This window comes from Triturus cristatus, chromosome 1_2, assembly GCF_964204655.1.
Source record: "Triturus cristatus chromosome 1_2, aTriCri1.1, whole genome shotgun sequence".
In the NCBI taxonomy this organism is placed as follows: Eukaryota; Metazoa; Chordata; class Amphibia; order Caudata; family Salamandridae; genus Triturus; species Triturus cristatus.
The window spans coordinates 337,974,098-338,046,186 of NC_140580.1; the positions used below are offsets into that span (position 1 = coordinate 337,974,098).

Genomic DNA, 72,089 nt, shown 5'->3' on the forward strand with positions numbered 1-72,089 from the left:
GTTAGTGGAGTCTTACCTACATTTATAACTAGGTGCCAACCTAATCCTATTCCTTTAAACAGCTATATTTCTGAATTCTGTGTCATACTATATACATTCTATATACAATTGGTAGAAATCGAGACACCAATCTCTATTTCGATCCACCCATCTGCTTCAGCAGGGCGTCTACCTCGTCCGGCTCTCGGATATTATAAATTTTATTCTGCCACATGATCTTCAATATGGCGGGGAATTTCATATGTACCTGGGCCCCACTAGAACGCAATTCATTCATTTTTTAGCCTATGGTCCACTGCCTCTCAGCAGTTCTCCTGCCCATATCAGAACAGATTTGGTAGGTAGAATCCCCATAGCTCAGCGACCATTCTTTTAATGCCTGGCCCAGGACAAGCTCTTTGATTGAATAGGTAAGAAAGTATATCAATATCTTCCTGTGAGCTTTCCTCCCTGGGTGTAACCTATACGGATCCCTGTGTACCCTTTGGAGCTCTCTTTCCCAATCTATGTCGGTTCTATCTGGAAACAGTTCTCCCAGTAGCTTACACACATACCCTTTAATATCTGCCCCTTCTGCGTTTTCAGCAATACCCAAAAGGCAGATATTGTTCCACCTGGCCTGGAGCTCGAGCCTTTCCATATATTCCTGTAATGCCTTATTCCCTTGCTTAAGCCTCTCTATTTCTCTGAGATTTGTGGCAGTGACCTCGCCCAAGGCCTTCACCTCCTCTTCCAAGACCTCCGTATGCAGAGCTATTCAATCAATCTTCTGTTCGAGGGTCTCACATTTCTCTTGGATGGATTTCTGGTTGCTTTTCGAGGTTTCAAACTTAGCCAGAATTTCTTGTCTCAAACTATTTATCAAATCTGCCAACTGGGTCCCTGGAGAGGCTCCCTCCTGTGAGCCGACCCCCGGGACAGGGCACCCAGCGCCACTCAAGGTTATTCCACTGCCTTCATTCTTTTCAAGTACTTCGCCATTTTGAACCTCCGAAATTAAAAAGGTTGAGGTTACCAGATATACTTTCATGGATCTCTGCTAGGGGAGAAAAGTGATTCTCAAGCCTAAATGGATTACCCTGCTTTATTTGAGACATCGTATTCTCCGCCCTATTCGATGTACTCCCAATATCTCCCTCAACCACAGGTGACCCTGCCACCTGTTCCATTATTTTAAAATAGGACCTAAGGGAGGGGGGTGGTTTAGGGAGGGAGCGCAATTCTCTGGATTGACACTTCCTAACTCTTTAAGTAGGTTTCTTGACACGGGTTTCCGCTAAAGGAGGCTTATCAGTTTTCTCCGCTCCTGTCGCCTTCTTTTCGGGGGCTGAGCGAAGCAGATATCTCCTCCTTTCTGGGATAGAGTTCTCTCCCCTAACGAAATCACCAAGAAAATTCACCTCATCAGTATTGACCTGGTCGAGTGTAGAAACCCCAGTACCGCTTCCTCCAGAACCAGGACGGCGCTGAACGTTAGATGTTGGAGCTTGAGGGTGAGAGTCCCTCTCCATCCACCCCTTCTTCCCTTTAAAACAGATACTAATACCGTCCCTTTGCTGAGAGGCCTCTAAAAGAGAAGGTGCTGGCCCCAAAATCCTATCTACGCCAGTCCAAGTTTAACAAAGTTGCGTTTACCCCTTTCACCTCTTTCATGTACTGTGCAAGTCCCGCCAGTAGCCGATAAAATGCCTCTCCTTCTAGCGTGTAGTATTATTGCAGCTGCCCGAGTCTTTCTCAAGGAGGCTGCCGCCCGACTCCAACTCCCTTGGGGGGGCGGAGCTGCGTCTCTCGGCAGCGGAGAAGCCGGCATCCCAGCCGATACTCAACCTTACCGTAGACAGATGGAAAGGATTAAATAAACCGCAGCGGACCGCAGCGCCTGTAACCCTTATCGGCTCCTTATCTCCGTAGCTCACGCCGCACTGTATTTTCGCTGTCCAGTGCTGGATTCGTCCCTCACCGCACAGAGGTTCTCCCGACTGGCGTCAGCCAGCCGCCATGTTCCCCGATCACCAAAAACCCAGTTAGTTGATAATATCTATTTTTCTACTTCGATTGCTCATAAAGTTGAGGGAGGTATATTATGCTATAATTCTTGTTCTAGATCTAGTGATAACATAGAAGCATGATGATGAAGGTAGATCATTTTGTCTAGGTGCCCCTTTCAACAATACTCATTTGTCAAGATAAGGACCTTATTTACAAAGCTCTGGGTTGCGAAGCAGAGTTTATCCCTGCGTTCCAAATTGTAAAAGGGCATTTTCTTTCCTGCACCTCTCTCTTACAGAGCAATTACCTGACAGATGAGGCTGAGGTAGGCAGCAGCCAGTCTGGGATTGCTTGTATGGAGGCAATCTGGAAAGGCCTTTCTGGCTGTTCTGTTCTTATGAGATCATAATAATATACTAATATACATATTTCTGGTATTTTTCTAGAATGACAGAGATGGTGAAAACCATGGGATTGAGCTGTAGCCTGAGCAAGCATCAGTGACCTAAGTTAATAAAAATATCTTTCCATCAATTTCTTGTTTGTTTCAGTAGATGTTCTATGTATGGCCAGACGTAGGCCATACTGTCACTGTGCCTTTCGACTCAAGACGCAAATCATTGCTAAAATCCAACTAGGCTGTTTGCATCTGGAGGAGGCCTGAGCTGGCAATTCATTCTGGGCTGTTCATCCTCGAGCAGGACCAGGACGTATTTGCATATGACTAGTCTCTAGGAAGATTGGAACAATATGCAAAAAAATGATGAACTAGAAAGTGGTGTATTCACATCAAGGACTAGTGAAAAAACTTTTTCAATGCCTGAAGGGTAGAGAGGATTCAGAGTTAGAGTAACTCCTCCTAATTATAAGTGGAACTGAACTAGAAAGTGGCCCTGAGCAATTACCAGCGGCTGAGGTTAATTCTATCAATTATTCTGTCACTTTGCTGTTTGGTCCAGAGTGTACTATAAGATCAGCATGTATGCACATATGTAGGTACTGTTCTCACTGTGCCAGTGGACATATATGTGGTGTGGTTTGCATCTAATTGATGATGCCTAAGAGGGCCCACTCCGACCATGTTTGCATGTGGGATTGCTTTATTTCCTTCTGGGGAGATCTGGCTTAGCAGTTCGGGCTAAGGCCTAGCGGCTTGATTTATATGTTTACATGTATTTGCTAGTGGTAAGAATACCCTGTTACAATGTGAGGGAGTATCCTCGCTGCCAACACATTGGTCCGGCCCCTAACTTTTAAATTTGGCAGACCATAGTTGGCGTCAGTGGAAATTGGCTATATGTTCATCCTTCCACTTTAGATGGGAGGACATATAGCTGTTCTTACTGCCCATACTGCCAAAAAATCCCTGGTGATAAAGAGCAGTAAAAACAGAAAAATAGCATAATTGCAATGGGAGATGACTCCCATAATGAGGGGAGGCATTGCTTTTTATTTCCAAAAAGAAAAACCTTTGTTGAGATTTTCTTTTTGAAAATAAACAAAAATAAGTTTGACAAATGGCTCCGTCATGTTGACAGCTGTGCATCAAACTGAATAAAGCATTGACAGGAACCACCATGCCAGTGCTTAAGAAATGACTGCCGGCTTGACCCTAAGTTATAGGGTAAAATCTTTTGCCCAGGATTAGCCTCATTGGTGTATCCAAGCCACATTCCATTGGGGTCGGCGTCAAATTATGCCTATGTCCTGTTCCACTGAGACCTTTCACTGTCATTGGCACTTTGTGATTCTTGGCACTATTTCTTCTTAAAACTTTCAAGATTTCTCTTATTGGATTTTGATTCTACTTTTCTAATTCATTTTGGCGATTTTTATTGTTTTCTATTTTGACTTTATTACTGTTTTAATACTGCATAAGTACTTCACACATTGGCTCAAAGTTACATCTGTCTGCAGGTTTATTTTGTGATTTTAGTGGTTCACCCTGCAAGCACTGAGATTATTACTTGAGGTGGGTACTTACTGACCAGTTAATAGCCCAGTTCTTACAACCTGTATTTCCAGGAGAGGTCCATTCAGGCATGCTTGGGTATTTTTTATTCGGTGGTTAGTCTAAATATCGAGTTTTAAATTTCGACCTACAAGTATATCGAGTTGTTAATATCGTAGTTAAAGAATATCGAAGTCAAGAATATCGATGGACAGAATATCGACCCCAAGGTCAGTATTATCGAAGTTCAAAATATCGAAGTCATTAATATAGATGTAAGTAATATCGTAATCAAAAATTTCGATGTCAATAATATCGATATTTTATTAGTGTAATGTATTTTAATATGTATTTTATTTGTATGGTAAAGATTATTGTAATGTATTTTAATACATTTAAAAATAAATGTTTAGAGATTAATAATTATTTAAAATATAATTTAGCGTTTTAGTATCAGAGCGGGTTGTGGGTTTATAGGGGAATAGGGTGGGAAGTAATTTAATTATAATTAATTAATTAATAGGTATTGTTTAATTGGTATTTATGATTAATTAATTGTTAATTAATTACTAATTGTAAATTAAATATATTAATTGATTAATTAATTGTTAATTAATTATTAATTGTAAATTAATTTTATTAATTGGTTAATTATATAAGTTATAATTAGTTTAATATTAATATTTATTTATTGGTATTGTTAAATAATTAATTGTTAATTACTAATTAATTGGTGATTTAATTTTATTAAGTGATTAATTGATGATTAAATTAATTATGTGAATTTTTATGTGTAGTGGGTTGTGGGTTTATAGGGGAATAGGGTGGGATGTAATTAAATTCAAATAATTACTGATAATTTTTATTTTTTTGTAATTAATAATAATTAATTGTTAATTAATTATTAATTGGTAATTAATTGTTATTAGTACGTTAAATATAGTAAATATAAATAATTTATTATTTCATGTTATTTGTTGTTATTGCTAATTAATGTATTGTTAATTAAGAATTAATTTGTGAATAATTTTAATTTGGTAGTTAATATGTATAAATTAGTAAATAATAAGTATATTAATTATAAAGAATGTATTATTAATTGTAAATAATAGATAAACTGATATTTAAATGTATTGTGTATTTTGTATGTGTAGTGTGTTGTGTGTTAAAGGGGGAATAGTGTGGGATGTAATTTAAAGTTATTTATATAAATATTTATTTTAAATAATTGGTATTTAATAATAATTATTTTGTAAATTAAATTATTAATATGCTATTTTTTTATAACTAATTATTTAATTGGTAATTATGTTTATAGAATCCCTATGCTATCCAGTGCTTTCCCAACTGTTTTACTATCTGGAGTGGGAATAGTAATTTTTACCCCTACGCTATCCAGCGCTTTTCCTACTGTTGCACTCTCTGGAGTTGGAATAGTAATTTTTACCCCTACGCTATCCAGCGCTTTCCCTACTGTTTCACTTACTGGAGTGGGAATAGTAATTTGTACCCCTACGCTATCCAGCGTTTTTACTACTGTTGCACTCTCTGGAGTTGGAATAGTAATTTGTACCCCTACGCTATCCAACACTTTCCCTACTGTTGCACTCTGTGGAGTTGGAATAGTAATTTGTACCCCTACGCTATCCAACACTTTCCCTACTGTTGCACTCACTGGAGTGGGAATAGTAATTTTTACCCCTACGCTATCCAGCGTTTTCACTACTGTTGCACTCTCTGGAGTGGGAATAGTAATTTTTACCCCTACGCTATCCAACGCTTTCCCTACTATTGCACTCTCTGGAGTTGGAATAGTAATTTTTACCCCTACGCTATCCAACGCTTTCCCTACTGTTGCACTCTTTGGAGTTGGAATAGTAATTTGTACCCCTACGCTATCCAGCGTTTTCACTGCTGTTGCACTCTCTGGAGTGGGAATAGTAATTTATACCCCTACGCTATCCAACGCTTTCCCTACTATTGCACTCTCTGGAGTTGGAATAGTAATTTTTACACCTACGCTATCCAACGCTTTCCCTACAGTTGCACTCTTTGGAGTTGGAATAGTAATTTTTACCCCTACGCTATCCAGCGCTTTCCCTACTGTTTCACTTACTGGAGTGGGAATAGTAATTTGTACCCCTACGCTATCCAGCGTTTTCACTGCTGTTGCACTCTCTGGTGTGGGAATAGTAATTTTTACCCCTACGCAATGCAATGTTTTCCCTACTGTTGCACTCATTGGAGTGGGAATAGTAATTTTTACTCCTAAGCTATCCAGCGTTTTCACTACTGTTGCACTCTCTGGAGTGGGAATAGTAATTTTTAACCCTACGCTATCCAGCGTTTTCACTACTGTTGGACTCACTGGAGTGGGAATAGTAATTTTTCCACTATGCTAACCAGTGGTTTCCCTACTGTTGCATTCTCTGTAGTTGGAATAGTAATTTTTTTCCCTACGCTATCCAACACTTTCCCTACTGTTGCACTCTCTGGAGTTGGAATAGTAATTTTTACCCCTACGCTATCCAACGCTTTCCCTACTATTGCACTCTCTGGAGTTGGAATAGTAATTTTTACCCTTACGCTATCCAACGCTTTCCCTACTATTGCACTCTCTGGAGTTGGAATAGTAATTTTTACCCCTACGCTATCCAACGCTTTCCCTACTGTTGCACTCTTTGGAGTTGGAATAGTAATTTTTACCCCTACGCTATCCAATGTTTTCCCTACTGTTGCACTCTCTGGAGTGGGAATAGTAATTTTTACCCTTACGCTATCCAACATTTTCCCTACTATTGCACTCTCTGGAGTTGGAATAGTAATTTTAACCCTACGCTATCCAACGCTTTCCCTACTGTTGCACTCTTTGGAGTTGGAATAGTAATTTTTACCCCTACGCTATCCAACATTTTCCTTACTGTTGTTTTTGTTGGAGTTGGACTAGTAGTTTTATTGTGTCTGATATTTAATATGTTTTGTATTATTTTAGCTATTGTAATATATCATTAATAATAAAAATTATTCACATTAAAAATATTGATTATTATTTGCTATATGTAATTATTAAATATTTATTAATGTTATTGTTTTATGTGTATAGATGTATTGGTAATTTTTAAAAACATTTAATAATTTATACGTTACAGAAATTATTATTAAAATTAATTATTAATAAGTATATATATTATATATTATATGTATATGTTTAATTAAAGTTTTATTAAATTAAATCTATTAATTATACATTTTAAATATTATACAATATATTTAATTATGTTTATTTAATTGCTAAGTATAATTTGGTTTATTTTACATATATTTTTAAAGTAAAAGAAAAACGATATTTTTAATAACGATATTTTTGACATCGATATTTAATTTTCGATATTTTTGTACTTACCATGTTGTAGATAGGATGTCGATATTCTTGACATCGATATTTTTGTTGCGATATATTTGTAGGTCAATTTTCTGTCTGTCGAAATTATGTCATACAACCTTTTTATTCATGTAAAAGTTTTACTTCATCCACTTTTTAGGGAAAATATTTTGCCAGAACTTTGAAACTGATGTCTGTAGTAGTCACAATATATTTATTTAGTTAAAGCAGCCTTCCACCAGATTCCTGTGAAATATTTGTACTTGAGGAATGCCCTCACATAATGCTTTCATACAGGTGACTGTCAAAATGCATTTAATGTAATCCACTCATTGTACTACCAAAGAAACAAGTAGCAAAATAATAAAAGAGTTTTGCATAGACTTCCAAACCTCCAGTAGAACACACCTTAAGAGAATAGAGTGGGAAAGGATTAGATTACATGAGCAATAGGAAAGTTTATAAAAGCATGTCATACTCCTTTCTTCTCAACAGTGAAACCATCTCACTCCTGCTTCTTCAATGAGACTGGGAGAAAGAGATCCAACCAGTTCATTCCATGTCAAACTGTTGAATGCTTCAAAGAAGGCTTTGCAAGCAAAGCAAGGTCCCTCTATTTCAGTTGTCAAAAAATGTGAGTATAGTTCATTTTCAAATGGTGTGCCTTATCTGTAGCATAGCCCTGAAGGGATTTTACAGATGTTTAGCGAGGCTGTAAAATGCTCAAAATGTATTAAAAGGGCAAACCAGCGTAGAGAAAAAAACAGTTCTATTCAACATACTCGCCCATCACTAATTAACACCAACTATATACATTGCAGAATGTCCATTTGTTTGATGATGTCAACTGGGGTTTTGTGACATCATTCACTTAATGGCTTCTGTAAGGCTACATCATAGCACAAATCTGAAAATTCACATGTGAACCACAGCTTGCATATGCACACTAGCCAGAGCTTAGTGGCCAGGGCTGGACTGAGAACCAAAAGTAACCCTGGCAAGTTTTGTCAGACTAGCCCCCATACAGCATGTAGCGAGTGAGTGCGCCTGACCAGCCCAACAGGGATTTGGGGATTTCTCCCCAACAAATGTTAAAAACAAAATGCTAATATGGTGTGCCTTACAACTCATTTTACATTATTGAAGCTTGTCAAGTCATTGAATGATGGGTGGAGATTCGACATAGGGCTGCATGGCTCAACGAGTAACTAGTTGGATAATAAAGAGAGATGGATGAATTAATTCAATGAATAAATGCTTTTAGCTACGTGGAGCAAATGGCCTCAATGTGCTGACCAAAGGTGGGTGGCTGCCTCCTTATTCTTTATCATCTCATGAAAGCACTTTGAGGTACATCAGTTCTCCATGTGTACTGCATAAAAGCAAATGACTATAATGTTCCTCCATCTGTAGTAACACCCTGGCCATGAATTGGGCACTTAAGACAGCTTTCCTTTTGGTTAAGTAAAAGCATTGTCGTCGTGGTGGTTATGGGGGCATGAATGTTTCTAAGTTCATGATTCGAACCTGTAACTTCTAACAATTGCCACTCGATGCAGTGTTATCATTTTTTATACTAAACTAAAATGTGTTGCAAAGATCATGTTATAAAGAAACACACTGTTCTTGATTTTGAGGAGGTTTTTTCTCCTTTATGTACTGAACTCTCTGAGCCAAGCAACAGCAGACCGCCTCACCCACTCCATTTTCAAAGCCCTGAAGGTCAGCACTGCTCATAGCGACTCTTGGTCAATTACTTTGCACATTGGCAAGAAATCTCCAGAAGTGATAAAATTCACATTAACAGATTAATTGAAAGAACAATATATGACCCAATGGGTCTGTTTCAGTGTGGACATTAACTAGTGTTATTTGACAAAGCTTCAAACAGTTTTGAGGTTTCTACAACCATGTCTTCTCAACACACCTAACACCCCATGGGGCATTTACAGAAGCCCCACTCACACGTTGAGCATAATGGCTGCTCCAGTTACAACTCTGTAGTGTCTATGACATCCTACAGGATTATTACAAATAATTCACTCCTTCTTATTCTCAAAGAAAATCACAAATCTGCACCTGCAAGTGTACAAACTTGCATGAGGGCAGATTTACAATCTTCCAGATTTCACACCTGGGACAATTCACAGAAGCATGCATGGGTTTGAAAAGCAGCCCTGCAAGAGTAACTGTTTATGTACTCTTACATTCCTTTGTGAGGAATCACCAAAACGTCCAAATTCCTTTTAGTAAAATCGAAAATGGGGCATGGTCCTTTCTCATTTCACTGATTGTAAATGAATATTTTCTGAAAATTCATATTTTATTCAGATGTTTTTCATCCCACTCACAAAGGCATGTAAGAGTCAACAACATAGTACTTACTACGGGAGTACTACTATAGCCTTTTAGCCCGCTGCTGAAGGTTAGTGTTGTTAAAGGTCTTGAACCCGAGTTATAGGTCTAAGCTGCAGGCGATGGCCAGTAACAAGGGAGGGCCTTTAATAACCGGTATGAGCCAGAAGGGTTGTAAGGCTATTAGAACATTGCTCCCACTAAGGGTAGAATGTCCTAAATTAAAAAGGGAGAAACATGAAGACAAACATTGGAATGCTGGAGCTACAGGCTTCTACCAGCTATTATAAGCACGGAGCTACTCAATTGTCTCCAATGGATCTCTCAATATTCCAATGTTCTAATTTAAAAAAACATGTGACTTCAATTTTCACATGAGAATATATTAACATGTTAAATCTGTTCAGGAAGTACAAATGAATTTGATATCTTCTTTTCCTTCTGCATTCTACAATCAGATTTTATGTGTGGCAGTTCTACAATCCTAACTGTTTCTCCTTTTTCAGTCCAGCAATGTGCATTTGTCATTCCTGCCAAGTTCCTCACTTTAAAGGCATACTAACGTCTGCCAACAAACCTGTAACTCATCATGACACTACTCCTGCATACGTCTTTCAGTGGTCTTCACTGCATAAGACAGCGTCAATAAAACCACTTTTGACTCAATTTTCACTTTTATTTATAAATTCTAATAATGCTAATAACTTAAAAGCAGCCATTATCCTTTACTATTGAGTGACCTTTACAATTCATGTGTTTCTGTCTAATCGACCCGTATCTGAAGGAGGTCCGTTAACAGTCCGTAATGCATAACTTTTTGCTTTGTGAAGAACTTGAATAAACATTATAGGCAAATTTACTTTGGCACTTGAAATATATCTTGTAAATCAAAACGCAAATCCCAATGTTTGGCTAGGCAGGTTTCATTCTTTTATTATTCAAAATTACATTTCAGGTGCAAAAAGAGATGTACAAGTACACCGAATAAGAAAGTGAATGTAATAACATAATAAACATGGTTCTCCTTTTATGAAAAGCAGAAATAAGTGAGTAAAAATAGTGACCAGTAATAAGTCATTGCTCAAAACATGCCTCAACATGTATGCTTCGCTTTGAAGTCCAGCAATTTTAGCGCTGTAAGCATGATGTCATAAAGTAAATAGATTTTCGGAGTAAAGTTCCATCTTTTTCGAAGCCATCATCTTCAGCAACCTGCACAAGCAGCACTGGCACAGACTTCACAAACATCTGCATTTCTGATGGCAAGCACTGATGTTAGAAAAAAGAAAAAGCATTAGGAACAATGTATAAGGTCATGATCAGTATCAGTATGTGCGATAAATGGTAGCTTTTAAAAGTCCTGAGGCACGACAAGTGGAGTTCGCAAACATTTTCCGCCTGTAAATATAGCAAGTTTCACTTGCGCTCTTGCAGGAGGTACCACACATTTTAGAATTGACTGTCACGCTCATGATCGAGGCCCAAGTGAGCAATATTAACGATAAAATAAGGCAATCCTGGAAAAACAGGGCCTTATTTATGAAGGCCTTGCAACACTTTTGCGACCCAGTTGCATCACTTTTCGTGATGCAGCGGCGGCGTAAACAATGAGCCATATTTGCAAGATGAATTATCTAGGCAGATGTGTCACCTTGTAAAGCTGTGTGCCACATTATTCCTGCGTCAGGTATAATGTATGCAGGGTGGGCGTTCCCACGTAAAAAAGGGTCTTAGAAGTGTTGCATTTCACTGTGACACTACTAGGACTCCACTGTGTCAAAACCTTACACCTGCCTCATGGCAGGCGTAAGGGTGACGCAGTGCAATGGGAATAGGCCAACCTCAAGCATTGCTGGAGTTGCATCATGCTTGCGACACAGCTCCAACAATGCGTGACTTTTGCGCTGACAGATACGACAGGATTCCTAATGTATCTGTCATTCCTTGCGACATTGAGCGCTGTACGTTAAATACAGCGCATCGATCGTGTCGCAAGTAGGGCACACTCAAAACTGTTGCATCACTGCTGTTTTATCGCAGCGATGCGACAGTTTTCATAAATGAGGTCCACAGTTCATAAAAAACTGGACGTTTTGGTAGCAGGCAACTAAAATGTCATGTTCGTGGGAATTAATTATTTTAGGGGCGACAGTGCTGCGGGACAGTGCATGTTTGTATGGTTCCCTGGTTGAGCCAAGCTAGATTCAAGGAAAATAGGCATTTAGACCCAGAGCTACGTTTTAACATTTTTCCAATCAGACATTTGTGCAACAGGGGTCCATGGGTGATCAATCATTACCAAATGGTCAGGCTACCCCTGGTATTGCAATTCTCCAATTTACATACATGCACAGCAGTTTATCCCAATAATCTAGTATGGATCGGTCTCCTCACACAACCTGGATCAGGGAAATCTAACAGTGCTACAAGATGGCTGTATCACCGCCAGATTTTCAGAATGTGCACCTAAGAAAAGCTTTCATTTAATGATTCTAAAAGAAACGTGTATACTTAAACAGTGTTTATGATGGAAATCCAGCATTGATCCAGCAATCCGAGCTACATGATTGTGAGTGTTAGTAAAGTACCCTTTTTCTAGTGTCTGAGTAGATTCATCATCTAGAAATTTAGACTAATCCAAGATTGTGATGGGAAAAGGTTTTAGCACCAAGGTACACTAATGAATCTGTCCTATTTTGTGGTTCCCTATCAGACACCAAAGGAGAATTGAGCCATTTGCTCATTATCTAGAGAGTAGCAAATTATTATTGAATCTGAGAAAATCCAAAATCTTAATCTGTGGACCACTAGAAAATTGAAAATTCACATGAAAAGCAATTGGATAAATACAGTCCTTGTGGAAATATATATATTGAACAATTCAGTTCACTCGCCAATTTCGCAAAAAAATTGGGGAGGAGCCCCCCCCCGGGAGTTATTGCAGATTTATAAAGTGAAGTGTGTCTCCGCAGCCATGTACGAAGCGGCGGTTTGGGGCTTTGTAGATACGCAGTCACTCCAGAGAGTGGGAAATATTTTCCTGAGATATATTTTAGCCGTCCCTAGTAGTACATCAGCATATGTTTGCCATGCAGAGCTGGGTCTCCCATTTATCTCAGACCTGATAAAAATGGAGCCAATCCTTTTATGGCACAGAATATGGTCCAAACCGGAGACTAAGCTAAATCAGGATATTTTAACTGACAGCATGAAACTCGAAGGAACGGTGCTGATTCTGTGGCTGAAGTATATTAAAAATTTCATGTCTGATCTTGGCCATCCAGAGTACTACAAGTCTCCGGGTACAATGCAGTCGATTACAAGAAAGGAACTAAAAAAACAGGGTCTGATTCTTCTGGACACTATAAGACTGGTCACTGAGAGTACAAAACCTTCTGTTTAACACAATCAATTGATTTTATCTTCTTTTAACATTCAGTCGTATTTATTATTTGTACCCGGTGGCTATGATAGATTATTATTAACTCGTTTTAGATGTAACATTGTTCACAGGCTCGTGAGTTTCCCATGTATGAACGATTGGTCACAAACCTTAGGCCCGTGTCCGTGCAATAATTGTTCAGAGCAATCAACTATGCATGTTTTTCTATTCTGCAGTTTTTACAGTAATTTGAGGAAAGTTTGGCTTGTCCTGATTATGAGGGAGTTGGGTCAGAGACATTGTCGGCCAGCCTTTCTCGCACTGCAGTTCTTGGACGATAGTCACAGGGCCTGGAGGATATGTATTTTTAAAGAAAGTACTTAGCCACAGGAAAACAATTGTATTGTAATCATGGACTATAATAAGCTTTTTAAGAATGATGATTTTTAATCGTGTATATACTTTTAAACCTTTACAACTTTCAAATGTTTTTTCTGTTATTATGTACTTTTATGATTGTCTTATAAAGCAATCGAATAAAGTCATTTTTGATTTTGATTTGAACAATTCAGTTGCTACTCATTGATTAGAATTCTTTCCCATTCTCCCTTATTATTACAAACTGGTTTTCCATTATTTGGCCATACCTTTGTAGTTTTATAGTGCCATCTTGAAAAAGTGAAACTGCTGTTCTTCTACAGAAGTTTGAATCTTATAAATTAAATTGTTTCTTCTCCAATGTGTAGTTCATTAAAAAAAAATAAGAGATATCTTTCTAGTAATATAAAACTCACAAATGTAATTGTTAAAAGACGTGCCTGCACTATGTCGTCATTACTAAAGCTGCCTGTATCCTAGATGATGCAATCCAAAGACCAAGAGAAGCTTGATGAGATGGGGAGCAGCGGCAACCAGCACAGGTAAGCGAGGTGGGGAGGGGTAGGGTGTGGCAGGGTGGGAAGCCGATAGACGACAGAATAGGTATTATTTATTAAATTATATCTATTCCGTCATCGGTCGACTGCCCCCCTCCCGCCCCGCCCGCCCCACCGCATTTCCTGTGTCGTCCGCTGCTGTTGGGGACCAACAGTGGGGGACATCTCAAAAACTCAACCAAAGGTTATTACTTAGGAAGTTTTCGATGGGGTACACAATGAGAGTGTATGTGTAATCTACAAAAGCTTACATATTGTTACATAGCTAATAAAACCATGAGTATTAGAAGGTAAGTGTAAAACATATAGGAAGACTTGAAAAATTGAGAAGAATTTTGGATTCTACGTCATAGTAACAGTGACGGTTTATAAATTGTGGCATCCTTAAAACATTATCACTACTCTGGGCCGCCAGTTCATGGCATCTGTTCATCCCTGCCCTCTGAGGTGGTGCTGCTCGGTAAGAAAAGCTATATAGGATCAGACCTACAAATGACAGCTTGATAACATAATTTGCATGATGTGAATGGCAACGGAGAGGTTTGGGTATAAGGAAAGGAAAGTAAGCAAATAAAAAGGAGTATATATCTTATAAGAGCCAACGTACTCAGCCTGTCCATGACAGCGTGTGCATCCCCTTTCTTGCAGAGGAGGATGAACTCCTTTGGTAAGTCAGGATGATTGCAGACCTTTACAAAATCCACTTCCACCCCTGCAGCTCTCTCTTCTCTGGGTTTTTCTGCCAACTCAGCCTTGTCCAGTGGATTGATGTGTCCTTCAGTTTTATCTGCACGGGGTTGGTGCTCTTCTGTTTCATCCAAGGATCCCTTCTGCGCCTCTAGGAGGAGTTCTTTCAGCTTTTTTACTGACTCAAGTGGGAATGTGAGGTCACCATCCTGGATGGGGGAATCAAATGCACATTAATGTGAAACATTACTTGCTAAAACGAGTTGTTCTGTCTAAACTGATTGAGCGACCAATTTGTTGTACTTCAATATTCGATGGTGTTTAAGATGTGGAACCAAATTTCTTACCCAACTACTTTATGTAGCTGATGATTTAATACAATATTAGACAACGAAAATGTCTCACGAAAATCCACACACATCTCATTGATTTCCATTTTTTTGCTTGATTACATTACATATCCCATTAAACAACCTGCATCTCTTGCAAAAGAATGGTGGTGGCTTTGTATCAGAATTGTTTGAAAGGCCACATCCTGTTTCTTAGCAATTCGCACCAAATACCTTGAAAATATTAAAGAATTCTAACTATGTATAAGCAGTTATTAATGACAAAATCAGGTTGCATGCAAAAAAAAATTGGTTTGTCATTTTCTCAATTTAAAAATATTATATGACTGGTCAAAACAACAACGCTATGGAAAAACAGTTAATTTGATAACATTTAAAAAAAATATTTTTAGTGCAATCCTAATCAAAGTGTGGGATATCTTTTTTGACCAGCCTTCATTAAGATGGTCATTTTAGCTACAAAGGGCCATATATATGACCCGGTTTGCATTGCTCTTGCACCACGGAACGTGGTTCAAGAGCGACGCAAATGTTAAGTCATGTTTTTGCAGCCACGCAAAGCCACTTTGCATGACTATGAGTGTCTCCAAAAATATGGATTAACGCAAAGCAGCACAAATCGCTGCACTATGTTACTCTGCTATGGGTAGGCATTCTATGGGAGTTGCGATAGTGTTCCCACATAATTCCTATGGTGTTTGACGCATTCCCAGATTTTCAAGACCATGTAAACCTGGGAATGTGCCAAAAAGATATGCCTTCTCAAGAGAGGTGTTACAAGAAGAAATGTCTATATTTTTCCTCATTGTTTCCCTTTTCTATGTGTGCTGCATTCTGGAGCACATACAGAGGCATATTATCAAGAAACGGCGTTAAAATTATCGCCGCTTTAGCGGCAGAAAACTGCCGCTAAAGCGGCAATAATGGGCTTGATAATATGCCCTTGAGAATTCCCATACAAGCCCATGTTCTGGTGTCAACATGGGCTTCTATGGGAATTCTCTGCTCCATATTATCAAGCCCATTATCGCCGCTTTAGCGGCAGTTTTCTGCCACTAAAGCGGCGATAATTTTAACGCTGTGCTTGATAATATGCCCCATAGAAAGGGGAAATAGCCTCTCAAATTTTTTAGTGTGCAGGAAGGTGTCCCTTTCTGCACAAAAACAATCCTGCCTACAACACATGCACGCTTGCACCATGGCTGCGTTGGTGCTAGGCTCCCAAAATGGCGCCAGTGTAAGGGAATAGGACAGGAATGCGCCGTATTGGATAAATATGGTACATTCCTGCCCTTTCCCTGTGATGCATGGCAGAGCACCAAGGTGACTTGCTACGCTGCCCTGTGCCACAAAGCTCATAAATATGTCCCTTAGTTATTGACATCAAAATGACAAACCATTTGTCTGACTTGGGCACGTCAGCGGTTTTCTTTGAATTGCAAAACACTTGGGGGCAGATTTATGTTGGACTTGCGCCACCTTTACGCCGCCGTTGCGTCACTTTTGTGACACAGCGGCGGCGTAAATCCTGCGCCACGTTGCGCCCTATTTACATTGTGACGCATCTATGGAGATGCGTCACGGTGTAAAGCCCTGCGCCACATGAAACCTACGCGGGGGGGCGTTCTGTCGCAGGAACACCCCTGAAAAGTGACTCAGTGAAATCTACAAGATTTCACTGAGTCACTTTTCCAACGCTGTTGCGTCAAAACCCTACCCCTGCTTGAAGCAGGCGTAAGGCTTGACGCACCACGTTACAGATAGGGCAAGTTGGAAGAGTGCTGGAGTTGTGTGTCGCACGCAACACTACTCCAGCACTGCGCCAACTTTACGCCCCACATGCAACACGCATCTGTTTATTCCTGCGCCATGATGCGCCGCATTGTAAATGCGGTGCATCATGGGTGGCGCAAGGGTAAAATTGCGTGTCGCATCTTTCCTGGCGCATTCCTGCTGATTTGCAGAGATGCGCCAGGCAACATAAATCTGCCCCTATGAGTACATCTGGTAAACTATAGTCAGCAATTGAAAGCTCAGTGTATTCTTGTTTATCAAGTTGAAGCAGTATGTCATCTCACTTCGGCGCGTTTGTCATTTCGCAGGCAATTCCTAACCTCGGGGCATCTAATCCTTTGAGCACGCAAACAGCTACGCGTCATCACACCATATCAGGGCACTACCCTGTTGGGTAATTGCGGTGTCCTCCTTTACGGTCCTCCTGGGCAGCTCTCTTTTTTTGGTAGCCTAAACTGGATACAAACCGCCAGACACTTGCCTGCATCTGAGCTGTCACACTCTACCTTTACCCTCCAGCAGCCACACACAGCTGCAGTTTATGTAGCTATATCATTGCTGATGTGAGGGATCTTTCACTGGAACCCCTTTCACAATTCTGCAGCAATTATCAGCGCAGTCATGCCAATCACACTACCTTTCTCCTTGAGGTAAATATATTTGGCTTTGCTCTATCAACCTACCCCTAAAAAACTAGTAGATTATTTCCATCGGTCACATATTGCTGTTTTAAATGTCATTGTGAGAGGCAGGGAGCCTGGAAGCAAAGTGCTTAAGTTGAACCAGTGCTTTCCGGTGCTGAGCACCGGCACTTAATTGGTTTCTGGTGCTCGGCACGGCACCTAATTGTCAACACCACACTTAGGGCAGTCTGCCACAAGGTGGCGCTGCTCATGTAATTTGGAGATGAGCTGTATAACAGTTGTTTCGGAAAACAATATTGTAGTATCCTAGCATCTTGTCCATGTTATTTACATGCTTTCTCCACCATCTGCCCAGCCTGTGGAAAGCTGCAGTGATGATGCGCATGAGAATATTGGGAGTCTGTGTTGCTTATCCCACAGTTGAGATTGGGCTGAGCAGCATGCTGGCTGCTCCTGGTGGGGCTGTTCCACTTAATCTACATATCTTCCAATAAACATCTTGAACTACATCTACCCAGTGTGGACTCAGTTACTTCAAATATACATTAAAGAATTGCTAATACCTGCCTCCCCAGCCATTCCTTTAGCTTTGGGGACCTGGAATAATCTGAACCGTTGCATTTACATGCGAGAGAGATGGTTAGTAGTTATTTTGGCAGCAATGACAAGGGCTATGGGTGGTGAAAATACTTGTATTGATACTTTTTTTAAAATACGTATGTCTTCCTAAGGGTAGTCTAACCGATTTTTTCCAACTTAAAATCAGTGTATGGAAAATCAAGGCCATCCCCAGGAAATAAAAAAGGGTAGCAGACACTCAGAAATTGTGACTGCCCTTTTTATATTGATCAAATTTAAGGAAACGCTAAATGCAGTAGTGCAGGAGATACACATTCAAAATTGAATTGAGGCACAGATATTCCTTGTAAGCATGAATGAAGCTTTAAAATATCAAAGTGACCCAAAACGCTATGTAATTTTTTTTTTCGTAACTGCATTTTAAGCGCTGGGAACTCATCTTGGTTATACTCGACTTACACCATTTTAGCTGCCCTTTCATTGAAGAATCAGACACACTATATGCAAATCCGCCTTGACCTCATTCCAAAAGGAAAGCCCATTCCAAATGTTTATATCGCATCCACTCTGTTTGGGATCAAAAGCAACCCCTCCTTCGTTTAGTCAGCTTTGGGCTTTGATAATGAGGTACACCTTGAGGTTCTAGGTGTAGCATACTCAGAACACACATTTAGGCCCTCATTATGATGTAAGGCACAAAGCCTCCAAGCACAGGTCGAAGGCTTTCCGACTTACATCGTTGGTTTCAAATCCGATAGCCTTGTTACGATGAAGGCTGTTGGATTTGAAACCAGCCGGTCAGACCGAATGGCTTCCGACAGGCTCAAGGAGCCCCTTGGCCAGTCAGAGTTCGTTCATAATCCCCTATATACGGAGTTTTCACCATGGGGATTATGATTTCAGTTTCCGACAGGCTTTTCATGCCGGGTTTTCCGACATGAAAAGCCGGTCAGAAAAAGTGACTTTGGGGCCCCTATGGGGGACCCTCGCCACAGCGGCCTCTGGCTGGATGCATGGGGCACATCCATGCACCGCATGGCAGGCACCTTCAGGTGCTTGCCACGTGGTGCAGCTATGAACAAAAACACACATTTCTCTATGGGAGCTTGTGCTACAGACGGTTTATGGCCACAGCACATGCTCCCATAGAGAACTGGGAGTTGCGATTGCATCTTAATAATGCGGTCAGGACTGCCAACTGGAGGTCAGTCTGTCCCCATTCTGCAATGGTGTTGACATCGTAATGAGGGCCTAAATATAAAAACATCCAAATGTATGCAACACCATCAATCAATATTCTATGACCTTCAACCCTCAGACACACAAAGACCATAAATCAGTTTTAGATGTTATCTCCACATGAAATTCAACTGGTTGGGCAAACACAGATACCCTACCTTTGAATCATTTAAATTCGATTTACTTATTTGTTTAACTGTTTTCTAGAGTGCTTCTTCACATGCACAGAGCTAGAGTACTTTACACAGACCATCCTATTGTGCTGAGCAAGCAGAAATCATCTTTGTTGTAAGGAGTCTCAGGACATCCTCATATAAACTCACAGTCTTAGCTCATGATGACCTCACACCCAGCATTCCAAGACTTCTCTACTCTTCACCACTTTGCACTTGTCTTGTAAATCATGTTGACCAACTCAAAATGGTGAATGATCTGCTGCACACGTTTTCTGAGAACATCACCTCAGCTGATGGTAATAATGGAGGATGGATAGTGGGATTGCTAATTCGATGTTGACTGAGAATATTATATATAGAAGTAGCAATAGGGTCAAGAGGGTGCATCGCTCAAAGTATAAGATTTTCACTAAAGTCATAAACTGGCAATGGAGGGATAAACTTTGGTTGAAGATGTGACAGTCTTCCAAGTCTGGGCCCAGCAGAGTCTTTCGGAACTGCTTACTACACATTAAACTGCTTAAATGAATAGCCAAAGTTTCCGTACCACGAGTGGGACGGGACCTGACACCTGTAAGTGTTGTTTTATTTCTCTTTCCCTCCATTACTGCCAACTATGGCCTTGGTTGACTCATTCATGGTATTGGGAATATTTACTGAAGCAAACATTAAGTTTGCTGATATCTATCTAAAATAGGTCTGTTTTTGTCATCAGCTTAGATGAATTTGGCCCCAGATGTTTTGAAGACAAAAACATTTATACCCAGGGCACAAGCTGTATTCCAGTCGGGGTAGTCAGCGATTTGTCAGTGTTCTATGGGTCATCCAGTGAAAAGAAAACTGCTTATCCTCTTGCCCAATCTCATATCATCAACACTCACCAACAATAAGAGCGCCTTCGTTGAGAATGTCTGATTGAGTTGTAGAAATTGCTCACTAGGTGGCCTCTTTGAATTATACTATCTCGGGCAGAGTGTTACAAGGTTTTGAAAATGTCTCTGTTTTTCTCATTTCTTGACTTACGTTGACGTTTAATAAATGAATAGGGATAAACTTGCAGCGATCCTTCAAGAGATCCGAATGTAAACAGTCTAGATGTTTTTAAGAATTGGCTCTATTCAAAGAGCAAAACACGAGAGCTAAACAATGGAATGGTGCTCAGACCAGTGCTTTCCTGATCACCGCAGTAGTTAATCAAGGGTGCATGCTGGAGCCCTGCCTTTACACCTATTTATTGAATTGGACAGATGGCTCACATATGTGTGGGTGCATGTTCCCTGAGTGGTGGACACTCCATTACTTTTGCAGTCATATGCAGATGATTGGATCCTGATTGTCATGGCACAAAATGTGTTAAATGTCCACTGGAGACATCTCACTGGTTTCAACTTGTGAGAAGAAGAGAGAGAGAAGGTCTCCCTTTCCTCCTTTCTTTTCTGGTGCAAATGTATTTTCTTCTAGAGACAGGAGGGCTGAACTCGGTGACTGGTTTGGCGAAATTCATGAATCAAACTAACAAAGTCTTAGGTCGATTTAATGGTAGATATGGAGGCAAAGTAGTTACAGACAGCTCAAAGGCTACTGTGTCAGAGATTTTGATTCATAATTAGAGCGCATCTGGGGCTGGCTTAGGGAATATTCCACCCTGTTTACAGCCCAGCAGTAACATTTCTTTAATCGGGGTGGAATTTGATCAAATGTTGTCGTTGTCCTCAAATCCCAAGGGGGTTTCTCTGTTCAATTTTCTGACCTACTTGCTGAACTTCACCATTCACCAGCATGGCTTGTACAAATGTAAATGGCAAGCAGAAAATAGACCAGGAAGTATAGCAGTATAGCTCTGAACAAATACACGCTAATTAATCGATAAGGAAGTTGACAGTGTTTCATGCGTGTGCATTTGAAAATGTTCCCACCAACATCAAGAACTGATTGAGCACCCTTTCTAATGTGACACTCACCAATCAGACTTAACTTGTCTGTCCCACAGCGGGAAAGAGGAGGTTTAGAGGACAATTCACGCTGGGTTGCATCTGAGGAGAGCATAGTCCTTACTTGTTCATATTCCCACTGTTTGGTTCTAGCGACTGCCTGGTCTATGTCTACTGGTATTTCAACCTACAGCACTGCTTACAATGCCCACAACTTAAAGTCTAGAATTCTGTTGAATCCCAAATGCAGTGGAGAAGCAAGGATGGTATGGCTACAGAAAGCAAGCAGGGAAAATGCCACTTACGGGCGTATTAGAGGTCATCTGCTCAAATTTTGAGTTTCCTTAACAGACAGTGTGAGGAAATCCCTTTAAGAGAGGGGTAGGCACATTCAACATCACCACCCAAACATTTAGCTGGCCTTTAAAAGAGGGTAAATTACTGAACTTGATTCATATTCCTTGCAGAACACCTTAGCTTTCAAAATGATCTGTTCTTAAATCAATTCGATTTTAAAATTAAAATGGATTTCAATTAGACCTTGGCGAAATTTAATTACACCAGAGTAATTGGAGTCAATTAAAAAATGTTACTCTTTTATGGCAAAATTACCTAAAACTAAGCGATTGCGCCTCTTAATGTAATTATAAGTAAATTAGCAAAATGATCTTTCAGCAGGAGCAGAGCATCAATTAAATTAGTGAGCATGAGCAGCTGCTGTCAGCTGCTGTTCATGTTCTGTTGCATTTAGCACTATTTTGTTTAACATATAATACATCTTCGGGTCCATTTTGGATATGACGGTGCCTTTTGTGCTGAGAAAACAGCACTACATGTTAGGTAATGTCTACTCTTATTTCCATTACGCTACAGTAAATTACGCGGTTTATGACTACCCTTATTTTCAATATCACATTTACTCATGATGGTCTTGGGACATTAAGTATCCTATGCCAGTATCAGCTACAGACATCCGGTCAACCTCAGGATTTAGCAATATTGAGCTTTTTCTTCTCACTAAGAACAATTACCAGAGAAAATGCTATTTAAACGTTCTTGTAATAATTCATGTGCATTACACTAACTCTGATGAACATGGTGCCCTTTCTTACACTATTTACTTTAGTTGTAGATTGTTTTAGCGATGTATGCCATATCTGTGGAGTCACAAGTGCATAGTTAGTAATGGTATTTACCCTTGTAAGTTTTGCTTCTAAGCGCAAGTAGTCATTTCTACCAGTGTGAACCCACCTTTGGAAATCATAAAAAGTGATTTTACACCCATAAATAGATTTACTCAAAGATTTTCTTGCAAGTAGTGGAAGAGAGTGGGCATTACTTTCAAGTATTGTTATGAGCCCTGATGTGCACCAATATAGGCCTAGGTAGCTGCACGACTTTTACCTACATTTGTCCTTCCTTGCTCTACATAGCGGCTTTGCCGCTGACCATTTACCTAATTACGTGCAGAATTAATGTTGTGTGGTTTTCTCAGAAAGCTGGCTTCATTAATTATGCATGAGGATTCCTAGTATCATATCTGATTCCCCTACCTAGGTCATACACAGCAGGGTTACCATCTTCTGTATCATAACTCTGTACAAAAGTCACTGCTATCATCATCCTTGGATGACAGGCCCACAGAACCATTAGACTTCTAGATAGAACCCCTGAGGGTATTTTTTGGGTATAAAAGAAACACATCTTCCCTGGGCAACCAGAGGAGAAGCTTCCATGATGACACAAGACGCTGAGATTCCTGCGTGCAGAAAACTCCTGCATGCAGTTGTCTAACATCCCTTATGGGGTGTCCAACTCCAGACCAAGACGGGGTCCTTCATTCTCTCGCATCAGCTAATGGGGTTGGCTCTTTCCTAGGGGATTCTTGGCTTTACACCTACATGCATGTTAGGTACATTTAGGTACACTTAGATAGGGTTAGCATCTTAGGAGTATGCTTGATTAGTGACATGTATCTATATGCTTGCATATATTCACAGTTTTAGCACCATGGTAGAGTTCTACCTTTTATTTACTCTGTTGGTGCTCGCAATCGTATATATCTGTTTTTCTGCTTAATGGTTGCCGCAGCACATGAATTTTCTACTAGAATGACGCTGGTTCAATAAATGCGTATTGAAAACGTCCCCATTGTTTATTCTGTTTATTTCTCTGAGAACAAGTGAGCACGAGTGACTGAGCGAAAAGTACTGTACCGTTTCCACGATCCCGGAAAGATCAAGGGTTGTCATGTTCTTTAGTTGCCAGAACCTTTTTGCTCCTGGTAAGGTTGGGGGGCTTAAGGTGGCACTGTGAGCTGGCTGGTCTAAAGGCTAACATATCCTCTGGGGGTGTCTGGAATCAGTTTGGACACCAATCCCTTAGTTTATGTTGTCTAAACACGCAGATCAAATATAGATTTTTAGGAACCATTCAACAGTATGAGCAGACACATGGGTATTCACAAACTGTTTCCTTTAACCATTCCCACCCGGGAAACTGTTTGAGATTTACTCCTGTTAGGAACAAGCAAAAATAATTTCCCTCTTGAAGTAGGTAGAACCCACCCACAAAATGTCTTGATAGCGTGTAGGGGTAGTGGTATCTCCAAAAGGAAATATGTTTTCCTCCAATAAACAGGGGCACGAGGATGTGGGGGTAAAATGGCACTGTACTCTTAAAAAAACATTTACTCATGTGCAATTATTTCCTGTACACAGTTGTGAATGCAGAAAGCCCTTAGCAAGAATTTTAGAAAGAATACGCATACCATTTCCAAGAACAGACCTGAAAACCAGTGATGGTTAGAGGATTGCAAGGTTTCAAAGCTACCGCTACAAACACTTGCGCTGTCTTACATTTCCAAAATCTGCATCCATGTGAAGTGGTAAACCTACAGTGCAGATTTCCCAATTTTTTTAGGAATCTTAACCCATGTGCAAACACTTGAATGAATGAGACAAGCTACTTTCACAATCCAGTGAACAGCCAATCGGCTCAGAGTTTCACAGATTCTGTGATGCAATTAACACTTGCTTTAAGAGAAATCAGTGTCTACCTCAGTGGACACCAACGTAGTAAGCTGAACAAAAATGAACACCCTCTTACATACTCACATTCAAGAAACAAAAGGATCAAAGAAGTCCTCTGTTTTTGAGAGTTCAAAATATGTGCCATATTATGGGTACCAAAGGTCATGATTTAGGAAAGGAAATGGGCCCCTGTCTGCTGGCATCAGACCAAGGGGGTCACCGGCCGCTTTCAAATTCTCCCCCGCCACCTTACCATGGTGGGGGGGACCCCGGCGGATGGGAAGACCGTCTGCCAGTTTTCCGCCGGTAGGCATTCCGCCCGATTGCCAACCGGGCGGAAAAGCATTTTATATGGTGGCGGTGTCTTTTAGACACCGCCATCCATATTACGATGCATGCGGGGACCTGCCGTTCCATGGTGGGGTTGCCGCCACGGAAAGGCAGGCGGTGTTTGACATTGGGGGCCCGTAGCGGGCCCCCAGGGATTCTGGGGGGTGGGGGTGCACATGGGGGGTACCTATGGTACCCCCCTGCAGTTTCATGCACAACATGGCAGGCACCGCATGGAAGTGCACAACATGCCTTCTTGGCATTGCGGCGGGCGGTGCTGAGAGCACCGCCTGCCACAATGTCCGGAATGCCGGATGCGCCCGCCAGTGTGGCGGGCGCACCCTAATTTCACCTACGGGACCCCCGCACCAATGGCGGGCAGTCCCATTTCACGACAGGATGGCGGGTGGACAAAGTCCGCCCGCCATCCTAATGACCCTCCAAGTATTGAAAGCTGCGCCCTGTACCAAACTGCAAAAATATCGAATCGAACATCTCTCTTAGATTTCAGAAAATATAGTTTAATTCGACCTGCATCTAAAAGCAAGGCAAGAGAATGTTCAGCTATGCTTCCGGAGCATATTAAAAAAAAAGTGTGAAAAGGCTACATTTTATGCACTTAAACATTTATTTATTAACATTCATTTGTGAGCCATGGCACACGTGTTAGGAGAGCCTTTATAGACTGACATTCTTTCCAGTTTCATGATACGGTGGCCGACAGGGTCTCATTGTCTCTGCCCTTCACACAGTGGTTATTTTGCCCAGCATGGGCTTCTCTTTGATGGCGCCATGACATTTTAAAGGACTGATTAAATGTGAAACATCAAATAACATGCTGGTTTCATCCGCTAGCCCACACACTTGAAAGCAAATAACACCTTTCTGGAAACAAGCGATCATTATAATCAACCTAAAACAGAAAAGAAAACCCAGCGTGCCAGTATTGGCAGGTCACTCTAGTCCAAGTGAAAACACAATCAAAGGTCCTTTTGAGAGAGATCCACAGGTCATCCATCACAAGATTGGACATTAGGGCCAGATCACAAAATATTCTGGCTTGTGCCATTTCTTGTAGTTGGTGGTAAGTTAACCCCTTCGCTGCGGCGGGAATTCCGCCGCAGCGCTGGGGGGGGTGGAGGGGCAGCGCGGTGGCGCTGTGCTCATGACGGAGCCACTCCGTCATGAGCCACCGTTGAGCTGTGCTCATGATGGAGTGGTTCCGTCATGACTCCGCCCAGTTGCATTGTCCCCCCGCACAGGCGGGGAAACAGCGCCGCGTGGGCGGAGCGGCCGCCAACGGTCGCGGCATGACGGAACCACTCTGTCATGAGCACACGGCAACCGTGGCTCATGACGGAATGGCTTCGTCATGAGCAGGGGAGGGGTTAAGGTAGAGCGTGCTGCAAACACCTTACCAACCATATTCTAGAAACAGAATTCGGGAGGTGTGAACGCATGACAAAAATATTTGTGCATATTTGTTGTGCGGCATTTTGTTCTGTTGGTGCTGTGTTCTGTTGTTTTTTGTGCTGTTTTGTATTTGTGCTCCTTTCTGTGTTCTAATGTGACTGTTGTGTTGCACTCTGTTTTGACTGTTTTTTTTGTATTTACCGTTTTATCTCATGTTGCTTTTTATTTTGTTATGTTCTGTTCTTTACTTTAGACCTGTCAACATATGCTGTTACACAGTGGCGGCTCGCCGAGGGAGTGCAGTGGGGCGGTGAGGTGGGGGAGGGGCAGGGTGGGGGGGTTTTGGAGTCTGACATACGACGGACAGGAGTAAGGTAAGTAATTAAATAAATAAAACTATTTACCATGCGCGTGCTGCATTGCCAACTCGGAAATGCAGCACGCGCAAGGTAAATAGTTTTATTTATTTAATTACTTACCTTACTCCTGCCCGTCATATGTCAGAATCCACTAACCCCCCACCCGCCCAACGCCCCGCAGCACTCCCTCGGCGAGCCGCCACTGCTTGTTACATTTTCAGCCAAACGCATAAAGAAAGTCGCTGGGGCAAGCAACCATAGTTTGCAGTAAAAAATATTGTGGGGAAAAAGAAGTAGACTGTTCCACGGCTCCACTGTTTGTCGAACAATGTTCAAGAAGGATCTTAAACTACTTGTTTTTTAAAGAAACTTTGATACTGAATCCTTTTAATTGCCTTGTGATACCTGCCAGTTCTACAACTACACTGTCATGGCCATATGCTTTCTCTTTCTAGTTCTCCTTCTTTACTCCATGACTCTATTCCTGCAACTACCCGCTAACCTCTTCCCCTGTTTTTCTTGACATATCCCACCTTTGTTGCACCCTTATTTAGTAGATTTGTTTCTTCCTTACCCACTCAACTTTTTCCTCTTTGTCTTACTAGATCTTTTAGATTTAGGATGTTTGCTCCTTGAAGTTTATTTTTCTTGCTTTTGCGCTTTTGTTCTTTTACTGTCTCCCCAATTGACTCTCTTCACTATCTCTTCACAGATTAACTTTTTATGTGCAATTAAATTATGCACTGTACAGTTAATTGCTACTGCTTATCTGGTGCTGGCTTTCCACCTTCACTTTCTGCATTGTCCTCTTGTTTTAATTGTATTTTTGTAATTTTGCTTTTGTGTTTGCAAATTATCTTTGTACATATGTAATCTCCTTGGGCCATGTTGCACTACAAAATGCAAAAATAAAATTAATCAGACAAGGTCCACCGCTTGTATTGAAGCAAATTTAACTTCACGAATCAAGTATTGAGGATTCTAGGGTATTAGCCTACCCATACAACCATATCGCCTATAATTATAATATTTTGAACAAGACAAGTTGTCCAAGGGCCACAGTGCATGATGAGCTGGAAAAATATCCCTTTCCATCCCTTCGGAATTGCACACTTTCTTTTTGTGATTGTACTTTTAGGACCCCTGGCTCTTCCCTCTCTTCTGCTAGTCCCAAAGCCTGGAAGGCGGGAATAGAAAGTACACAGGGATCTACGTCATGTCCTTCCACTAACCACTCAGCAGGAAATCGTAAGCTGTCAAGGAGCTAAGCATAAGACAAGGGGTGAACCATAGGGTGGCACTGGGTGTCATTTATGTGTGGTATTTCCTGGTGCCACTGCTCATTTGGTGGCTTGATTTCCAGAAACATGCCAATATTGCAGTGTGGGATCGGATCTCAGAGCTATCCAATGAATACAGGGGCCACAATCGAAGAGCGGACATGTGCCCCATGCAGCACATTAAGGGGAGGATTTATACAAAATATTTGTAAGTATGAGAAGTACTACTACAGGGTACTTATTTACTTATTTTTATCTGCTTCTGTGAATTATTTCACTAACATCCAAGTCCCTATTAATAAACTGCAAAGAGGGCATTAATATTCCTATTTTATTTTAATTTAGATGTGTTGGGGCCCCTTCAGATAGACAGGTAAGGGCATGTAAAAGGCGCCAAGTGATAGTACTTTAGGTACTCCAAAATGCCTTTGTGAGACGGCGTTAAAGAGCCTCTTTAATATCAAAGCCAGTTACTCTTAAAGGCATCTGGTAAATGGTATTGTTGGCATGTGTGATGCTCTTTCGTAAAAGAATGACCAGCGAGCCAGAAGAGAATGAAAGATGCTAGCGCCCTTTTACCACATCTTTCTCGTGTGCTCTGTAACGCTGTAATTAACGGGCACCGTCACTTGTAAAAGGAGTGAATGTCAACTTTCAAAGAAAGCTGATATTTAACAGCAGGCGTAGCGAGTGAACTATTTCAAAGTATTAGAAGCAATTATGCACTCCTGCACGTGTTTCCTTCATTAAACCTCATTGGCTTTTGATGTATGTCTTTCTTTTGATAGAAGCATTAGCTTTCAGTGTCCTTAACTGAGCCTATCTCTCACATAGGGGAAAATAAAATGAGCATTCCCTGGCAGGAAAGAAAAAGAATTAGTACCTGTACTCGTGGCCTGATTCAGAAAGTCATCTTCAGTCGTAAATGTACACTTACAACTGAAACTGCCTGGGCTGATGCTTACCAGGTACACACGAAATGATGGGAGAGATGCTACAACAAATGGCTATATATAATTTGGAGGATGGAAAGAATGGAACATCCCCAACTTAGAAAGGGGCAGGTAAAGGAGTTTCTTTATGGGAAAACTTGTTCCCACATGAAAAAAAAGGAGAAAAACAAGCATTGTCATAGCCAATAGGTCTCGCCTTAGGGACCTTATAAGTATTTAGCCATGCAACAGTTGCATAACTAAATACTTATAAGATCCCAAAAGCGAGACCTATTGGCTATGCCAAGCGGCCGTGCGGCCGCGAAAGTGAAAGTAAATCGCGGTAAAGCGCGGCGCGCGTGCCCGCGCACATGCACTGTAGCTCTAGGCTGGCCTGGTAGCACTTTTTGGAGCCCTCTCAATAAGTCTCGCCAGACCAGCGCATGCGCTGGGTCAGGCAAGACCTAAAAACGTGCAATGGGAATCGGGCTGCCTTCCCCCAATGCGGCATTGTACTGTGTGTGCAATTGCGCTCTGTGGAAATGTCACCGTGTATAGATCCACATAATATTGTCAGTGGTACCCTTAGAAACCTGTGGCTGGTGTGCTCTACAGACAATGGTTGCATATTGCAAAAAGTATTACTTCTGCACTCAATCATAGCAGTACTGCTATGTGTTCAAATGTAATACTTTGTTGTAATTCAGGCCCTGCATGTATGCAATGAGAAGCGGTCTGCTGATGGCACAATGGGCTTCCTTTGTATTTTACAGTATTTGCTCAGCTTCAACGTCTTCAATGCATAGCTGATCCCTCCGGTCAAATAAACCGCACACTCAACATCAACATCCTCTCCTACACTGATGACATACAGCCAAGAGAATAGCCAGAAAATTAAATTAAAATAGCCCCTACTTTGCACTAAACTGTTGATGCCACCAAGCAAGCGAAGCAAGTGAACTGAACCCTCCCTAGCACAGCTTCCTTGTATCTTCCATCCCTTTACTCTTCCATCCTTTTCACTTGACCACCCTCCTATCCATTCATTCTTTCACCCTTCTGTCCAACCATTGACAGCCCTATTTCACATTTACATTCTGTCATTCATTCATTCTTTCCTACATCATTCCAATTTTCACCATTCCATCCATTCATCACCCATCCATCCATCCACTCTGCCATCCATCCGTCGACTCTGCCATCTATCCACACTGTCATCCATCCATCCAGCCATCTATCCATCCATTTATTCTGCCATCCATCCACTCATCCACCTTGCCATCCATCCAACCAGCCATCCATGTATCCTCTGCCATCTGTTTATATACTCTGCCATCCATCCATCCAACCTTGCAATTCATCCAACCATCAATCTATCTATTCACTCTTCCACTCTGCCATCCATGTGACCTCTCTGCCATTCATCCAGCCACAGTACCACCAATCAAACCATCCATTCTGCCATCTATCTACTTTCCCCTCCATCCATCCATCCATCCATCGATCCATTCATCCATCCACTCTGCTCTCCACACTTCCATCCACTCTGTGAACCATCCATCCAGACACTCTGCCATCCATCCATCCCTCCACTCTGACACACATCCATACATCTACTCTACCATCCATCCATCCCTCCACTCCACCATCCATCCACCCATCCACTCTGCCATCCATCCCTCCATCGACTCTGCCATCCAACCAGGCATCCACTCTGCCATACAACTAACAAGCCATCCATCTAGCCTCTCTGCCATCTACCCATCACCTCTGCCATCCATCCAGCCATCCAATCTGCCATTCATCCATTCATCTACCCACCCATTCACTGTTCCACTCTGCCTTTCATTTGTCCACTCTGCCATTCATCCATCCATTGTGCCACCCATCGAACCATCCATTCTCCCATCTATCTACTTTTCATCCATCCATCCACTCTGCTCTCCACACTTCCATCCACTCTTTCAACCATCCATCTAGACACTCTGCCATCCATCCATTTCTGCACTCTGCCATCTATCCATTCTGCCATACATCCACTCTGTCATCAATCCCTCCACTCTACCATCCATCCACCTCTGGACTCTGCATCCACCCACTCTGACATTCATCAATCAACTCTGCCAGCTATCAATCCACTTACTCTGCCATCTGCCAATCCACTTCTCATTCATCCATCATCTAACCATCCATCTATCCACTCTGCCATCCATCCAACCAAGCATCCATCTATCTGTCCTGCCCTCTATCTATCCACTCTGCAATCGATCCATCATCCATCTTTGCACTCTGACATCCTTCCATCAATTCATCAGCTCTGCCATCCATTCATCCACTCTGCCATCTATTCACCCACTCATCCATCCTTTTTTCTGCCATCCTTTCATCTGTCCAGCCACCTATCCATCCATCCATCCGTTTACTCTGCCATCTTTTCACTTGTCTATCTATCCATCCATTTACTCTGCCATTCTTTCACCTGTCCATCTACCTATCCATTCATTCACTCATCCATCCACCCATCCCTTTGTCATCCTTTCACCTGTCTATCCAGCTATTATTCACTCATTTCACAACTCATTCATCCGCATACTCATTCTTCCATCCACTCATTCATCCATTCTTCCTTAATTTCACCCTTCCTTCCAATATTCCTTCTGTCTTTTCTTTTTCTGTTGACCAGCTTTCTTATTTACCTGCTCCTGCTTGCTCTTCTATTGACACTGTATTCCATCGTTAATCATCAGCGTCTGTCTGCCGAGTTGCAGGCAGAAGAGGCCCATAAAGATCGCCACCCCACTGTAGCTGCCAAAGTGGGGGGTTCACAATGCCCCTGCATACAACTCATGCTCTCCCTCTGGTATAAGATCCAAAACACAATAAACAAATTTACCGCCAGAATGATCGAAATCACTAACTGGAAGAAAGCCAACTGTCTGAAACACTGACAAGACAGCAGTAGTTACCTTTGTCAAAAACACTTTGTTATGGGACTCTAGCTGGTGGCCAGACAAACTCAACCCCACTCTCAGCACCAACACCAGCAATCTCATAATCATCATTGACAGCAAGCTGGATATGACCGCACAAGTCAATGCCGTCACTGCATCAGGCTTACGCACCTTGAAGATGCTGAGGAAGATCTTTAAATAGCTCTCAAGTAACTACAGATTTAACGTCACTCATGCACTAGTCACCAGCAAGTTGGACTACAGGAACATCCTCTACGCTGGGATTACCAAGTAACTCACCAGAAGACAACAATCCATCCAGAACTCGGCGGACAGACTCAGCGGGGAACCTCCCACAGACAACTCACTTTGACGCCACACCTCAGGGAGTTGCACTGGCTCCAGATACACAAGCACACTTGTTTCCAACCCCTAAGATGCAAATACAAGGCACTACACAACGTAGGCCCCAACTACCTGAACAGTCACATCTCCTTCCACCAACCACCAACACTTCTTCTCTGCTGGACTCCTACTCGCACATATCCCATGCATACACAGAGCCAGAGCAGGAGGATGAGGATTCTCTTACAGAACACTTAAAGTGTGGAGTGGCCTATCACTTCACATCAGAGTCTCCTCTCGTCTTGAATTCTGCAAGAAGCAGAAGATCTGACTTTTCAATTAACTAACCTACCCCAGGAACTGGTGGAACCACACCTGCTTAGCTCCAGGATACCCTCGTGGATGATAGTACGCTTTACAAATACACATAACATAACATGTATGCAGAGAGGTTACTGAAAACTACTAAATCATGTACCAGTGGTTTAAAAGCTTCAGCCTTCGAGACTAAACAAGCAGGTCATGGCATAAAACAGAACATTTTGCTTTCTTTGTATTTTGTCAAATGCTGGAATGTGTTGATCTCTCCTTACCTTATCCAAAAAGCAATTTAACATTCTACCTCAGTGAAAAATAATGATGGAAAAGGAGGCCTTAGTGGATACCTTACTTTACAGTGAATTTATTAAATATATTGCAAATTTGGGCTGAAGTTGAACTGTTTCTGGACAGGAACCAACATCTTTCTCTCTATCTTTCTTTCTTGTCAGTAGTAATCCTGTTGTTATGTAACACATAGAGTAGTAATGGGTAACAGTGAATAATGAGAATGTGTAACACCAAGTGGTATCAAATAGACAAAGACAGTGAAGCTTGTGTAGTATATGATGAAATTCAGAACTCCAATGTGAGAAATTTCCCTTTCATTCAGTTTTGACTAATTTTACGTTACTTATGCCCCACAAAATCCTCTGCCTTTGCTTTCCACTGCCACTTACTGGCAGAGAAGTCATGGAGAAGCCATACATCCCATGGCCTCTCCACCCTGTCCCTAATGAAAAACAAAATATCTGGCCATTTGCCATGCATCCATACCACATTCTGTGCTTTCCCTTCTCTTCCCCACTCAAAGATGTTCTCTTTGCGCTCCAGCTGAGCATAGAGCCTGTGCTGCACTGACAGGCTCTCAGAGAGACCTGCCAGAGAAGCCAGGAGTTGCTTTATAGCAAACAACTTTGGTTTCCCATTATTGCTACATCATTGCAGTGAATAACCAGATTTATAATTTAGTATCCACACTGGTGGTGCACATGAGAACCAAACATTACATATTTATATTAAATGCATACTACATATTTGCCCTTGCACCTTCATCAGAGCCTAGGTTTAAAGGGTTGCATTGCAGACGGAAGTCTTGATTGGTTGATGAGTTATAAGTTGTTGCCATCACTGTATTTTTAGTCCTCTAACTCTTTATGGTTGATGTGCTTTATTGTAGATAGGTCATTTTGTTTTAATGTTTTTTGGGTGTGGCTGGAGGTCTTCCTAAAATGGTTTCATGCAGTCTAAGTTTTTTAACTTGCACGTCACCCGTTTGGTTGGTACATGAGCTTATTAACCATTGGTAGAAGGTGATGTTGGTGGGCCCTGAGATCTATATACAGGTCAATCCAAGTTGTGTTTGGGTGGTCAAAATTGGTATCATCTATAACTTATTAGAATATTGGAATGTTGGTAGCTCCATTGAAAACAATGGAGTGCTCCGGGTTTTTAATGGCTGGTATAAGCCCGGAGCTCCAACATTCCGATGTTTCTTTGTTCACAGCTCTGGCTGTGAACAAAGGCTTCAGGGAGCCTGAGGGGATTTCAATCCCCTCGCGCACCCTGAAGGCTTGGTTTTATTTGTTAGAACATTCTGCCCTCTAGTGGCATGTTCTAATAGCCTTATAGCCCTTCGTAAAACTCAGCCAGCAATTACAATATAATGAGCTAGCGAGATTACTTTTCAGACATGCTTTGATTCACTAGACTATGACCTTTGCAATATTTCTTATCTCCCGATAGCAATGCCAATGTTATTTAATCAGCTCCCAAGAACTGGAGGGGTTTCTCTATAAATCTGGCTCAGCATAACACTATCAATGGAATAGAGGAAATGTTTTGATGGCAATTCTTCTAATATGAAGAAGGGTTTCCGGAGGTAGGGCTGTAGCTCGGTCTACTAAATAGTGATGCTGCAGACTGCAGCATTTATCGGGTGCAGTAATATCTCTAGATTCTGATTACCGTAAGTAGGGTATAATCTGGTAACACTGCATGGCTACTGCCTTCTGAAATGCAAAAATGTAAAAAAAAAAAAAATGTTTTGTTTTTTTTTTACAAATTTTGCCAGGTATTAGTAGCATTTGTTTTCATAACGAAAAGTGCTGGGAGCCAAATTTGTTTACCAGCTGTAATCCGCATTAGGACTCAAACTTGCGATTGATTCCAAGTCTAGGGGGCATATTTATAATAACTGACGCATCCCTGCATATCAGCAGGGATGCGCCAGTTATTGTGCGCCCCAGCTCCGCCACCATGGATGCGCCGCATTGATAATGCGGCGCACCATGGGGCAAAAACGGCAACTGCCCGATTGGTATTGAGGCTTCCTAGAAGAACGTCATCTAAAGCTGCCTTGAAGTCCCTCCACTGGTTGCCCGTCAGGGAGAGGATTATCTTCAAGGCACCGTGCTTGTGCCATCGCATCATTACGTGTAGGGCGCCTACACCTCTCTGTAATCTCATTACTCCCTACAGATCGGAGCGGTTGCTTAGATCCTCGGGCACTGGACTGGTCGCCATTCCCAAAATTTGGAAAGCTCGAATGGGAGGGAGATCCTTCAGATTTCTGGCGGCCAAAAAGTGGAATCTACTTCCGATAGAGCTGCGCCTTGAATCCTCAGAGACCAAATTTCGTAAAGCATTAAAAACTCATCTTTACCGTTCCGCACTGATATGATTTATTGCATGACTCGCCTCTATCTTTCCTCTTAGCGCGGGGACACGCCGAGGTGCGTAACCATGCGCTCTACAAAATTCCATAATAATAATAATAGATGCGTCACGCATCTGTGCCGTAAAAGTGGCGCATTGCTGGAGTTGCGTCGCAAGCGTGACGCAGCTCCAGCAATGCTCTGGGGGGCCCTATCTTCACAATGCTGCGTCAATCCTTACGCCTGCTTCAAGCAGGCGCAGGGTTTTGACGCAGCATGGGCTCAAAAGTGACTGAGTGACATCTTGTAGATTTCACTCAGCCACTTTTAGGAGGCGTTCCTGCGCCGGAACGCCCCCACCTGCACAGGAACGCCTACATGTGGCGCAGGGCTTTACAACGTGACGCATCTCCCAGATGCGTCACGTTGTAAATACCCCGCACCATGGCGCAGGATTTGCGCCGCTGCTGCGTCACAAAAGTGACGCAACGGCGGCGTAAATGAGGCGCAAGTCAAACATAAATCTGCCCCTAGATTTCTAACCCACTTACAAACAATGTCAACGTCTGTAGCCACAAATGACTGCCACAAAGAGAGAAAACTGCCAGCCATTGAAGGCCATTTGTATTTTTTCCTCAATTTATAGCTCTTGGAGTCTGTTTTTGAAAAGCAAAAAGCTGGTTGGGCGCTCTAAAGAAGTTACCCTCCTCGGAGCCACCACCACAGTGGTCAGCTGCGGCAACAGAGCGAGAGGATGCGGTCCGTCGGCTAGACTGCCGACTTTGGTGCTGGAAACCAGGGTTCGAGCCTCGGGGTCGCGTCCACATCCTGTGATTCTGGGCAAATCACTTTATCTCCCCGTGCCTGAATATGTAATGTAAATACGGTGCTCATGTAAAGCGCTCCAATGCCTTCGGGTCGAGTTCGCGCTATATAAAAGATGCACACACAAAAAAAAGATCTTTGCCAATTTAGCAGAGATCTCTAAATATGGTGGCTGGTCTTCTGCCAGGTTAGTGAAGTACATCTCTCAGGCATTCCGTGGTAGGACGGCAGACCCGCCTTCATCCCAAAATGTGAACTATAGATGGTGAAACAGAAGCATTGCCTACTGTCAACTGGATTTATATCTGAAAGCAGCCAGGTAACACAAGCTGGGTTTACATGGAAAGACTGATAAACTAATCAAACTAATCAAGTTCGCTAAAGTATTTAACCCTGCAAATAAGCCAAGCTGGGATTCCTGGGGAGGGAAAAGAGCCTTTGCATCCACTTTGCACCGGCTTCTTGTGCCCCTGGGCATTTCTCTTTTATAGAAAGGCCACAGGCATTATTGCAGTCCCTAATGTAATACAGAACACATGGTGCCACATGCAAATGAGGAAACATTTTGTCTTACTACTATAAAACAGATGTGGGTGAAGATAGAAGTAAAGAAGCTGTCAGGAGACGCACTGACTGTGTCACATAGAGGTAACCGCCAGTCAGGCCACACCCCAGGACACCGCAATCAAAGGGGAGCACTGGGTTCAGAGAGACCCCCTAGACATCCCACTGCAGCTGTGGCATAACCTTAAATGATGTGGTCCATATAGAATGTGGGTGGGACGCCTGAGAAGCCCGTACCTCAAACAAATGCATAGATACAGCCGCGGTCGGTAGTAGGAATAACTGCAGGGCGGTGACGTGGGGAGGGGCAGGGTGGGGGGTAGTAAACTATGGATTACGGAGGTTTACAGGTAAATTAACATATAAATTAATAAAACGAATTTCGTTGTGTGCACTGCATCGCATTTGGAGATGCAGTGCACACAACGAAATTCATTTTATTAATGTATATGTTAATTTACCTGTAAACCTCCGTAATCCATAGTTTACTACCCCACACCCTGCCCCTCCCCCTCCCCACGTCACCGCCCTGCAGTTACTCCTACTACCGACCGTGGCTCCATAGATATGCAATTGCATGTGGGCCTCATAGAGGGAGGCACCTCTGCACCGCAGGGTCCGCAGGGGCCTCCGTTATGCCCCTGCCCTGCAGGCTGGTATAGGAATGCCTTTGCTCTCTATTTAAACAGACGTCAGTCCACTTCCAGTGAAAGACATGGCTGGCGTTTCTCCACAGCCGTCTGCCTATCATGCACACAGAAACTGCTATTTTGCACCTATTCAGAGGGAGGTGATTTTTTTCTGCCAAGAGCAAACCTAGGTAAAGGTGTGCCACTTCGCCTGGAGAACGTGGTCGATGTGTAATTAGGCCCTAGTCCACATCATCAGCTTGATTTTGGATTACTGTTGCATCTCGGTTGCCAGCACTGACCTTAAAAGTAGTTACTGTTTATGGTTTCCCTCCACATCTACCCTGCTGAGGGCAGAGAGGCAATCATGCAATCAAAGCCCTCTCCAGGAATTCTAATTTAAAGATATGCCCTTATCTCCAGCTTTGTTCAAGACCTCAGTCTTTACAATAAAGTACTGAAAAATAGACTAACTCCTGAAATGTGCCTTTTGCCTTAATATTTCATTATTGAACGTATGACTTACCTCCCAATAATTTTAGCCACCGCCTAATTAACATTCACATTTTTAAATTTATTTATTTATTTGTTTATTTATTCATTTATTTATATTTGACACTTATGAAGTACACGGCTAACCAATGGCGACAGGACTCCCAACAAAAACGAAGTTGCCGACATTAGTACTTTTAGCCACTCCTATAATTATGTGGCACTACAAAAAAAGCTCACACCGTAGGGCTAGTTACGTTCCAGTCTGGTTCCAGTCTGTACATAGTTAGGTGGCTACTTTGACATGTATAAATGGCCCATTGAATTAAATCTGAACATGTGATAACCAGCCATCTCCTTACAATATTCAACGCAAGATTGTGTTATGCATCCACCTGCCCAATGTATTTTAATTTCTGATAAGCAGATTCCATTGTGCACTATATTATTGGGAAAGTAAATACAAATCTTACAAGTCGTTTAGTGCAAAGCATCACTTTAGTCATTATTTTACTGGTCCTTGTGTTCAGACACTACTGATTGCAAAATTGCTCTAATCCTCTGTTGAGGGATGTTGATGAATTGATTTCTATAATGGTATTGCTTTTTGGGTATGCTTATGCATAGTACATAAGTTGCTAAGAAAATTATGCTTCTTAATCAAGTGCTTGGTCTTCCACTCAACATCACTACGTTTGGATCTGTTCCTAAAAAGAGCGATAACCCTTACAATGTCATACTTTTAGACGTATAAGTAAGGTTACGAAGCCTGAAACTTCACCCACACCACAGTGCCTTCAAAGATGACCCAATGTTACCTTGAAACAAATATTTGTACCTGGAAATACGCTTATTTTGACTGTTTGCCTACACTTTGTTTTGTAGATTTTGATGATATATATGTGTAATTTGTCTTTTTGTGAAATATGAAATGCATATTATTTATTCTGTTGTTGGTTGGGTATTTTGGCTTTCTCAATAACTACATTTGAATGTAAATCTGATAGAGAATCTATTACAACTCTTTTGCATAAACTCTTGTGTATAGATTGCTTCAACAAGCCTCACTCATGATTTTGTTAATATTACACAAAGTACAATTAAGAGGTCTATGGATCAATTTTAGCCTGGAAGAGGAAGACCATCTAATTGGCGTAAGGCCAAGTTATCTCTGGCATACTTCCATCCAATATTTAAATTGAAAAGATTATACACATCTCCGAAAGCCACACAAATTCTTTCAAATTACTAACTTTTCAGATCCTCGAGTTGTGAAATCAACTTTTTGTACAGTTTCATATAGTGCATACTTGATGGGAGAGCATTTGAGCGCTTTATAAGAGAACCAGATTACATTACACCTTTTTTAGGCAATGGGCAAATAAGTGCTGGATTTGAACTAGGTTCCCAAGTTCAGCCATTGTCACCACTAAGCCACATCAGCTTCAGGTTATTTAGTGGTGAGTTCTATAGAGTGCCATTTTCTGCCTTTCAACCACTACATAAGTGTGCCAGCTAAGTGCATGCGATCTGCACAAAGGATTTAAGTGCCACCGGTTGGAAGTGGAGGACACCCTTACTTAGTATTCCTTCATCACAGCCTGTGTCCTCAGTGAAGGTCTTAACTAAAATCCTAGTCTAAAGAGATTAGACTTTCACAGTTTTATGAAACCGAGGCACTGGGTTCTGGTCCCACTTCAAGATGAATTATTTCAGGGACAGTGGCTTCAGATACCCAGTGATCGGAGTCCCTGGTTCTGATGAGAACGGTTCACAGGTGGATGAGGTGCACGTTGGAAGACATTGATTTGCTGCAGTGCTTATTTTGAGCCGGTGGTTTCCGGTGCTCAGAGACCAGTACTTAATCATCAACACTGGTGCTTTTCTTGAGCGCCAGTTAAGGACCATTCATTTATTGTAGGCTCGGGAGATTAAGTGATTTTCCCAGAATCACAGGATGTTGAGCTGACGCTGAGACTCAAACCAGGTTCCCCCGCTTCGAAATTAGCAGCTCTGGCCATTACGCCACACCCTCTTCCCACTTTCATGGTTATTAGTTGGTTCTGTTTTAGGCGGTGCTAACAGGAGAAATGGGCTGGTGCAAGCAGCCACATTATGCAAGTACATAAGAACTTTTTCTAATAAGCCGCGTGGCTAGTGCAGATAATATTGAACTGGTGACTGTTGAACAGTGTTTATTGAAGCAGAGCAGCTGTTTATTTAAAGCCAGAGTGATTTACTTTAATCATAACTGGCCCGGATCCGACAAACGTATCCAAAGCACATGAAATGGAAGATGTGGTCTGTGCGGGCCAATCAGTTCACTCTCACTGGGCATTAACAGGCAGCAAAAGCATGCCTTCCCCATCTAAGACGCATTTTACATAATAATGCTCCATCAGCCAATCAGAATATGACTGCTGTGTGGCCTTTCTCAAGGAACTCATGATGTCGCACCATCTGCCTGTCAATGAAAGTTCACCTAGAAAATGCCTTCGGTTATAATCAAATCGTTTAGGTTTTCCCTTTCGAAAGTGAAACCTTTAGATTACGTTTTTAAAACCTGTGATGCTCCCAAAAAGTATTTTACGAATGCTTTCATGATGTAACTACCCTTTTCCCCCTACGCTCTTGCCTTTAGCTTCATGCTTACTTTGGGTGGCAGACAATTATCCCATGGTAATGCCCTAATGAAATATTCCTTAAAGCTACTGGAGTGTCACCCTTTCGCAAATCAATTAAAAACAATAAAACATCAGTTGAACCCTTAACAAGAGGCTAGCTCTGCATTAATACATCATTATTCTGTTTAGTTATTGCTTTAACTTATTGATTTGTGAAGCACTGCCTTGTGACATGTGGCCTCTACTAGTTAGTTAACTGTTTTTTCATGTTTCCACTTGACTCAGTGTAGGACACCTGAAATTGTTCATGTAGTTTGCAGTGTGTTGCTAAATATTTCTATCTTGCAAGCGCTAAAACTTCACTTGGAAGTAATTGGTGTGTTAAATACCATTACATTTCAATTTACAGATAGTCATTTACACAACTCAGAAATTACATGACTGTGGAACCAAGCACATTTAAAAAAACACAATTTTTAATTACTATTAAAAGAACAATTTCACGAACACAAAAAGAGACTAATAAATCTTTAAGAAATGTACAGGTTGCTCAGATTGTACACTTAATGTTTCATTTACCTAGAGACATTCAGAATGGACTTACCTTGACATAGACTGCCTGACAAGTTTGCATCATCATCATCAGACATGCAGGGACCACCAACAGGAGAAAGTATTTCATGGTGGATGAAACTTTGTTTCTTTTTTGTGGGAGTGAAATCTTATTTTCCTTCCTTTGTCTGTTTTATTTCCACCAAATGTTTTCGCTTGTTCTGGGAATACTTAATGTTGGTATGCTGCTCTTCCCCAAGCTCTTGTTCACTCCCTCCAGATCACCACTGCTTATAAGCGTTACCCAGCACTTATTTGGTGAACCATTAATCTGTGAAACTGTCGAGTTAACCTATTACCAGCCAATAAATATTCTGTGGACAAAGAGTTAATTATTTCTCAGTGGCGAGAGGAACTAGGCCACACCCCTGCTGCACCTCGCCCAGCTGGATGAGAATATACGATTTTTATATGGCCCTTGGCAGGGCTGGGAATGTGTGCTTATCTGGAGCTGTGGTCATAAATGACAGGCGTCTTATCAAAACTGGTGTAAAATTGAATGGAAACTGACTCCATGCAATTAAGTGCCAAGCGGGAGAAGGCTACAGGTAAAAGTGTTCAAATTGATTTGTAAACAATTTCCATTTCCCCTTTATTGCATCACCCTCTTCCAATGTTTATCCTGCCCTCCAAAGCGACGTCTGGATTGGCCTGGTGGAATCACCTGAACCTCAGTGCTCACAAATTAGAGTTCATTTCTGGTCCTTAATAGTAAATTTCACCCCGCCTATCTGGCTAATAAGCTCACCATGTTCGATCAGTCTCAGCGCGCCTTTAGTCAGTATAGCAACAGACTAGAGACGAAGAAGAGAAAGGAAGGACAACACAACAGTGTGTTTAACCCCTTCCCTGCTCATGACGGAACCACTCCGTCATGAGCCACGGTCGCGCTGTGCTCATGACGGAGTGGTTCCGTCATGCCGCGGCCGTTGGCTGCCGCTCCGCCCAAGCGGGGCGTTTTCCCCGCCTGTGCGGGCGTCCAACGTAAGTGGGCGGTGCCGTGACGGAACCACTCCGTCATGAGCACAGCTCGCCCGTGACTCATGACGGCGTGGTTCCGTCATGAGCATGGCGGCGCCGCTCTCACAGCAAAACCCGCCAGCGCCGCGGCGGAATTCGCGCTGCGGCGAAGGGGTTAAATCTATGCTCCCAGGATCTGGAAAGACATCCCCCTAGAGATCAAGACTGCCCCAACTCTGCTCCAATTTAGAAAAGAGCTAAAGACACACCGCTTTAAGCAACACAATATCATAAAACATAATAATACGCTCCACCTAGGTACGCTATCTCTGTCTATGACCATGTACGAAACTCAGCTACATTCTGTTTGGGTTTAGGATGTACAAATGCCACATATTAAAACATATACATATATAATTTTTGATTTATGCATAACTTTAGTTAAGCAAGTCTTGGATCTCTACAAATAAGTGATTCAGTGATACTGGCACATTTGTCTCTGTTCTTCCGTGCTGTCGGTTTCATTTAGAAGAAATCTCACTGGAGATCATTGTGACCAGACTTCTCTGTTTCAACCAGCAACTACTTGATGATAAATTATGGAAATGCAAACAATCTGGGCAATTAATGTAGTTAATACTAAGCTTTTTGCATCAGAATGTCCTGTAAGATTGTTCTCTTGCTTAGGTCATCATGCCCACAACACAGCCATAAACTCCTCTCTATAGGAATCGCCTTTAACCATTTGTCATATAGCATGATCACATTTGCTCAATATTATATCTAATTCAACAGCCATGTAATAAGACAGCTGATTTTCCAAACACCCAAGAGACTTACTCACAATAACCCAATCAGTGGTCAAACAGTAAGATTCCCTCACTTAGCACTCCATCCCTCAAGTACTATATGAGAGACAATTGAATTGGAAATTATAAATTTAAACATTGTGTCCAGTGGTTAACTGTTTGACATTGTTAGCTATTGTATTCTGAAAGCTGAACACTTATGAAATGGCTGTTGTCCTATTCCATTACAGAAGATTTGGAATACATTTTCAATTAAAATATTAACTCCCATTATGTTACAGAGCCAGATTAAGCTAAATTGCTATCACTAGGTACTTAGTGTCTGCTTTCATCTTTGACACAAAATGCAATTGTGAGTGAATTATATTATTTCTATGAAATGTAAAAAATACAGAAATGTATCACATAAATATAATTGTATAGAAAATTTGTATAAAACAACACTATAGGAACTGGTCTAGTTGAGTCTGAAAAATAAATTCTCCCTCATTCTCCCTAAAACATCGACTTGTACTATAGTTGGTCTAAGCACCACTCCACAAGCTATCTATACTGTTCTGTGTATATGAGTAAGTATAGCCTAGTAAAATCATACTATCTAATGTACAGTGGTCTGTCTCAGGTGAGAGCCATGTTGGGGTGGGCATGTCTCTGTCATTTAGATGGAGGACGAAAGGAATGAGTGTTTAAGTTTGTGGAAATCGCACAGGTGTACCCTATTTAAAAGGACTGACTGGTTACATTTACAGAAATCAACCCAATGTTTTTGGTGACATTAATATTAAAACCATATGGCAAAAACAAAAGCACAGGGATTAGTCAGATTATAACTCATAAAAGAGCTAATCAATATCCCTTGTTAAATGTATTTGCCCGTCCCCCTAAGGATGGTTTTTGACAGTAAATGTTGTAGACTTGTAAAGCGCACAGCTGCCCCAGCAACGGGGCATCCCGGCACTGTAGACCGCTGGGGAACCCGTCCTGGTTATCCCTGTGAGATGGTCCCTTTCTGGGTATCTCCAAGGTGAAACCAGGCATCCCCGGCGTCTGTGGGGGGCTGTTGTAGAGATGAGGCAAGCTTAATGCCCAGAGTTGCCGAGTGTGTTCCTGGTTAGAGTAGGTACCGAGGCGAGAATTATCGAGTCCGTTTTGACCCTGGTCCACAACCCTGCCGCGTCGGGAATTGAACCCTGGTCCCTGGCCGATTTTCTGCTTACGGGTTTGCTGCCTCTAACCAGTGAGCCACACTTCTCCACAAGATGGTGATGTTATTGACTGAGTCTAATTCAGGAGTATCTATTGTGCATTTTCAAGTTGATGTAACATTGCCACCAACAATTTCATGTTTCCTAGTGCACTCCAAATGAAATAATATTGCAACATAATGTGTTGTAATACACACAATTGTTTTACTATTACACTATAGATCACTTTACAGCTTACATCTGAGGAAGTGGGGATTTCTATATCTCAGACTTTGGGAGCAATCATGAAATAACCCCTGCCACTGGTCGTATGGACCTTTGTTTGTCAACAGGAATAAAGAAGGAGCAATCATCTACAAAGCATTAAATTATTATAGACGTTCAGTCTAGTCAATAAAGGGAGTTTTGTATGAGTCAAAAGTAATATTTCTAATGTCTCTGGTATCTCAATTGTTGGTCAGCAAGGATTAATCTTTTAGGTATTTTTTTTATTTTTGCAGAGTTTTATGTAGCGCAAACTTGACCCGAATCCAATCAGGTATCAGAGCGCTTTACATAGCACCAGTTACGTTACATGAGGAGACACATTCATTTTTTGTTAGGCACGGGGAGATTAAGTGATTTGCCCAGAATCACAGGAAGTTCAGTGTCATTACTAAGATTCGAACCCAGTTCCCCAGGTCCGAGGTCGAGTGCCCTAGCCGTTAGGCCAACTCCTCTCCCCATTAGAATTAGCATTAGAAAGGAACATAGTCTGACACTTGATATAAGGTAAAATAATACATCAGTCGGAATAATAGTAGTTATTGTTATAATGCAGCAAGCATGATTCCATAAAGGAAATTACCTAATCTAAATATATACAAGGTGACAATAAGGTGTCAGTTCAGCTATCCAATAAAGAGTTCTGATGAGAGATTCAATGCATAGATATAAAGCCGTTGCATATTAGGCTGGAAAAAATTTGCAGTCATAAATCTGACGGCATTTAAGAAATAAGCTCATTAACCTCTCATGTAGAGAATTATAAGAAGCTTAGAGATGAGTCTCCAGCCAGAAGTCGGGAGAGGAATACTACTCTACTCCAAGAACATCCACCAATATAGACACACATTATTTTGTATGTTGAGCTTTATTTTCTTTCATCTTCTATATCCTGTAATAGAATTTAACCGCTTCAGTGCCCATGACGAGATGGTCTCGTCATGGAGCACGGTTGCGCTGTGCCCATGACGAGACTATCTCGTCATGAACCCCGCCCGCTAATGTAACGCCCGGCACAGGGCGGGGAAAGGGCGTGGCACTGAAGGGGTTAAGCAAAGTCTTATGAAAAAGCTAACTCCCCATTTTCTCAGACTGGTACAATAGTCTTGAGACATTAGACCTTGAAAAGTTACATCATTTGCATTCTATGGTCCAGACTGTTCTTCTCATGAATCATCTTTCCTGTTGCCTATTCTCCTCCCTATGAGAACCCTGCTATCAGTTGTCTAATACAAAACATGTGCATATTCACTAGTTAATAGAAGGCTTCTGGAAAATTACAATGTCGGCAATAAAGAGGAAAAACATAGCGCACAAACAACTATTCTGTGTGAAAAACAAGACTTTCAGTCTTAATGCATTATTTTTTAATTTACATGGGAGCAACAGTTAGGCTAACCAACAACAGCACTTTTATTTACTTGCAGGCCTATGAAGACCACAATCAAGGTCCCCTCTAGCAACACCAGCTGCAGGAGGAGCCGTTTAAAGAATTCCAGTACTTTAAGGAGTATCTGTATATTTATTATTTCATTAAACTGGAAATCCCTAAAGACACTGGAAGCTCTCTAATCTTTACTTGCCGCAGAGCCAGTGATCAGTAGATGACATGGAAATACTCAAATCTAGCGATTGGGAAAATTATGAACCACTCTACTTCTGGCCTGATGATCTGGGACCACCTCCTAAAGTATCTAAGGAAGTAAGAAACCTTGAAATTACCATGGACTCCATGTTATCAATGAATGCAAACAAATTAGTAAGATCAAGGTTCATCACCATGAAAACTCTGAAACGTATTTTTGTCCACCTGGGATTGCCACACAAGGTCCAGGCTACTATCTCTCTTGTACTGTTAAAACTTGTCTACGCCAATGGCCTCTACTATGGATCATCTTTATCAAGTATGAGAAGACCACAGGGGATTCAGAACACTGCTGCTGGACTACTCCTACATGTGAAGCCACAAGCCCACATCTACCCTGCCTTGAGCGCTCTACATTGGTTACTAGTTGCCAGAAAATCCATCTTCAATCTGCTTTGTATAACACACAAAGCAATACATAGAACAGAACCGCTTTTCATCACAAATAAAATCTCAACAATACAAGTTAATTTCAAATATCTTTATTCGCTGCATTCTGCAGCATGAAAGCACAAAACAGAAAACGAAAGGATAAAAGTGCATTCAGTAATCACCTCATAGTATCATTGTACAAGGAAACCATTTGTGAAGTTGGAAGTAAAAACCGAACAGTGCATATTCACTCGTCCTTCATTCCATTCATCTTCCAGTTCATAAAAACAGGTAATATGTAGTATAAATAGTAGACGACACAAACCTAAAAATAAGTACATTTAAATGGCTATAGGAAATATGATACAATCTGTAAAACAGTGCAAAGCTAACCTATCGCCGAACTGCAAATTGCATTCCTTCTAAGTTTCAGGATCTGCCATATAAAATTTGCCATGGCAATGCAGTTGCTGAAGGAACAGTAGTGTTGGTGTGCACTGATGAAATTTAAATAATGTAAAAAGTGATAAAATCACAATTTTCCTGTATTTTATAAATGGGGCAGAAAAACACTGTGGGGCAGATTTATGTTAACTGGCGCATCCCTGCATATCAGCAGGAATGCGCCAATTATTATGCGCCACAGCTGCGCCACCATGGATGCGCCGCATTTATAATGCGGCGCACCATGGGGCAAAAACGGCACAGATGCGTGACGCATCTGTGCCGTAAAAGTGGCGCATTGCTGGAGTTGCGTCGCAAGCGCGACGCAGCTCCAGCAATGTTCTGGGGGGCCCTATCTGTACAATGCTGCGTCAATCCTTACGCCTGCTTCAAGCAGGCGCAGGGTTTTGACGCAGCATGGGCCTAAAAGTGACTGAGTGAAATCTTGTAGATTTCACTCAGCCACTTTTAGGAGGCGTTCCTGCGCCGGAACGCCCCCACCTGCCCTGGAACGCCTACATGTGGCGCAGGGCTTTACAACGTGACGCATCTCCCAGATGCGTCACATTGTAAATACCCCGCACCATGGCGCAGGATTTGCGCCGCTGCTGCGTCACAAAAGTGACGCAACGGCGGCGCAAAAGTGTCGCAAGTGCAACATAAATCTGCCCCAATGTGAATATTCGTTTGAAGAGATTCTCCATCACAGGGGGCAAGATCTGATATCGAGTAGCAGTTTGAAGGATATCCCACCATAAGGGGAAAGTAGTTAAAACCAAATCTTGTTAGGACAAAGGGGTGCTGTTTATGCTGGATGGAATCTAGATATTATTCTGTGTCTGTCGGCGGCTATTCTATTTGACATCACCTTGGCCAAAAACCTCTTCATCAACCTAGCATTTGGGCAGCCCCTACAAGAGTGTGGAGTGGTAAATAGATCTGATATATCAATCTCCTCCAAGGATGATTTAACATATGCTGGGCAAGTTATCTCAAGAGCTGCATGCAGTTTTAAACAGTTCTCAATAACATGTCGATTTAATGGGGCAGACTTCCTGGCTCAGATGGCTTGCCAGAGCAAAAGAGGCGCTAATTTGATTTTATCCTCAATATAGGGCATACCAAGCTCATCCTGGTATGTAGAATTCGGGCAGCCAAGCGTAACTGCTAAGAGGTTATTCAGAAAGGAGTTTTTAGTACATCAAATACCAAAGGTATCAACCATACCCCAAATTCCTGTTCAGTAGGTCACAGTCAACATTGATTTTGCTGTGTAAATAGTTTACAGCTCCTTCACAGGTTTAGTGCCCAATAAATATTTTTGCAAAAACTCTGTGTCCATACTAATGTCTTTTCAAAGTAGCAATTCTGTTAGCTACCATGGGGTTCCACATGTCTTTATTATCAAAGAGGACACCTAAGTAAGAAAAATAAATTGTATCCCCAATTCTAATAATCTTGATGTGATGTACAGGTCATTTCTTGGGTCTCTTCCCACGTCATGATAAATGTTTTACTTTCGTAGACCTGTAGATCCAGGTCCCTCAGAAAGCTAATATAGTAATCAATTAACCCTTTCAACACCCTCCCAGTTCTTGCAACTAAAACAGCATCATCTGCACATTTGAGAATTGGCTAGGGCGTGTTCCCACATAGGGGGTGTCTCTGCATCTCAAGGTACAGCACAGGATCGTGGACTTGTGTGGCAAACATGTTCAATATAGCATGGGTAATATGATCCCATGTGTGTGATAGTTGCAGTGTCCCTCTTGGCTCCATCCACCTGTCAACAGGGAGAGCAAGGCTGGGCACCCTGCAGAGTTAATCAGGGTTCCAGGGCAAGAGGAGCAATCAAAATATGTATTCTGAAGTTTACGGGGTGACATTGGGGAGTGTACCAGTGATAAGTGGGAATAGGCTGGAGAGTCAGAGCCCCCTTGTCTGACAGATTGCGCATTTGTCATCTTCACCTGTTCCTGATTGTGGATTTGGGTCCCAGAATGCAGCTGCTGCCAGGAGGCCCTTCCTTCACTCCAGATCAGAGGAACGGAATGACTGGGAAGGTCCATGTCCCCTCCACTTACTATGTTTTTGTTGACCTGCAGGGGAGACATGCACCTGCGGGCGTATCCTCGGTCCATGGGGAACTTGGGCCAGCGTGGTGCTCCTCTCAATCCCATGCCTCTTTGTGGTTGGTAAAGAAGTGTGTCTGTCTATCTGCTTGAATCCCGAGGCGGCAGCATGGAATAGGAGGGAATATTTAATGTTGGCCTCTCGTAGCTTCAACAAGAGAGTATCCCCTACTAATCTAATTCACTACTGTTAAGCTACTCAAGAGAACGTTTTATTGCACACTTTTTTATTATGTACTTTTTGACAGTATCTGTAATAACTGGATGCAACTGTGTTCTTCTCTTCATGCTTACCTGCACTTTGTGAAAACCAAAGATCTCATTATAATGAAAAATACCTGGTTTATTTTTCTCAAGTGATATGAACCAGCATTGTAATGTAAAAGAAAGTGACAAGATGAGAATATATGCATTGATGGTATAGCATTTATCCTTTTTAACTGTTTTAAAGTATTTTTTGTACATGGATTTGGAAATCAAAATAATAAACTTTGGACTATTTTTGCATATATATATGAGTTCAGTGTGTTGATAATAGTGAGTGAATGAGTGTCCACAAGAGTGGCTTAACCATAGTGATTAGAATTAGATCTTGCACAGTAGGGGATACTCTCTTGTTGAAATTGTAGTTTGCCCTGTCCCCTACGTTTAATAGGGTACCTCTTAATTTGTGAAAATGGCCTCTCGTAGCTTACATTTAACTGCCAGAAAATCATATTTTGTCCGCTGACTTCAAATGTATAGTCTGGAAACCCCATTACTCGCTTGTTGTCCACTGTAAGGCTGTGCTGCTTCCTGGCAACCCGTAGGATGAGAATATTGATCCTAATAGTGAATGAGTGGTGCCACCAGGGGCCTGAGGGGGTGTTTAGGGGTGGGTGCCTTGCCAGCACCCGGTGTGCCCGTTTGAAGGAGGAAAATAGTGAGAAGGCAGCTGCAGGAACAAAGCTGCAATACCACGCCTCAAGCTAGGCCTCTGTGTCCTGGTCCTCAGCACCCTCAGGAATCCCCACAACATGCACTTTGTTTCTGCACAAGCGGTTTCCAGCATCCTCCACTCTTTCCATAAGGATACACAGCTGGTGTTGCAGTTTGTGGATGTGTATCTGCATCTCTTGGGTTTGCAACTTTAGAGTCAATAAGTGTTGTTCTGTCACACAGACCCGGTCGATCAGCTCACTGTGGTCATCCCACAACAGCTTGGGGTTCATAGCCACAGTGTCTATTTTGTTCTCCAAGGACACCAGGAATCTCTCTATGGCTGCCAGAACTGTGTCTAGTTTCTCTTTTAGTAGGGTGAGTCCCACAGTGGGCATCTCAGAGGCACCCTCCTGGTGTACCATCTGTTGCTGCCCATGTTGGCATATCGTGGTGGTTGCTGCTTCAGATAGGAGGCGGCTCATTGTAGCTGGCACTCCGGAGCTTCCCCCGGGGTATGAAGGAGATGTCATCGATCCAGGGATCATTATTAAGATCTAGTCGCATCACTTGTACACTGCATTGATCCATGTCTTGCCAATTTGCATGTGCCCAGTGGTCCAGGCCCTCTCTGCAGCATGTGCAGCCCATTGGGTCGGTGAGGTATGTGTAAGCTGAAAGCGGCCTTGCATATATGGCTTGTCAGGGGCCAGGGGAGCAACTCACCAGAGGTCTGTGGCTCAGGGATATGGGACCTCTCTATAGTGGTCCAGTGAAGTCTTTGCTCACTGCATGGGGCCCTCTTCGGCAGTACAGCAGAGAGATATAGTTGGGGTGCCCCTCAAAGGGTACAGGCTATGCGAATGTGTCCTCTACTTGTCTACACCACAACAGCAATAGAATAATAAGGAATCAGGGGCCCCTATTCTCCTGACTACACCATGGCAAATAATGTGGCAATAGGTGGTTTAATGGTGGCCACCAAGCTCTGCCAGAGTCATGACAGTGTCATCGCTCCCCCCATCCCCAATAAGCAGCTCCTTCCTACCTCAGCCCATGAAACAAGGGGCAGGCATCAACACCGCGACCGTCAGCATGTCCGTATCATCGACAGCAGGAGGGGAATAAAGGAGTGTCCGCGGCCTCAATGTCCACTATAGGCCAAGGGGGGCAACCCCCACCGCAATCTGTGTCATAGAAAGGGGTGCTTGGCGCTGACCCGCAGGCACTGCCGGCACCTGGGGCCATGACCAGACTCGCAGGAAGACCTCCTCCTCAGCTACCACAGAGCAGGCGGGGTGAATTGTCGGTGCATGGCTCTTCACACCGATCAAATCCGCAGCGCCCTGAGCAGGCCACTATCCTGCAGCAGCTTCACAGCGCCCTTCAGGCTCAATCAGGTCTGCAGGTGTGTCGCTGCATCAGGCACAGTCGGCCCAGTGTTGCCCCAACAGCAAGGCTTCGCCACTCCTCGTGGTGTGGGGCCCAGGCACCCAGGACAGGTAGGCAGTAGGAGCTCCGGGACCCCCAGCAGCAAGCCCTGCAGTTGTCACTCCATCTCCACACCTCTCCTCTACAAGCCTGACAAGCGATGGTGGCAAGCCCTGGAATAAATAAGGAATTAAAGGCTTTGTGTGATGGAGCTCTGTCAGAAAACAAACGCCATCTTCACTACCATTGCCACGCCCCCTCTCTGTATTACTCTTTCAATGCAGAGTTCTGGCCAAATTCCACCAATGGCAGTGAAGTGGAATGCTTTTCCTGTTGGAGCAATGCATTGGCAACAGGAGCAACACGAGGCTCAATCAAGCTGGTGAGCACGAGCAAGATTTGGCATCCCTTAGCGTGATTTCTGGTCGCTAAGAAGGACTTCTGGTACAATTTTCTAACACAAGTGGTCATGGTCAGAGAGCTGCTTCTCGAGTAGATTTTCTACCTGAGCAGCAGCAAATGGTCACGTCCTCTTTTTCACCTGATGTTGCTGTTTATGCTAGTTTTTCAGTGCGGATGATGCCCCGCAATGATGATTGTTAGATGGTCACATGACCATGAAGGCAATTTCCCTAACATGTGGTCCATTAATGATAAACACACAGGGCAACCTGCACAAGCTACAAGCACAATGGCAAAGGGGTTATATTTCTTTCCCCCCGGGTTAGGGCAGGCGGGAAGGAGGTGGGGAGGAGACTGTGCACGTATTGAAAGGACTGTTCCATCTTTTCTACTTGCTGTTATTGTTTTATATGCAAAATCAAATAAAATACACAATAAAAATAAAAGAAGAGGTTGTCAGCAATATACTGGTCACCTGCCAAAGAATATGCACTAATTTCAGGCATTCATTCAAAGCCCAGCAGCAGTTGAGGATTCTTCAGCGTGCTAATAAAGCACTTGAAAAAAGTTCTCGTACATGAGGTGTCAACACGTTGGAACTCAATCTACTGCATGCTGGAATGCCTGTTTGAACAAAACAAATCTATCAACTATTATGTAATTCAAAGGACAGGAGATGCAACTGCCTAAGCCATGACTACAGAGGTAGATAAATGGGGGCTACTGGAGTGTCTGATATAAATGCTACTTCCTTTTGAGATTATGACATGGGAAGTTAGCAAAGAAGGTAGTTCCATGAGTCAAGCAATGCCATTGCTGCACCTTTTACTGGAGTTGAAAAAGGTGGCACACATGTTCACCAGTGTCAATGAAGGGGCAGTTTATTTGGTGAATAACTTAATCCTTCGAGTGAAAACTAATCGAATGATGAAAAAAACATTGTGTCCTCCAAAGACTACATCTGTGCTACAACGCTGCATTCAAAATGCAAAAATGTACAGGCCACTTTCATTTCTTTTACTGAAATGAATGTCTCAGTTTACAAAACTTAGATCTTCAGCAAAGGAACTGATCTAGAAGAAAATCAACAGCACATTTTGGCCAGGGCAGAAGTTCTGAAGTAAAGCAGGAGGTTGAGGCTGCATTGCAGTCTCTGCAGCAGCAGCCAATACCATCATTATCTACTCAAAAATTGACAGCAACAAGTTCAAATCCAACTTCTGCAATGGGTTGTTTTCATTCAGCAGGACTTAAGTTAAGTGCAGATGTGCAAGCATACCAAACAAAGAACAGCTCTAGCAGGAACAATTGAAGTATTTGTTAGAAAGGAACAACTTACTATTTGTCGGATCTGGTGGGAGAAAAATCGAACTTGCCTAGTATTTACAATCAATTAATAATTAACCTGAGGGAGATTGGTATCTCTCAGCTCAAAGAGGGCCCTTCTGAACAACATACACAATATTAACACAACAGAGAAAAGACATCACATTGGCATAAAAACGAGGTGAACACAAGTTGCCACAATGGCAGAATATTTACCATTATAATAACAATTACAATAAGAGCATTCTGCCATCAGGTAACGTCTAATCGATTTATGATTATCTAGTGTGTGGCTCGGAAAGTTCCCTCAAATAACGTCTCTAAGGGCACAAAACTTAATGAAATACATAGATGTTTCCTGTATGATTGGCGTTGATCCTGGAAAGTAGGGGTTGATGCATTTCGGGCAAACATTTAAGGCCTCCTTAGGACAAAAAGTGACCAGGGTCACTAAAACTCAAAAATGAAATATATTGTACAGGGGCACACGCTATGAATGTGTGTATTTTGACCTCAAAAGTATTGCATTCAATGAAAGCTCTTGGCCACGCTGGAAAATAAGGTGTTGCTTTTAAGGCCACGTGCTCTGAATAATGGAATCACTGGCACCTAACAGTCCTCAGTTTTCCAGAATCAGTCGCATCAGCGATCTGAGACGTCAGCTGCTTGCAGTTAACGGAGTCACCAGGACCTAACAGTCCTCATCTCCCCCAACGTCGCTTTCTTCACAGAGACCTGGATGAACCCCACCTCAGCTCTGGACACCTCAATCGCCATCCCTGACGGCCACAAATTCATCCACAAGGATCTCGAAAACCAGCCGGGAAGAGGCATCACCATTGTACACAAAAACACCCTCTGCCTCACAACTAGCTCTGACGACCACTCACCCGACATGGAACACCTCCACTTCCAGATCCAGAACATCCTGAATGCCACCCACTGCAACACCCTCATCTACAGACCTCCTGGACCCCGTCCCCCCTTCAGCGAAGCCATAGACAAATTCATTGATCACCACGCTCTTGCCTCAATGGACTACATCCTCCTTGGTGACCTCAATTTTCACCTTGACATTGACAACCTCAAAAACCACAACACATCATTCCAACTAGAAAACCTCATCACCATTAGACTGAAACAACTGGTCTCCTCCTCAACCCAGTCAGCAGGACACACGCTCAACCCAATCTTCTCCGCAAACAGCAACATCTCAATCAGCCCCACCTCCGAACTATATTGAAAAGACCACCACTGCATCTATTTCTCCTTTAGTAAACCCACCGAACACCACCATGCCCACCGCAACCCATGAAGAAACTGGAATAAGATCTCCGAAGACTAACTAGGCACATCCCTCAGCAAAGCCCCACCGCCGACCACCACGGATGCCAATGCCTCAGCACGCAGCCTCCAACAGTGCATCTCCAACTGCTCTGACACACTGGCCCCCCCTTAGAAAACCCTCTGGCAAGCAGCCCTACGGGAAAGCTAGCTGGTTCACCCTCACCCTCCAAGAGTCCAGGCGCATCTGCAAATGGCTCAAAAGAAGATGGAGGAGCAGCAAGACCTCGGCAGACCATGCGGCTCTTAAGACTGCTTTCACCACACGCCACCACCTCATCAGAACCACCAAGAAAACTGACATACAGGAACGCATCAATGCCAACACACACATGAGAAAAGGACTCTTCAACGCATACAAGGAATTCACCAAACTCTGCACAGACACCACAGACATCCCCCTCCCAAGACCACTGTGACAGCCTTGCCACTTTTTTTCCACTACAAAGTTTTAGACATCTACAACAGCTTCACAATTCAGGACCCACCCGCCCCAACTGCAAACACCACACCCGAAGGCTCCAGATCCCAGCCGACATGGCTCAACTGGACCAGCCTCACCTCTGAGGACACCCTAATGATCATGAAAACCATCCCCTCTAGGCCCCCTCCAACCCCTGCCCCCGCTAAAGTTTCAACCGAGCAGGCACCGCCATCGCCCCGGAGCTCCCCATCAACTGCTCCATCGAATCCAGCACCTTCCCTGAAGTCTGTAAACATGCAGAGATCAACCCCCTACTGAAGAAACCCTCTACCAACCCATTGGACCTCAAGAACTATAGACCCATCTCTCTGCTCCCCTTCCCAGCCAAAGTCACAGAGAAGGCCATCAGCTCTCAACTCACAGAATTCATCGAAACAAACTAGACCCAGGAACTTTCCCAATCTGGCTTCAGGATCAACCACAGCACCAAGACTTCACTCCTCGACGCAATTGATAACATTCGCACTCTACTCGACTGAGGCGAAACCTCAGCCCTCATCCTCCTGGACCTCTATTCTGCCTTCAACATCGTCTCCCACCACACCCTCTGCACAAGACTCCATGATGCCGGCATCTGCAGCAAAGAGCTAGAGGGGGTTTGAACCCAGGAAAATAGGCTCCCACCCCCCTTATTAAATCCTACAGAGATTAGCTGCAGAGTCCCCCAGGGCTCCTTCCTGAGCCCACCCTCTTCAACATCTATATGGCCCCGCTTTCAGCCATCATCAGAAACCACAGACTCAACATCATCTCCTATGCCGGCGACACACAGCTGATCCTCTCCTTCAACGACAAACCTACAGCCGCTAAGAGCAACTTCCATGATGGGATGAAGACAGTAGCCACCTGGATGAAGTAGAGCTGCATAAAACTCAGCTCCGGCAAAACCAAAGTCCGCATTATGGGCTCCACTCCATCCACTTAGGACGATTCCTGGACACCATCAGCACTCGGACCCCCCCACACCCACCGACCATACACACACAGCCTCTGCATCATCCTCGACTCCTCGCTCTCTATGAACCACCAAATCACCGCCATATTGTCCTCCTGCTTCCACACGCTCTGCCTGCTCTGAAAGATCTTCAACTGGATCCCTACCGAGTCCAGGAGAACTGTCACCCGCACGTGTTAGCAGCAAGCTCGACTACGGCAACACACTCTATGCCAGCACTACCCAAAAACTCTAATATTATTTGCTTTGCCTCCAGAACGTCTCCGCCAGACTTATCCTGTAAATCCCCTGCCAAAACCACATCTCCGGTCACCTGAGAGACCTCCACTTTTTCCTGATCAACAAAAGAATCACCTTCAAGCCCCTCATGCACACCTACAAAGCTCTGCACAACACCGGACCTGAATACCTCAACCACCGCCTCTCCTTCTACACACCAACCAGACACTTCCGCTCCGCCCACCCAGCCCTGGTCACTATCCCATGGATCGACAAGACATTGGCTGGCTGAAGATCCTCCTCCTACCTCGCTGTGATGACCTCCTCAGGCAATCATACTCAATGCCTCAATTCAGGAAGGACCTTAAGACTCTTTGACTGAGCTGCAGAACCCCCCCTCCCCTCCAGCACCTTGAGACCTTTATGGGTGAGTAGTTGAGCTCTATAAGAACCCTGATTGATTTACTGATTGATTGATTGACTGCAAGTGAAGACTTTAAATATTGAGACCTCACTATATTTGTGTATCGCTTCTATGGAGAAGGCTTGCACTATGTGTATTACCAAATGAAAGATTAATCATGTTGTTGTAGATGGACAGGTCTAGAAAGCTACACCTAATATTGTGGTGTTTGGGGATTTCTGCATCATTGCTTGATTTCACATAATGGGATATATATTTTAATTTTCCTTTTGTTAACTTAAGTCCATCATCTCTAAGTTCTTCCGAGACCTGTCAGTTTGTTTACCAAGACTAAACTAAACCTACTAACCCCAAATTCTTTTAATTTCTTATCAACACTACAGGCCACTCTTTCAGCTGAAACAATTTCAAGACACTGTTGACAATGGTGAAAACCCTATGCCTTGAATCTGCTACAATGGGAAACAAGAGGACTCAAGGGGCTTAACCCTGTGGAGTTGAGAGGTGCATTGTTTAGAAAAATCCTTTCAAACTCATATTAAGAGATATAATTGTGATCTTCTTTACTACACCCAGCAAGATGTGGTTATTGTTGATCAGTTGTCTGTGATTGGTGGTATGAGATTTGGTCTTCTCACTTCTCAGAATATGGCACAACCACTCCACCAGCATATACCCCTTGTCCCTCAGGCACCATAGTGCTTACCTTGATTCTCCAACATTTGCATTTTAATTTTGTACTACACAGGCAATCTTGTCTGTCAGAAGATTGTTCTACAGTGCTCCAGGTTTTAGTTCGAACCTACAGCTAAGATGGACAATGCCAGAAGAATGTAGATGCACAGTCCATTTGTACACAGTATCATTTTTATTTTCATGACTAACTACAACATTTTTTTTAATGTGTGTGTGCTCCCTATTTTTCATTTTTCTAGCCGTGGGTACCAAATTGATTAGATCACTTGGGAGTTTTTGGGTCGAAGGACTGTTTTGCTTTTGATAACTGAACTTTTATCTTTCTTCCACAACAGATGTAATAGGCTCATCAATTTGATGAATGTTGCTTTGTCTATCTCACTGTTCTTTAATTCCTCCTACTCATCCATTCATTTAAAAACCCTCCCGTCCTACCCAGCCATAAAAGTGACATTATAGTACAAAGGCGTAATTACAGCAATGTATGTCCATGGATAGGTAAGGTGCACTTTTCAACAATCCACTTGCCATGTATTTGTATTCTCTTGAGACTCGAGGGGCTAATAAATAATGCTTACTTTAGAAAGTAACTCAACACTATGTAATTGTTGTTTTATCATGGTTATCTTATTCTTGGATTTTCCATTTATTTTGGTTTCTTTTAGTCAAGTTGGTAGCTGTGATGCATTAGTTCGCCTCACCAGGTTCATTTATGATGTCCTTTTGAAATCCCTGTGTTGTTGTCCCTCTAAGCACTGTTGGTCTATTGCCGCTAGCATTAAGAATGCCCTTTGGAAAATGCTGCATTAAGGTATGAGCCAATTTTAGGAGAGGTAGAAGTTTTGGCTTTATCTACTCTCTGGAAGAAGGGGTTGTCGTTTTTACTTTATTTTGACTTTACCACACTGTTTGCAGGGGGTGCTGCATTAGTTGAGGTAAGGTTGTAGAGCAGTTAACAACACATGGAAAGACATATTGGGTAGTTAAATATTAATAACTTGAAAGAGGAAGGTGATGGACACAGTAGGACAGTTGGTTTACAATGGGACAGGTGAGAAGAAGAACACCCTCTGTTGTTGCTGTGTTGATAAAGTGTTCTCTTTATTTGTGTGTGAGGCTAATCTAACAAATGCTAAGACATACACTCATGATGAACAGTATTTCATTGGTTTTATATAAACACAAATAAAATGTATAAAAGTACCCCACTGTCCTCACAACAGTCCACCCCTGACCCAAATCCAAAATATCCCCAAAACACCCTGGTCTCAACACTCTCCCCTATCACAAGTCCCCCCTTCATAAAAAAATAGGCCTTCATAGCCTCCACCCAGAGCAACAGTTTCTGCAAGCCATGCTTTAACTCATCCAGGTTCTGCATGATCTTGTTGAGGATGGCATAGTCGATGGTGGTGGTGGTTGGGAGGGTGACTTCAGAGGCATTTTATGGCGGCGATGTTATTGCTGGTGTCCCTCTGACTGGTGACTGGAGTTATCAGCAGCTGCCTCCTCCTCAGCCTCGAACACCACCAGCCAGAGGTACTCCACAGCAATTGCCTCTATTTTCTGGAGGCACAGCCGAGTGGCTGCATCCTGCCAAAAGTGAGCCTCCGGGCCAGGTCCTCTAACTCCTACTGCAGGAGCAGCGGTATGATCTAAAGAAAAAATAAAATAATTGTAATTGTAATACTCAACCTATTGTACAGTAGCTACAACATTGCTGTTCCCCTAGGGCTATTAGATTTTTTAGGCGATACGGGCAAATACTAACTATACATACTTCCCATAATACAGAAGCAGTGCGTGGTTATAATTAATCCATGGTCATTGATCTTCACCATAATCAAAATAGATATTTGTACTAAAAAGCATAAAAATATAAATTATTTAATGGGGTAAAACCTACAATCAGTGAATCAGTGAATGAGCTTCCAAATATAAATATATATTGTTATTGATGAATATGGCAAATTTAATTAATGCTGCACAATTTACTTTACTATAACGTGCAACATTAATGGAGACATCCTGGAAGGGCAGCATTATTTTTTTATGGGACACGATAGCTAGTGGTGTTTCATCCTAAATTCCAACCCCTGCTCTTTTTCTACCTACTCCCTCCTAAGTACCACCCTGAGTATAATCCAGACTTCTACACCCTCTACCCAAAATAATGTTCTATAAATACTTTTTCCATTGGCTAAGGGGCAAGTAAGTAACAGTGTAGTGTAAGGTTAGGCACAATAAACAGCAGGCTTTGGGCTAGGTTTATTTATGTTTGGCTATGGATTGGTTTGGTGTCATATACTAGTAGGTTTAGTTGCATGGTCAATGGGTGGTGGAAGATGAAACAGTAATGAAGACAGAAAAATAGTCACTTGAGCAGAAACTGTGAGAAAACTGTGGCACATACTGAGATATGATTGCAATTTACGGGCTGGTTGGAACAGAAGAATGGGGTAAGTTATAGGCGAGTGGACACTGGGCACCACACCTTGACTTCTAACACTTAAATGGTAGTGAGGATGAACAGAAACATAGATGGCAGGATCATTTATAAAAGGATTGATGAGTATGCTTGGAAGAAAGTGAGGAATGCCTTCAAAAATACAGTAGTTGTCAATTAGAAAGGAATGTGACCTACCCCTTCTCACAGGAACCACTCCTTCCCTCTTCATTGGGAGGTGGTCTCTGCCATCCTCCGTAGGAACCTGGAGTACTTTCAGCATAACGTACATATTTAGATACCTGCTGTGAGTAAGCATCACATTATTTTGCACAAGTTACAAAAGCAAAATATCACTAATGTTGGGTTATCATTCATTTCTTATCTACTAATCAAAATATCACTTTGAAGGGTTTAATGGACCAAGTAAGCAGGTTGAAATTCAACACTATATAATATTTTGTTTTCATAATATTAGTTTGGACATGGGTCCGAAAGGATCGAAAAAACAATCAATGATGCGATGGAATGGAAGGGGCGTATGGTGGTATGTATCCTACCATGCTACGCTGTCATGATTCATTCATTACTGCAGGCAGGGAAACAGATCTGAAGTCCACTCCCAGCTGGCGGGAGCATTTTTAATGCTCCCACCAGCTGGGAGCGTACTTTCTGTCTGCTCTCACTTTGCAAGAGCTTTCAATTGCTCCATCCATGTGAGTGCAAACATAGGTTTCCCTGCCCGTGCCACAGCGGGCAAGGAAACCGCTATGTCCCAAGGGTGGGTACATAAAAATCTGGGGGTTAGAGGAACACTCCTAACTGCTAACATAGTTTTCAGTATATTTATACTTGCAAACTAAGGATGCTACACTGCTGCAATGTGTTGACCTCACTTGCTGACATTAACAATTAGTTTAACAGGATGGAATCCTGAGTGCAGTGAGCACTGTGCCTAAAGAACATTTGTTCTATTTTTCTTGAAATACTAAACAATTTTTGAGAATAAATTGTACACACATAAACAAATTTGATCACATACACAAATTATTATTCGTCAATTCTTCATGTAGATCATATCAATATATATGTTTTTTCTTGATTAGTACATATTTCTCACACCGTTATACAAACACAAAACCATCAAAATACAGTTCTTTACATTACATATGTCTGGTAAAGGAAATAATTATAATCATGACATTAACAGAATCATTTTGTTGTAGGCAAGATGCCCAATGCATTTCGAGACTACTGGGTCCTTTCCTCAGGGGCGAGTTCTATAAACAAAAAGATACAGAAATTTATAATCATGCTCACTTTGCATTAACCTTGTCAAGAAGAGAGTGCCATTCGCCAACAATTGTATGTGTCAGATCTCGGTGATATGTAAGTCAGCCCAAGTTAATATTGAAATTCAATGTATTGGAATATTAGTACTGTTTTAAGAAGGAATAGTTGTAAATTAATTGAAATGAGACAAAATGAGAGGAGAAACACCACGTGAAGTAGACTGGAATCAAAATTCTAAAGTGTGAGGAGATGTTGATTTCAAGAATAAAAGAAGAATTGTAATTCAGTGAATAACAAAAATGAGAACATGATCGGAAAAATAGTGTTCTAATTTACAGATACTTGAAAAAATGTGCTGCCTCATACTAGCTCGTACCTGCTTTGGCCTGTGTCGATCGTGTGACCTTATTTACCTATAAGAAGGCGATATGCGATACATTCAAGTCTCGTGTTAATGTTCTACCAAGTATGTGACAAAACTGGAGCACCTTGAGTAATCTGTTACTCGATGCCCTATTTATAAACTTTCAACGTATTGATATGAGAATTTGTCAAACTACTCACCAGAATACAACTGTAAACTTGTGTTTTCATACGGTAACGTTATAACATAAAGATGCAAAGACAAAATAGATCCCGCGCAGTTCGTAAGACTACCGTATATGAGAATCAATTTACTTGGAGAAAGCTCTGAGGTTAGGCTTTAAATGTTCTTACCGAAGGGTTATGGAGGAGCGATACGTGACACTACTGTGTTCAAATCAAAAAACGTTCTTTTGGAATCACAGACCGCTGAAAACGAGCAGAGACCGTAAGATGATTAATCGCTTGTAAACTTACATAGTTACCGACCTTTTGATCTTAACGTGTAGTGAAGTCATTCTTACCGGCGTGCGGACATAAAGGTTGTGGCGCGTATTCAGTTTTAAAATGCGGAAGTGACTGGACTCAGTTTCCATGGATATATATGGGCGTGTTGGGCATATGACGCAAAAATGGAGGAAGAAGATAGACTCTGCGTTACGGAGCCCTTGTGGATAGAAAAAAGACTGTTGGATACGCAACAGTGGTCCTTAGCGATAAATAAAATTAGGTGCGACTGCTACTGTGGTGTCTACTGTAATATACACAAGCATCCCACCAATCCACCATTTCGACCAATCGTATCCGGATGCAGCTCCATCTTTGATCCTTTGGGGAGGTATTTGGATCACTTTTTACAAACATTTGTTTAGACCTGGTGTTCTTACAGAAAAGATACTACAGACTTTTAGAACAAACTACAAGCAATTCTACCGTTTGTTCAAGATCATTGGGTACTCTGCACTATTGATGTCACTGCCTTATATACATCAATTGCCCACTCTGAAGGCTTGGAAGCGGCAGAATGGGCACTTTTGAAAATGGAGCTAGCAGAACAAGACAACGTGTTTCAGTTGAAGCTGTTATTCTTTTGTTTACACAACTGCTATTTTAAATGGCAAGATGACTTTTATGGCCAACTAGCTGGCACATCTATGTGCTTTGCTGGAGCACCAGCGTACGCCAATATCTTCATGTCAAAATTCGAACAAAATTTTATTTTGACAAACAATAACTGGACCAGAGGCCTAGCACAATACTGTAGATATATCGACGATATATTTTTGATCTGGACACAACCACAGGAGGATCTTGAAAACCTTATACAAGAGCTCAACACAAGAAACCCTAGAATCCAGTTCACTCATACCATCAGTAAACAACAAGTCAATTATCTGGATGTTCTAGTTATCAAAGAAACCACAACATTAAAAACAGAGATTTATATAAAGCCCACCAACAGGAATAGTACCCTACATTTTTTAAGCTTTCACCCGAGGAGCCTTATCTCCAATTTACCTTTCTCACAATTTTTAAGGATAAAACATATCTGTTCAGAACCGGATACTGCTTTGATAAAGATCAATGAATACAAGCAAAGATTTGAACAAAGAGGCTATCCCTGGGAGATTTTACAAAGAAGCATACTCAGGCTACAAGATAAAGATCGTTCATCTTTACTACTCAAAAGCACCTGTACAAAACAAGAGACACACACTTTCATGTCTAAACACTCTACATGTTCCAATCAAATTAAGAGGATTTTTACCAGTAGATGGGAACTACTTGAGAATGAGACAGACTTCAAAGGAATTTTCAACAAGAAACCAACATTTGCATATACCAGAGGGAAATATCTGCAAGAATTAATGAAAATACCAAAAAAATATGTAGAGACTAAGGATCATGAAGGCACTGTTAAGTGTTTGAACTGTATTCACTGCAACACTATAATACTAGGTGATACACTAACACACCCTGTTTCTGGAACAAAAATCAAACTTAAACACACCTCTGACTGCAACACCACAAACATCATTTATTGTCTGAAATGTCGGTGTGGGAAAGCATACGTAGGTAAAACTGAACATAAACTGAAATTACGATTAACAGAATACAAAAGCACGATTCGTACTGGCAATAAGGTCTTTAGTGTAGCGGTTCATCGGCATGAAGCCAAACACTCCATCACCCAGTTAAGAGCACAAATTATTGAGGTAGTGACTAAGATTGAAGGAGTTGGTGAACATAAAAGATTACTACAACAGGAGGTATTTTGGATACATTTTCTAGAAACTTTATCACCAAAAGGTTTGAATGACAAATTGAAAATGAGCTGTTTTTTATAATTCATGTTTGTTATGATGTCTTGGACCATATTAGTTCCTTGACTGCTACTGTATAGGTTAAAATTGATTTGCGTTGTATATCTAATAACTCTCTAAGTCTCTTTGTTATATACTTGGCACTGCATTAACCACACATGTTAGCTTTATTAATACTACTTTTTCTTTATACTATTCTTTGCTGGTTTCCTTTTTGCTTGTTTCATATTATTTCCTAAGCCACACACTTATTGTACACCCCATACTCCTATTCTTCATTTGATTAATTTATTTGACATTTTTTAAGCAGCATCATATAAGCTGCGCTTACATAAACACTGGCTTCTTAGTTACCTCGCTTTCAACTGAGGCACCAGCGTATCGTGACAGTTATCACAGTAGGGAATTTTATTACTAGGCATTTTTTCCATCAATCACCACTCCGTATTTTCTAATAAGAGGATTTGACATATTGTGTTAATTAGTTATTACCGAAGTATTTCTGTCGTTTTTAAAAAACATAATCATAGTGGACATTACAAGAGTTGTGTGCTCATCTTAATTCAGTTCTTAAGTATAACCACCATCACTTGCAGTTCCTATTGATTAGTTCTACTTCATTGAATGCGTGTTTTGCAAACACGTAGTCTATCTTCCACCTTCATTTTGCGGTAATTGAAAATGTTTCACTCATAATATTTACAATATTACAGGAGATACCAGAGTAGCAGTCACACCTAATTTCATTTATCACTAAGGACTACTGTTGCGTATCCGTCAGTCTTTTTTCTATCCACAAGGGCTCCGCAATGCGGAGTCTATCTTCTTCCTCCATTTTTGCGTCATATGCCCAACACGCCCATATATCCATGGACACTGAGTCCAGTAACTTCCGCATTTTAAAACTGAATACGCACCACAATCTTTACGTCCGCACGTCAGTAAGAATGACTTCACTACACGTTATGATCAAAAGGTCGGTAACTATGTAAGTTTACAAGCGATTAATCATCTTACGGTCTCTGCTCTTTTTCAGCGGTCTGTGATTCCATAAGAACGTTTTTTGATTCGAACACAGAAGTGTCACGTATCGCTCCATACCACTTCGGTAAGAACATTTAAAGCCTAACCTCAGTGCTTTTTCCAAGTAATTTGATTCTCATATACGGTAGCCTTACGAACTGCACTGGATCTATTTTGTCTTGGCATCTTTAGGTTATAGCGTTACCGTATGAAAACACAAGTTTACAGTTGTATTCTGGTGAGTAGTTCGACAAATTCTCATATCAATACGTTGAAAGTTTATAAATAGGGCATCGAGTAACAGATTACTCAAGGTTCTCCAGTTGTGTCACATACTTGGTCGAAAATTGACACAAGACTTGAATGTAACACACATCGCCTTCTTTTAGGTAAATAAGGTCACACGATCGACACAGGCCACAGCAGGTATGAGCTAGTATGAGGCAGCACATTTTTTCAAGTATCTGTAAATTAGAACACTATTTTTACGATCATTTTCTCATTTTTGTTATTCACTGAATTACAATTCTTCTTTGCTTCTTGAAATCAACATCTCCTCACACTTTACAATTTTGATTCCAGTCTACTTCACGTGGTGTTTCTCCTCTCATTTTGTCTCATTTCAATTCATTTACAACTATTCCTTCTTAAAAGAGTACTAATATTCCAATACATTGGATTTCAATATTAACTTGGGCTGACTTACATATCACCGAGATCTGACACATACAATTGTTGGCAAATGGTACTCTCTTTACAAGATTAATGCAAAGTGAGCATGATTATAAATTTTGGTATCTTTTTGTTTATAGAACCCGCCCCTGAGGAAGGGACCCAGCAGTCCCGAAATGCATTGGACATCTTGTCTACAACAAGATAATTCTGTTAATGCCACGATTATAATTATTTCCTTTACCAGACATATGTAATGTAAAGAACTGTATTTTGATGGTTTTGTGTTTGTATAACGGTGTGAGAAATATGTACTATGAAAGAAAAAACATATATATTGATGTAATCTACATGAAGAATTGACGAATAATAATTCGTATATGTGATCAAATTTGTTTATGTGTGTACAATTTATTCTCAAAAATTGTTTAGTGTTTCAAGAAAAATAGAATGAATGTTCTTTAGACACAGTGCTCACTGCGCTCGGGATTCCATCCTGTTAAACTAATTGCCAAGGGAGGGTACCCCAGGACATAGCAGGAGCTGTCCCTAAGGGAATGGGGCCCCCAGGGCCTTATTGGCTCCAGGAGCATCCCACCCTCCAATTTGTTATTGTGACCGGGCGCTTGGGGATGGGGTTCCCAGGGCCAAAATCGGCCCAGGGAAAGGAACTGTATGCCCCTTTCCCCCTTTTTACCTTTGGCCGGAAGCTGGGGTCCCCGGGGCTGCAATTTACCAGGGAGTGGGTCAGTGTGCTCCACTCCCACAAATTACTCCCCCCTCTAATCATAGTTCTAATGCATTGCAATAAAACAGGAGAATATACTGCAAATATTGTCCAGCAAAACATTATTAACCATTGTGAGAAGGTGGGTTGGTATATGCTGTCCACTAAGTGGGCACCTTGTACCGGACCACACGACCCTTATGATGTCTGAGGTCAAAGATAACCTTATTGAAAGCTATCCTAGTGGTAGCTATGGAGAGCAGCCTTCAGGCTTAATCTTAAAGGAATGTAAAGCAGCTTGTTTTACCAGAATATCCCCACCTAAATGATTAAATGAAAGGAGAACCACACGGTGTTGATATAAAAATATGTAATTATTAATATAACACTCTCTACTAGTCTCTACATGAGACTAGGGCATAAAGCACACAATACTAGATCAATAGAAGATTCGTAAATAGCGAAATAAACAGTGGGCTCCAGGGGGAGACCGAACCATATACTAAATAAATGGTATAACAATAACGACTTCAATAGAGCACGTAGAATCGCTGGGACCCCAAGGTACCACCCAGAGGAGTGACACAGGGAGCCCATGTAGGATGGGTGCAGTGAGGAAACACAGACGCGTGCTCTATACAACTCTATGGGAAAGTCGCGGTTGGAAATTTACAAGTTAAGTACACGTCTAAGAGGACTTCTAGCAAACCCTTTGAAACTTAGGAGGTTCAAAGGCCAACCCACCAGTGAGTACTGAAGTACCCGTGTTACCTATCCCAGAGGAGCCGGGTACATAGGGGTCAAGATGTGTCAGAAACCTTTGTCATTTTCAATGGAGAGCTGCAAAGAAGTACTGGTGCCAGGAAGGCAAAGAGTGTCCAGTGGAATCCAAGCCTGGATTCAAGATGAGGGGAACCTGAAAGTAGAGGGGACAGAATCTGGGTGACTTCTGGTGACCAGGGGCTCGGTAGTCGAATGCCCACCGATGTCGGGTGCTTCAGGTGCAAAGAAGGGTCACTTCTCTCTGCAGCCACGGGGACCAGGAGATGTTGACGATGACCAAAGTCTGGAGGCAAGCTGTCCCACAAAGGATGTAGAGAGCTGAGGGGTTGATGTCCGGCTGGAGCACCAACAAGCCTTGGCAACTGCAACCCATGCGGTCAGAGGAAAGAGGTTACGGTGTGGACCAGCAAGGTCCTGGGGACTCTCCAAGCAATGGAGAGTCAGGTCACATCTGCAGCAACCAAGTAAGCCCAAGAATTAGCAAGGTGACCCTCACCAGGACCCACAGGCCAATGGACCAGGGATCGCGAGGGGACCTTAAGCAAGTCTGCAAAGCACCAGCCCAGGACACTCACAGAGTGGAGGCCGGATATCTTCAGTGCAAATACTGCTCAGTGTTGGGACTACACGGAGTCCAAAGCACAGGCTCAGGAATTGTCACTAAGCACATGCACTTGCGTACGCAGTGCACAGGGGTTCTGGTCGCATGGTCTCCATGAGGGATACTGGAATCGCTGAGAGGGCAGATCAACCTCAAGGACCTTTGGGAAACCCCCTCCTGTGTTGCTGAAGTCTTCTGAGTCCTCAGGAGCTTCGGGGAAGCAAACCAGTCAGATGCATTTAGGTGCCTGCTTTTGCAGGGGAGTAACTCCTTTACTCCAAGGGAGATTCTTCAGTTGTCCAGCGTCGTGCAGGCAGTCAAATTACTTGGTTTCTTCTTAGAAGAATCTTGTCCAGGTAAAATCTATAGTCCTGTTGCCAGGTAACCCACTTTATACCCATGGGAAGGGTTGTAAAGATTCTGTGGACCCCCCTAGGGGAGGGGCAGGACAGAGGGGTGGCTACACCCATGTCCTTTGTCCAGTTTCGCGCCAGAGCAGGAGCAAATGGCTCCTGTAACTGGTTTGAGGTGGACTATGCACACTGACACCAAATGTGCCCCCAGTGCAGACTTTCTGGCACTCTAAGAGTGCACCCACCCAGCCCCAATACACTAAATCCTGTCTGGGAGAAGGTTACACGTCCCTGTGACAGGATGCCTATTGTCATGCCTTCCTCTGCATGAGCTTGGCTCAGCAGCAGGAGAGCAGAATCGTGTCTATGGCTGGCAGCATCCATTTTGTGCTGCCCAGGTCGGGAAAGCTGGTACCGGGTATACCGGTGACCCACATATGTCCCTTTAGAAGGGTGGAATCATACCTCCCATGCCAGTTACTGGCATTTAAGTATGATTCCAAGGTGTTTGACACCAAACACGACATGTTTCTAAGCTGCCGTTTTAAAGTTAGCATTTACCGCGTGGTTATAATGCACTTAAACTTTAATTTCTGGCTGCATCACAGACAACCCCGGAGAAGGGACTCCGAAGGCTGCAGAGGGGCTCTGCTCATGCAGGGGCACCCTCTCACGTAAAACCTAGCACCCTGACTTCAGGATTGTTAAGGCCTGCCATAGGGGTGACTGAGAGTTTTTTAAGTGGAGAGATCTAGATAGCTATAGTGAACCTATATCTCAGTAAGTGTTGCAAGCACCATCTTACACAGTCTGCAGTGGATGGCCTTTCATGGGTGGCATAATACCTGCTTCAGCACATGGGAGACCTCTGGGGTACCTATGCCCTGGGTACATGGGGTACCATATATTAGAGGTACCCCAGAATCGTATCTGGAGTGCATCTAAAGTACATGCATCAATTTACAGGAGAAAACAGATAGACTGGGGTCCTAGATACCAGGATTCCAGTCAGACTAGGCCAAAAACAGTGTGACATCAGCAAAAAGTGGGGGTAACCTTAAGAAGCAGATACTACTTTCCTACAACCATGGACTGTGACTCCTAACACATTGAGAAATGAAATGACTAGCAACTACAGACACCTCCTGGTAACACTGTGCAAAACATTGGAGCAACCTGTATTAGAAACAAAAATAGTTACTTCAGAAATGCTCAAATGGGGATTCGGGAAAGGCAGTAACAGAAAGTGTTACTGTATAGTAAGGCAGAATTCACCTCACCAGATCACAATACAATGTTTCTGTGAATAGGATGGCTTCTGTACTTGTGTCCACGGACTGTTATAATTTCTTCCCTTGTTAAAATTAATTTCATTGGGTGAACAGTTATGTTCAGTCGCGACCGGCATGACCTGCGGGTGGTGGGTTTGCGTGGGGGGGTTGGGAGGTTTAAACAATATATAAAAAAAGAAACCTGCCTTCCCAGGTCCTGCGACATCAAGGCTCCTGGCCAGGTCCTGTTGTTCTGCTCTCCTGCTGAACAGGAAGCAGGCAGCCTCCCTGTCCTCCTCTTAGCCAATCACAATGCTGCCAAGGCAGCATTCTGATTGGTGGGGATGGCGCCCAGCCGGGCGCCTACGGGGAGACAATTTTCTCCATGTAGATTGCATGCAAGTTGTATACAAGAGCTTTCTAAAGTTGTTTTAAAATTCATGAAGATGTTTTACAAATTATAAATATTTAAAGTTGATACTATGAACTAATACTTTTAAGTACAACCTGTCTTTTCAACTGATCTATTTAAGCTTTGGGAAACCTACCGGATGAATTAATCCGTTATTAACCTTATAAATATCTAATGACTCTTATTTTAAATATGTTGAAAACATTTTGGTGAAACATTTTAACCTTTGAAATGCTTAAAGCTGATGTTATGTCACTATAAATGTTCTAAAATTATGTTAGTGTATTTGTTTACCTAAGTGGAGGTCTATATCAACTTTTTAATAAACTTCTAAACATGGAGAAAAGGGAAAGTGCGCATGACTGGTTTGGTCGGCCCCAGAGGGCTGACCAAAAAGTCAGGCCCTGCAACATTAGGCAAGCCACTCCTCCCCGGCCCGCCCCCAACCAGGCATACCCTTCGGCTTTCTCGCAGTGGGAGAAGCAGAAACATAAAATGGTAGTTTTACAATTTTATGTTTCTGCTTCTCGCACTGCGAGAAAGCAGTGAGGCAACGCTCCTCCGTTCTAATGGAGGAGCCGCCCCTGGTTATGCTTTATAAATACACACCCATTAAAATGAAATACATTAAATAAAAGTGTAATGTGGCTGCAATATTTTAGTTTTGGGCTACGTGGGATATCAAATTGATACGTCTTATCCTCAGTATCTTTATGTGCATGTGAATAAGCTGAATTTGATATATGATTGGGTTCGTATAATTGTATTTCTAAGGTAATCTGTATAATCTTCAACAGCAGAAGTTCCAGGGGTGACTCCTCCGCAAAGCCGGAGGAGCATCGCCCCACTGCTCCGCAGCAGGAAACATAAAATGATAATAACCCGCGTTTTTATCATTTTATGTTTCTTTCTGCTGTGGCAGCTTTCTGGGTGGGTGGGGCTGCTCCAAGGACAGAGGAGAAGGGGAGGAGTGATTTGCCCACTCCTAAGTGCGCAATGACTTTTTGGTCGACCTTCACAGGGCGCCTAAATCAGTCATGTACACTTCCCATATTCCCCATGTAGGCTGCATACAACCTTCATGGAGAACATGCTCAGGCCCCCACTCCCTGGCTGAGCACTGATCCACAGTGCTCAGACCAATCACAATGCTGCATTGCAGCATTGTGAGTGGCTATCGGGAGCCTGGGAGCCGGGTGCTTCCTGCTGCTTCCTATAACCTGCTTCAGGACTGGAGTTGGAATAAGAGGATGGAGAAGAGGCGGGGGCCGGCCGGCACAAGTAAATGGTATTTAAAAAAAGATTTTTTCACCCCAACCCGCCCACTGCCCAGCCCCCGTCCCGCCCACCACCAGAGTCCGGTAGCAGCCGCTACTGAGAAGTTCTAGTTTCAAAGTTGCTTTCAGAGCCGGACTGGCCTTTTATCCCATTTTGCATATCCCCAGAGGGTTGGAGCTTTCAAGAGACTGGTTTTGAAAAACAAGGGCCACTCCTGGTGCCTCTCTAGCTTTCCCCACTTGTCCAAGATCAACTGAAGCAGTCAAAGGGAGGCTTGAAGAGACAGAGAAAGTGGGGCAGGGAGAGAGAGAGAGATAGACCGAAGAGGAAGAAGAGGAGGGGTATAGCAATGGAGAATGCATGGATGGAAAGGGTGAGAAAGCGAAGAGAGGAAGAGAGGGGAACCAGTTTGAGAATTTTTGCCAGTGCTTCTTTTGGTTCCCCAGTTCAGTCCCAACTACTTCCAAATTAACTTCGAATGAAAAATCCTTTTCCCATTTAGCTAGAATCAGCTGGGATCTTGTAAACACCTGAACCTGATTTTGTTTCAGACAACCTTTAAGGCCCTAGGTTTTATACCTTCAATTTAGGTAGTAGCATCCTTTAAACATATATCTGTCTCTAAAACATTAGCCGTGCTCCAAACTCATAAAACAGGGCAAATAAAGATGTCAAAAAGGAAACTGCAGTAAAACTGTAAACACAGGATGGATTAGCAGCCTTGACGTATGCCGAAAGGCCTCCCATTTGACAAACAATGATGCCAAAGGGAACTGTCTCTTAAAAGCCACAATGCAATAAAAAGCGATTGCGCAAGCAGTAAAATTATCGCTCTTCAATCTCTCATCTTCTGTATTTTTGAAGCCATAACCAGCTCAAACACTGACTCAAACGTAATGGGAAAATCTCATGACGCATTATTTGATCCAAGGAATTATAGGCTTTTACTGACGGACCATTCGTGATGAACCACCAAAAGCATGTCGCTCAGACATATGGCCTGATTACGAGGTTGGGGGTGTGGCGCAAGGTCCACCCTGCCACTGGACTGCCAAACCCTGGCCGGGCCACCCACCAGCTTATGAGTATTTCTCGTGTCTGGCGGGCTTTTTTTTTACTTTCCCACAGCGGTGCCCTGAAAATGGGCACCGAAAAGGGAACGCCACAAACAGTTCCTGCACGGCATGGACTGTAAAGTCCATGCTGTGCAGGAACTAGGGTGCATGCACACAGGGGGGCGCAAGTTGTGTCCCTCTGCATGCACCCCAGGGTGAAGAGGCACAAGGGAACCCTTTAGGGACCCCTTTGTTTCCTCTGCGCCACTGTTTTGATGGAGGAGGAACTGCCAAGAAAATCGTGGCCAAGAGGAAACTCATGATATGCTTGGCGGGACCACGGCAGTCCCACCAAGCAAATTTCGGTCTCTTGACTGCTGCTGTGGCAGGGCAAAGGTGGTCCAACCCCTCCAAATGTAATAGGGTGGTCGAAGGACCGTCACAACCGCACCCCACGAGTCTGGCAGCACATTGGCCAACAGACTCGTAAAAGAGCCCTTAGTGTGTTGACTAGTGAATCTTAGAAATGTGAATGAGTTACTGAGTTTTTGGTGAGTCATTGAAGAGAAAAAGGAATTGATATTTTTAAAGAGTATGAAACCTTTATTCGTGCATGGTGGCGCCAGATAATGGTGCATTTCACCAAATTTTCACCTTATTCTTGGTGCTTGAATTACACTGCAGTTAAAACCTTTGCCATT

The 72,089-nt window shown here is 42.4% G+C and overlaps 1 protein-coding gene across 1 annotated transcript; it reads right to left on the minus strand.

The window, feature by feature from the left end:
* Positions 1-10,584: 10,584 nt before the first annotated feature.
* Positions 10,585-41,041, minus strand: LOC146867278 (guanylin-like). The gene is made up of 3 exons (XM_085603944.1): positions 40,750-41,041; positions 14,602-14,890; positions 10,585-10,946 (listed from the first exon to the last, which is right to left on the minus strand). The coding sequence occupies exons 1-3, from the start codon at positions 40,825-40,827 to the stop codon at positions 10,882-10,884; spliced, it is 432 nt and encodes a 143-aa protein (XP_085460070.1). The 5' UTR covers positions 40,828-41,041; the 3' UTR covers positions 10,585-10,881.
* Positions 41,042-72,089: the final 31,048 nt, after the last annotated feature.

Excerpts from the sequence above, each read along its gene's own strand:
- LOC146867278 (XM_085603944.1), bottom strand. The coding sequence starts at position 40,827 with ATGAAATACTTTCTCCTGTTGGTGGTCCCTGCATGTCTGATGATGATG. Across the intron at positions 14,891-40,749 it reads GTCAGGCAGTCTATGTCAAG|GATGGTGACCTCACATTCCC; the intron begins GTAAGTCCATTC and ends TCCCCCATCCAG. Across the intron at positions 10,947-14,601 it reads CGCTGTCATGGACAGGCTGA|TGCTTGCCATCAGAAATGCA; the intron begins GTACGTTGGCTC and ends TTCTAACATCAG.